At 40.3% G+C, this 60948-nt stretch overlaps 3 protein-coding genes across 3 annotated transcripts; 2 read left to right on the top strand and 1 right to left on the bottom strand.

Annotated features, from left to right (window-relative positions):
• Positions 1 to 5938: 5938 nt before the first annotated feature.
• C2H6orf62 (chromosome 2 C6orf62 homolog) lies at positions 5939 to 13287 on the top strand. Its single transcript, XM_074899331.1, has 5 exons — positions 5939 to 7697; positions 9611 to 9787; positions 10365 to 10487; positions 11352 to 11486; positions 12010 to 13287. Exons 1-5 carry the CDS (start codon positions 7569 to 7571, stop codon positions 12133 to 12135), a joined length of 690 nt encoding a protein of 229 aa, XP_074755432.1. The 5' UTR covers positions 5939 to 7568; the 3' UTR covers positions 12136 to 13287.
• Positions 13288 to 20576: 7289 nt separating this feature from the next.
• On the bottom strand, positions 20577 to 33580 carry ACOT13 (acyl-CoA thioesterase 13). The gene is made up of 3 exons (XM_074899329.1): positions 33438 to 33580; positions 23478 to 23662; positions 20577 to 21296 (listed from the first exon to the last, which is right to left on the bottom strand). Exons 1-3 carry the CDS (start codon positions 33516 to 33518, stop codon positions 21128 to 21130), a joined length of 435 nt encoding a protein of 144 aa, XP_074755430.1. The 5' UTR covers positions 33519 to 33580; the 3' UTR covers positions 20577 to 21127.
• TDP2 (tyrosyl-DNA phosphodiesterase 2) lies at positions 33575 to 40661 on the top strand. The gene is made up of 7 exons (XM_074899328.1): positions 33575 to 33830; positions 33912 to 34006; positions 36555 to 36722; positions 38033 to 38124; positions 38506 to 38624; positions 38992 to 39162; positions 40015 to 40661. The coding sequence occupies exons 1-7, from the start codon at positions 33615 to 33617 to the stop codon at positions 40294 to 40296; spliced, it is 1143 nt and encodes a 380-aa protein (XP_074755429.1). The 5' UTR covers positions 33575 to 33614; the 3' UTR covers positions 40297 to 40661.
• The last annotated feature ends 20287 nt before the right edge of the window (positions 40662 to 60948 follow it).

Raw genomic sequence — 60948 nt, 5'->3', positions numbered from 1 at the left:
GTTTTTATAGCAAATGACAACTGAAAAAAAAAAAAAAAAAGCTTCTTGGAGGACTTCATGTGCCTGGGAACATGAGAATAGGTGAGAAGGCACTACCCAGTCTCCAGTAACTCTTGAGTCGTCTTACTTAGACACCTGTGTGTGGCAACTTCCTAAGCATTATACTGAGAGAGTTTGGACTCAGCTGTGTGAATCGGGTACTGGCAAAACAGCATTTCTACTTGACGGTCACATTGTGCCTTTCGTCAAGGCCTTTAATTATCTAGCTCTGGGGTTCTTAAGGACTCTATTTCTACCTGCTACATTAAGTGTATGTAAATTACATTGTAATTTTGTATTTTGTAAATTACATGACTACGTAAGCATCATAAATTATTTCCTATTTATTAGCATTTAATGTAAGACGCTACTGTAGCTGGTTTTAGATGCAGAGAACTACTGTGGAGAGGATCAAGGGAGTCAGTGTTGTGCCTCTGAAGCACGTGAATGTCTTATCTCAGTCTTGCTCTGGGTGCAAGCCCTACAGAAGGGTCCAGGGAAGGAAGCCCCAAGGATGGGTTTGGGATCTCTGAACTAATAAAGAGGAGCTGTGCCTCTCAGGGTCCCTTGGTGCTCTTTTCCCGGCCCTTCTGTCGGATAGAAAGGCCATTTATTCAAGGGATAAAACGGCTCCCCGCAATCCGCCGGGTGACACTAGGTGGCAGCGTGGCATCACGTTGCCTAACGCAGACCCTCCCTCAGCGTCTTGTTTCTGGGGTGTTATGTAGTATAGAAGAGTGTTTCGTGTGTTCCCGACAAGTTCATGATTTGTCTTCTTTCCCCTACGTTAATCAGCACGGAAGGTGCTAATGAAACTCTGTCCGTAGAAAGGATTACATATATACACATCACAATCCGGGTATAATAATGCATGCTGGTTTTCAATAATGGCCACCACTATTAATTAAATCTCTCCAAATAGTCTGCAATTTTCATGTATTAGAATAAAAGATTGTCCTGTGAATAGTAATCCTTAGTGCATCAGAGGTGAAAGGTTAAAAGAAAAATCTACACCTCACTTTCTGAATCTTTCCCTAGTTAAGTACTGAGTCACTAAGACACTCCTTTAAATACTGTTAGGTCCTACCCTTCTCAGCTATAGATTTACCATGAAACAAAAATCATTTATGTAGTGCTTTAAGATTTAAAAATACAACACTCTCTGTAAAGGCTGGGAATTATCAATCTAGTACAAAACTACTTCCAATTCTGTTGACTACAAGTATTTGGAATATTATTTACAGACTGAACAAATAAAACAAATCGTTTCAAGTTTTGTTCTTGAAAGCACCTGCTGAGCAAACACAAAACCTACACTAGAACATGACTATCTTTGGTTTTGATAGATCAAACCACTTTAATAAGGACAAATGCATTGCACATCACTAACTGAGAACACAAATTAAAGATGACACAGTATGGTGACAAAGAGTCAATAGCCTTTCAGATACCAAAACACTTTGTGCAATGAAATTTGAATTGCAAGTTTACATACAAAGTGCAGGCAGGCATCCTTGTTTTTAATGTGCATTTCAGGCATTTTCAAAATAAATGCAAAGTTTTAGAGACAGAACATGCATTTGCTATACAAAGCAAATGGCCAAGCTGTTAAAAAGGTCATAGCTACCACACTCAAAGAGACAATTGATTGGATGTCAGTGTCTGGGGAAGCTATCATCTCAGCAAAGGCACCGAGAACCTAGAAGAACAAGGTGTCTCTAGAAAATTCTCAATCCTTTTTAATTTACAGAAAAAAAACCACCATTTATTGTGCAACTGAAATGTGAAAAAAAAAAAAATACAGTGCTTAATTTCACTGAAATCCTGAAGGAAACAATAAAATGGTGGACAGAAAATATAATTTTTTCAGAGCAATAAAGGAAGAAATATACAAGCAACCAGACATTCCAAACTTGCAGTGCTTCTCAGAACTGCATTACTCAAAACACTTTGTCTCCCAAGGAATCTATTTTTGTGACAAGGTTTCTCCTACCTTCACATGGGCTATTGCTCACGCTGCCTGATTCTGTATTTCTCCAGGATGACAGCTGAACAGTGTCACCCCCTGTGGCAGAGACCAAAGCCCCTCGGGATGTGCGTGCATTTGATTCCTCAAAGACTACACAGCTTCAGCTACATGGTAACGTACAAATTAGTCCTCCTCGCCTGGAGTGGGAGAAAGACTCAAGGACACCGGTTTATTTGTCTCTGCTATGTTAACCAAGCAGAGGCTGACCCACTCTACTGACAGTTTTTCTCAGCCTGGATTTAACATGCACAAAAACCACTATTTTTGCTGCGCTAATTGGATCGAAGCCTAAAAAAAGAGAACTATTATGTATTTTGCATATACTGCCACAACCTACTTGTCAGGTTTGTTTTGTATACCACGCACGTTTCTCTCTTCTTAATGATAAAGCTTACATCGTTTTAAACTAGATTTGAAGAGAGGCAGTCTGTCATTAGATCAAGTGTTACATTTGCAAAACACACGAGCTTTCAGGCACACAAGCCTCTCTTACAAATGATACAACATTGCATAACCAGTAAGAAGCATAACAATAATACACAATTACCTGGTCAACAGAATATCAATAGCATATAAATATTTATTTTGCTAAGTCTTAACTCTGCATTCAGTAAAAGACCTTACTTAATATATATTTTAACTATGGTGCTGATATTTTTCTACTATATGAGCTTCATCATTATGCATGATGGAGGAAAAGCACGACTCTAAAGTAGGACAAGACTCAGCTATTGCTCATGGCTTTAATAGTGCAGATATTTCTGCACATATATGTATAATAAACATACTTTGATTGGTTGATGTACTCATCGGTATAAACGTTGTCAGGTTATCTTTACTGGCCAATGAGCGAAAAGAAAAAAAATCTCTGAGTTTGGTAAAGGAGGTAGCTAGCTATATAAGGAGGAACAGCAATCTATACACAAGGAACCTGGAGTGATTTCAGTTCCCCATCCCCTTTTGAAATGTTGTGAAATGATTCAGGCAGCTGAGTTTGCAGAAGACAGGTGGTGGCTGCTTAATACGTAATACTCTGTACTTGATCTACTGCTTTCTCTAGGTGTGTATATATATATCTATATATATATATATCTTCTAAATATATATATTCCTTTCCTCATACCTCTTCTACAAAGTCCTCCAGAAGAAAAACTGTTCTTGTGCCAGCACTACATTTGACAAAATTTTTTGGACGTGTTCCTCAATCCAGGGCTGGGCAGCTGCCTGATCCCTTGTGACAAAGGGTGGTAGCTGTGGCTGTGTCCCTGCACTTGAGAGGGCAGCTGGAGTTACTGGGCTGGAAGAAAACTCCTTCTTCTCTCCTCCACAGGCAGTCAAGGCATCAGTTCCCTCAGAGGGCCTTCTGCGCCAGAGCAATCCCTGGCCTCAAAGCAGTGCTGTTGCGCAGGGCCTTCTTTGCATGGGCTGTGCCGACACAAAGAGGGTCACAGGCCAAGTGTGAGTCACGGCTTAAAATAGCAGCAGGCACAAGACAGAATTTCAGACTGCAGCACAAAATGCCGTACAGGGCAGCAGAGCAAACAAAACCGCTTTGACTGAAAAAGTGGGTATCTAAACACAGCTCTTGTTAAGGCCAGACTGATACTACAGTTAAAAAATGCTGGCATTTTTAAATAGTCCTAGCAGCGGAGAGCTAATGTAATATTCCTATTTAGATGCTTTGCTTTCTACATCCAAATAAAGGGTTATTTGAAAGGGTTTCTGTTCTGTTCCTGTTCAAACAACAGGGGAGCATTCTGGATAACTCCTGTGACAGGGAAGGCAAGATGGAGTGTTTGCATTGGAGGGCCTGACTAACACTGGGTGAAGACAATGAGGTGTAAGGGTTGCCACACGGTCGCTACCTACAAGACAGGTAGGAGGAAAGTCGACATAGTGTCCAAGGGAAAGTGTGTAAAGGAAAGGTGCACTAAAAGGATATGAAGGTCAGGAGAGAACAAAGGAAACCAGCAGAGACGAGTGGAGACCGGGGAAAAAAAGACTGAAATTTACTGGATTTTACTGGAGACTGTCATTGCTATCCTGCGTGGGCAATTGTTTTAAAACACAATCAGATGAGATAGATGGTGCCCATGCTTGTCTTCTGCTTGTAATCTTTTTAATATCGTCGCTGTTTTGGTGAGTCACAGGCGCCAGCTTCCAGAGGGAAGGTGGGAGAGATGCCTTCACCCACCCCAGGGGCCAGTGTCTCACTATAGCACAAAACAGGGAGGTGCCTTCCCCTCAGCTGTGGTGCAGCAGTGTGAACCTGCACTGCTGGCCGTTCTGGAATCACCTCCAGCCTGGGTAATTTTGGCTATCGAGGCTTTCTCTGGCATGCTTAAGGGGAGGCTGGAGGGGTGGGCCACCAAATGCCTGGGCCTGCCAGGGAAGATGGCGATTCCTCCTACTTGCTTTGGGCCTGCCCATGTAAAAAACCCAGGTAAAAGTAAGCTGTCCCCACTCCCCTTCCATTGCAGGCAAGGTGGAAGTAAGGAGGTGTAAGCCTTTCCTTGTAGTAAATAAAAATGCCTACTCTTCTCCAAGGATTAGGTTTGTGTCTCTGGAATAGCAATTCCTTATTTATAAAAATTAGCCAGCCTCCCCTCAGAAGAATTATGACCACCACAAAGGTACACCGATTGTTACACACGTGCCGTGTGGTGGTTTCTCATACGAGATCAGTACCGGAGACAGACCATCATGTAACCTTTTATTAAATGTTCGGGGGAGGGGGGTGATTTTTTTTAGTTACAGTTTACTTCATATACGTGTAACTGGCTGAATACGAACCCCAGTGAAAGAAACTAAACAGCATGCGCCACCACAAGACTTAAAAGCTGTATTTACCGATAACATCACGACGCTTAAGGCTGAAACAAAAAGTATTCCCTTCGTGTCCGCCGGGACGGCGGCAGGGGACAGACGGACGGATCGAATATGTAGAAGAGGCGTTTGGCGCGGAGGTTGGGGGGGGGGGGGGGGCTGCTGCCGTGGGCAGATACCACCTCAGCCGGGGGGGGAAGGCGTTTCCTTCCTCCCCCTTTGCCGCCCTGCCCTGCCCTGCCCCCTCCCTTCCCAGAACTGCGTTGGGCAACTCCATCCGGGTCCTTGTCCCGCCGGCCGTGCCCCGCTCAGCATCACGTGGGGCGGGAGGGCGGTGACGGGGGGGGGGGGAGGAAGGAGCAGGGAAGTGCGACCCGGGTTGTTGTGGTGGTGACGGCTCGGAGACGCCCTGCTCCTCTTGTTCCCTCTTCTGTGCCGCTCCCGGAAAGGAGTGTGTGTGGCTAGAGAGGCCACCGCTGAGCCCTCCTGCCTGCAGCAGGAGATTCTGTCCCCCCCGGGGACCCTGGCGCTTGGTCCGCGCCGGCAGGGCGCGCCTGCGCCGTGCGGGCAGGGCGGTGCCTGTGTGACTCAGGCGCTGCCATTTTGAGTGGTGGGTCCCGGCCGCGCAGCTCTGCTCCGCGCTCGCTCCCGTGCCGAGGCACAGGCGCAGACCCAGGCGCTTCCGCTCGCTCCTGCCGTCGCCTTCGAGGACGTCCCGGGGCCGCCTGGGCGAAGAGAGGCTCCCCTCAGCCTTTTCATCCCTCTCCCGGCCGTCCCCGTCCTCCGCCGCCGCTCCGGGATCTCTATGCCCGCCGCCCTCCGTCGGAGCCACTAGCGCAGGGACCCGCCGCCGTCTCCTCCTCCTCCTTCGCTGCTGCCACCGCCGTCGCCTCTTCCTCCTTCTCCTCTTCCTCTCTCCGCCACCATTTCCCCACTCCCCGGCACCGGGGCGCTGAGCTAGACTATGGGGACCAGGTTGGGGCTGAGCAGCGGCAGAGCGGGCGGCCCGGTCACCGTGTCCACTGCAGCAGGGATGGGGGGGCTCCGTGGCTTCGTGGCTTTATCTTGACATGGCTCCTCTCCGTGCTGCTAGCAGCGCCGCCGCCTCCACTGCTCCTCCTGCGCCCGCCGGCTGCGGGTAGCGAGCGGGCCACGGTCTCGGTCTCTTGTCTGAGTCTCTCAGTCTCTTGCTTAAGTGGGGGGGGGAAGTTTCGGGAGGGGTTCCTTTTTTGGTTTTGTTTTCCTTTTTTAATTTTTTTGTCAAGAGAGGAGGGGGGGATACTTCTTCCCCTCTTCTTAACTTGGTCCGACGAATTTGCTAACTTAAAAACTTTTAACCCCGACTAATCAAACACCTAGGGGGGAAAATGTCTGGAGAGAGGAAGAAAATAACCTGATAATTGGGGATTTGCTTTTGGGGGGGAGGGTGTTTTAGAGGTTTAAAATTGCAACCTAGACTTGCAATTTAAAAAAAACCTCGCAAAAAAAAATTGACACCGAAAACCTGTTTTGCGAAAAAAGCGGGAGCAAAGCTCTCCATGTTTTCCAAGTCGTGACCATGAAGTGAGAGGGGAGACGCCGTGCTACTGTGGGTGTCCCGCTGCCCTGGGCACAACCCGCCCGCTGCAGCCTCTGCCGTCTTGTGTAGAGAGAGGCCTCGGGAGAAGCGAAGAGCATTGGCCATGCACAGCCTCGGCTAACCGTGCGCGCTGTGGAGCGCAGCAGCAGAGAGAGAGCAGGATCCCCGGGGGATCAGCAGCCCAGGGAGCGTGTGAGGTGTTGGGGGATGTAGGGCTCTCCCTCTGGTAAGGAGCCCGGGTTTGGGGCACTGATTAGGGTTTTAGTCTCTAGGTCAGATAATACTGTCCCTTGAACCCCTGCCCGCCCCTCGTCTATGGCCATCATGATCCCTCTTCTCTTTGGCAGCAGTAGCCTCAGGGCGATGATGTGCCTGATGATGAGCAGGATGAAGTTAGAAATGACTCCGCTGTTTTTTCTCTTTGCTCCCCTGCAAACCAGCACTGTGTTGTCTGTAGTTGATTTTGTTGTTGTTGGCAGAGAAATGTCATATCTCCCAGGATGTGCACTCCTCCTTTGCACCCTTTTCTCTGCTCTCCACCAAGTGTAATAATTCTAAAGAAAAAAGACGGGCAACATAGCAATAGTGGAAAGCTGAGAATAATAATCAGTAGAGTCATGAATCTGGCTGGGGTAAAACGCAATTTGTAATTTCAGCTTCGTTTTTTTTTTTTGTAAGCAGAGCAAAAGTACCCCCCCATGGATTGGGCTTGTGCCAGTTGCTTTTTATTGTACACATAAATTGTGATAAGATTTGTTTTTGTTTTTGTTTTTTTCATTCTTGCCCACTTATTCCTGCGGCTAAAGTGTTCAAATTTTTGTCTTCAAAATTCTTAGGGTTTTTTTCTTGGTTTATTGTAAAATCTCTTGTCCAGCCATGGCTGGACAACTACTTACTTTGTTTCTTGACCCCTCCGATACGACATTCTCGTAAAATATTGCCTGAGGTGCGGTTTTGGGTTACATTAGCGTTTTATCTATTCAGTCGCATTAGCAGGAATAGAACGACTTGTTTCTGTTGTACTTGAGTCTTACGAAAAGGTGCCCATAGTTTAGCGACAGTTTCCAAAGGCTTTAGTACCACCTGTATTACAAAATGGGGGACCCAAACTCCCGAAAGAAACAAGCTCTGAACAGACTTCGTGCTCAGCTTAGAAAGAAAAAAGAATCTTTAGCTGACCAGTTTGACTTCAAGATGTACATTGCCTTTGTGTTCAAAGACAAGGTAACTTGGTTTTAATGTTTCTCTCTTACTGCGTTGTCTTGCAGTGCATGTTAACTACGCTGTGCAAAGTCTTGCTGCCTGATTGCATCTTATGGTTTATCCTGAATAGATTCTTTTGACTCTTAACATTTTTTTTAATTGCTATATTTAGTTCGTGTTTGTTTTTTGTACGTTTGTAGTTTTGTAATGCAGAGGGTGCCACTGTCTAATTAAATGATGGCTTGGTAACTTCTGTATTGGTAACTATTTTTCAGAGTTAATACTGTAATTTTGCTAAGCCTAATCGGGGTCTGAATTGCGTAACTGTTGGCTGTGAACAGTGGAATTGAAAAGGGAGGCCTGGCTGTAGCGATTGCTAAAGTTACTTGGCTTATCTGGTTAAAGCAGAAGGGAAGATCTGGCAGTTGAAGGGAGGAGTTGAAAAATGTGATACTGAAATGGCCCAAGTGCGCAGGCATATGTGAAACTGCTGCTACCATTTTGGAAGGGAAAAGAGGAAGTCTTTTACTTGGCTGCTGCTGGATGCTGTGTGTCTGGGCCGGGGTGGGGAGCCTGGTGGTATTTCTAAAGCTAACTATAGATCCAGAATTGTAGGAGAGTTTCCCTGCACAGAAGGTGAAGAAAAGTAGGTGTTTATAGTAAGTGAATGTGCTCAACAAATTATGAGGAAGTGAAGGTAGAAGCAAATGGCGAGTACCTAATGCAGGAAATATGTGTAGATGAGCACTGAAATAGTTTAATCCCCTCGTGTATAGTTTTTGTGTTTGTTGTAACAGTTATGTGTTTTTTAATGAAGACTCTTGTTCTTTGCATTTTTTTAAATTGAAAGTTCCCTTAAAATTCCTAAGTTCAATTTGCTTTTGTTCATCAGTTATAGTGCAAACAGAGATGGATATAGAGGGATGTAATTTATTGGTACTGTCTCGTAGAGAAGTGAATCTTTAAGCAGTGGTAACAATGAAATTTTCCTTAGATGACACGGCTTTTAATGCTTTTAGTTGGAGCATTTGTAGTGCTTTTGTGGTTGTTTTGGAGAAATTTGTTGTAGATGTGTGGTTTAAATCCTACAAAATTTGCTTATAGTGCAGTGAACTGAAGATGTCTATCCAGTACCAGTTTACACAAAGTAGTTTAGTTCAGCTTAGCTTAGTCAGCAAATAGTTGCTTGTTATGTATGTTCTGGCTGGGGATGTGGAGGGTTATTTGATAAAATACGCTTTGTCTGTTATGTAGTTCTTAAATAGGTCAGGACTTTTTGTGAGCTGCAAGAAAACTGTTAGAAGCAGACATACAACTCTAAGCAATTTTACATAAAGCAAAAACTGTTCTTCCAAATTCCCCATAATGTTTTTGTGTTGCTTGACAGATACTGAAATACTTCTAGTGAGTATAAAAGTTACTTAGCAAAAGTAAAATAGTCCTTCTTTGAGGATCTTATGACTTGTAGCTAGCTTCAGATTGGATTTTGATCACCCACTTTACCAAATGTGGCACTGAAAGACTTTTCATAAAAGGCCAACTGTAAAATATTGCAAAGGGGAAGAAAAGTGTTACTTGATTTGCAAAGAGAAGCTTGCAGAGGGGTCTTGGTCAGCCCATAGTCATGTGTTCTACATGATAAAAGCACAGTTCTGTTAATGTTTAGATACAGTTTTAATGTTTGTAAGATTAGCATGTAAATCTGTGTCTTTGGAGACTACAAAACCATGTTGAACTTCTTATAAAAACTTGTTCGACTGATTCTGCTTAACTTACAAAATTTTGCCTGTAAATTTTAGTGTGGCTTGTGTCAAAGTCCTAACTTATGTGATGTGTGCTTTATGCATGAATGCAGACAGAAAATAACAAATTCTGTTATATCTATAATTGCCTAGAAAGGATTGTAATCATAATGTAACCTGTGCTTTTTTTAGAAGAAGAAGTCAGCACTTTTTGAAGTGTCTGAAGTGATACCAGTCATGACCAATAATTATGAAGAAAATATCCTGAAAGGTGTGCGGGATTCCAGCTATTCTTTGGAAAGTTCCTTAGAGCTTCTGCAGAAGGATGTAGTACAGCTTCATGCACCCCGCTACCAGTCTATGCGCAGGGTAAAGTTCCTCTTTACACTTGCTGAATTCTAGTTTTTCAGCACTTGTGCTTTTCTTTGTGAATGTTAAGGCTAACCTTGCTGGTTTTATTTTTTCAACTCTTCTGCTGCACAAGGGTTCTGAGGGTGTTTGTTTATGGGGTATTCTGAAATTCAGTTTAAATATGTAGCGCTTGAGCTTTATCTTTCATCTGTCTCATTCAGATATCCCTTGGAAATTATATCTTTTTGCCATCCTTGTCCTTTAGTAGGCATGTGTTAATTCTTGCAGCAGCTTCTGCTGTACGGTGGTTTTGCTTTATGAATATTGGAAGATAGTCTTTGCTCATGTTTTGTTGAAGTTGGAATTTATATAAACTGGATACTGATATTAATAGTATACTGATATTAATAGTACATCAGATATAAAGCTCACTGGAAGGCAGTGAAGACTTTAGTTGTGCTGTAATACAAATGGAAAATTACACAAATATGGTAATAAGAACCACCTTTAAATTATGTGCCTGTGTAAATAAGTTGCTTATCTGTATCTTTGACTAATGGAAGGGAATATAAGTACAAAACTTTACTATTTACAGGATGTGATCGGCTGTACCCAGGAGATGGACTTCATTCTTTGGCCTCGTAATGATATTGAGAAGATAGTCTGTCTCCTGTTTTCTCGGTGGAAGGGATCTGATGAACCCTTTAGGCCTGTTCAGGTATTTAACTTAAATAAGTAACTTACACTTGGAGGGGAGGATAAGTAACCAGATTTAACCAATAAGTTGATAAGATACGTGACTTCTGTGGATGTTGAACAGTATGCTGTCTGTTCTTACTTATAAAGTAGTAGGTGTTTTGAATGCCAAATTCTGCTTCCTGTCTTTGTGCACCATTATGTTAGCACTTCCAAAATTTAATTGTTTGAAGGATCCTTGCAAATGACAGATATGTATAAATACCTCTTATGTTAGTATTTGTAGAAGTGGATTAGGTGAGGCTCTTAGTACAACTGAATCTTTGTCTAAATATGGTGTCGTTAAGGTTTTGTGAGTATCCCAGGTTGCTGTATTTTGTTAGATGGAGAGTCTGAGATGGATGGAATTCTTGCTTTATAATGTTACCTCGAAATAGACTTCAAACATTTTAGACTATTTCTTCGATAGCCAGCTTTAGCTGTTTGCATTCAGATTTTTGAACAATGTAATGTATTTTCTATGCTGGTTTTGCAATAATAGTAAGTTATCAGAAGAAACGTGCTGTATTGTTGATGCACGGTGGTGTTTTGCCACAACAAGCTAAATCTGGTTTTATATAAGGCAGTTAAAGCTGTACCTTTGAATTGTTAATTCATCATTGCAATTACTAATGTCAGTGTTGGCAGAACAAAACTAGGGAATTCTTTAAATTGTGCCAAGTCTCCGGTGTGTCATCGTTCCTGTGGTCCCTAATTTCTGCTTTTCATAGATGAGAAAAGGAAAGAAACAAAAGTGGTTGTAAAGCCCCAGATTGAAGGAAATTAATTGGTTAAATGTGAGCTTTAGCTTAATAAATATGTTATTCCCCTCCCTCACACAATGCAGGCCAAGTTTGAATTTCATCACGGTGACTATGAAAAACAGTTTCTGCATGTTCTGAGCCGCAAGGACAAGACTGGAATTGTTGTCAACAACCCTAACCAGTCAGTGTTTCTCTTCATTGACAGACAGCACTTGCAGGTAAGCTTATTTTGTTCCTCTTTAACAAGTGTGTTTTAATCATAAAATGCTTTTTTTAGGAACATCACTGATTTTACTGCAAAATCCTCAAGTAGAAAAATTGATTGTGGATTCATGCTTGCCTTTCAGCAGTTTAAGAGGAAACTTACGTTATAAATAGGATTCATACATGTAAAAACTGTGTAGTCCACAGATGTGTTCACATAGAATTGATTTAATATGCTTGTATTAAAAATTAAGTTCTAAAATACTCAACAGTGTTTTGAAAAAATTAAAACATTGACTTAATTTGGGTGGTACTACACAAATTATTGAAGAATGAACAGAATAGTGAAAATATTTTAGACATTGGAGGACACAGACAATTTTGAATTCAGGCTGTTTATGTAGATGAAATAGTGGCTTTTAAATGTCTATTCTTCCACAACCAGCAGCAAGCTAACAATAGGGCTGAATCTGCTGGCTAGTCTTGAGTTAACTTTCATGTTTAATAGCTTTTTCTTTGGCTTTTCTTTGCTTCTAGACTCCAAAAAACAAAGCTACAATCTTCAAGTTATGCAGCATCTGCCTGTACCTGCCACAGGAGCAGCTCACTCACTGGACGGTTGGTACCATAGAGGATCACCTCTGTCCTTACATGCCAGAGTAAGGTACTGGCCAGCAAAATGGGGAAGATCACGGAATGCAGCAGTGGATTTTCACTTTCCTCACCACTTTATTCTTTCAGAATTTAGAAGAAAATGGACTCATGTTCAGAACACTATACATTGTGAAACTTGATCATCCTGGATTTTTTTTATCATTGTATCTCAGAACTTTACAATTTTTTTTAGATGTCTTCTGCATGGACCTTGTGAAAGAGAGGATGCTCTGCACACTCCTGCACTGCATCAGCATCTTACTAAAATGTGAAATGAAGGGACTGTACACTGAAACAAATGTACCCGAAAGCACAAGGTGATCATTTGTGGTGGTGTTCCCATTTGTGCTGGTCATGCCCCCTAACATCTATAATGTTAACCATCAGTATTCGGAGGGTGAGAAGTGAATGTAACGGGTATAAAAGCCTTATAGCTTTGCTGTTAATGATTGTATCAAAGAGCACTATCATTCATTCTAATGAACAGAAAAGTGGCTATTACAATAGGAAGTAAATGCGGGAAAGAAATCTTTCTTTTAAAAAAAAAAGCATCTCATTTAATGTGTAGGCAGTTCTTGCCTCTTTTATTTTGCTGGGCCATGTCTAAGTTTACTGGCACTTTTGTTTTGGATCTCTTTCCCCAAGTTGCTGTATAACTGTATGAAAGTATTCTTTTGAGTTGGATGCATTTATACAGATGAGGCAGACCTGGAGTCTGAAGTTGCTAAAGCAGCTAAAAATAAAGTAGAATAGCTGCAGAAACAATGTTGGTAGAGGATTATTTTTTCTTGAGAGTTGAGACTTGTAAACTTGCAGGTGAACTGTGCAGGAAATACTGGTTTCTAAAACATTTCTTATGGAAAACCCACTGAGGTTTTTTTCTTTTGAAATAGACATTATAAAACAGTGTAAAATAGTGTTTGGAGTGTCAAAAGTTGGTTCTGACAGACATTTTAAGATTGTGCAATGATAAAAGGAAGACTACTGTATAGTTTTGATGACAAAGAAAGCTCTGCTTAAGGGTTGAGTACTTTACTGGAGTAAAACTGCATAAGCCTGCTCCCTTTGGGTAAAACTAGTGCTTACCTGTTTAAAACTTGTATTTAGCTTTTGTTTGGAATTGGAAAAAATTGGAACTTAAATAAATTAGCTGAAAGATGACTGGTTTTATTTATGGAAATTCTGTGAATTGAATTTTAGTAGTGTCTTGCATCTTGACAGTGTCACCCATTGCAAACACTGAAAATGTATAGACTGTAAAATGGTATTAACAAAGATAAGTGGCAAAGGTGTTCTTACATATGTGGGCAATATGTCTTGAAAAGTAGCCGTCGGAAATCTTACCTGTGTACCAACAAAATAATACAGTAGTATTTTTAGTTCTTTGCTCATAAGGTCCTACAGGTTAAACTAGAGCAGCCTAGAAAAACACTACCTGAAAGCTGCAACTTCACATTAACAGATGCCTTGAGTAAAGAAATATCTTGCAATACTGCTCTACAGAATGCTAAGACATTCTAGACTATTTAGTAGCCACCATAAGTGCTAATAGTACTTAAAATTTCCCAGCTTTAAGTGCCCCTTCTTGGAGTGATCTATAAGACACAATACCAAGTGTCCACATGAAGCTTGAGATGGGTTCTGTAGGGTCTTGAATATTCGAGTTTCATGAGTGTCAATTTTGCTTCCTAAGTGCAATCCCTTCTTAATTTGTCATTTTGGACATCATCTCACAGCAGTAAGAATATGGCCATAGTTATCTTGGTTAGCAAAGCAAATGACTTGGTAGTTCTTGCATCAGGAATTTTGTTTTTCTTCATTCTGGTTTCTCTTAGAAGCCTCAAGATGTTGGTGTGAATGGCTGTGTACAGTGCTTTTTAAGTGCCAGTACTGGTATGATCTTTAATTCTTTGTATTACAGGGAACAACCTATTCAGTTTAATCACTTTTTTAGCTTTTATGGGATGCTTAAGATGCACAGGCTATTCATGTGCTTTTCATGACCATGATCCCAGAGTTAAGTAACACTGTGTTCTTGGGAGAACATACTTGTATAATACTAATTTTGTTAAATGTGGTTTATTCTACTCAGCTAACAAGTTATGCTTTTGCTGTGCTATCACATTGAGTTGATAGCCATCTGCTTCGTGTAAGTTTTGAAAAAAAGGGGAACAACAGGCTTCAGAGCAAGAGAATCTCAGGGAGTGTATGAGAACTTGTTCTTAAATTGTTTGGCATATTTAAAGGGTGTCACTCCACTTAAACAGTGTGATTTAAGAGGGAGAAGATTAAACTTGAAATTTCCCCACTCTTTCTCAATGGCACTTGTAGTTTGACCTCAGAATATTCTGTTAAGTTACTTCAGCAAAATGCCCTTCAGAAGTGAGTGGAAGCATGTCACAGTACCCAGCTTTTGGTTTCAGGCCCTCTGTGTCAGTTTAGTGGCTTTTTGTTAGGCTTTTTTAACTTCAAAGTGTGGGGTTTGTCTTGCAAAACTAATGTTTGCAAAGCATAGTTTGTGACAGTGGAAACACCATTAGTTTGTGTTGTGGAGCTGTTTTATGTAAAGGGCTCTCTTACAAGATTTCTGGTTACTACCTTCTGTCAACTGCTTATGTGGCTCCTTTGGATATGTTAACACCAAGAATTGAAATATGCTCACTGTCTCACCTGAATAGGGGAGTTTTTACCAGGCTATTTCTTGTGGATCTGTCACGGGAACTTGGCAAATGCAAATGGGGGAGGGATAAAAGTGTAGCAAAATTAAGCAGAAAGCAAAATCTAATAGCAAAATTAAGTGGACTGGCCTATTAAATCTCTTGCATCTAAATTAAGTGTCTGGTGAAGGGAAACTTGTCAGGTGCTTCCCAGATGATGAGAAGCTTAAATGTCACAGCCTGTATGTGGCTGTATAGTTAGCCTCCCTTACCTTTTCAAGCTTCAGCTGCACAAGTGTTACCAAAAATATGGCAAGATGGAGAGAACGCTTTGTACAAGCACTGCCCAAATGTAATACGCCTGTAGCTAGTTTGCAGTTGATACCATTTGTGACATCTGCCTCAAGGCATAAATTGCTTCTCAAAAGCTATTTTGTTACACTAAAATTGCTGTGTTAAGTGATGCATCAGGTACTAGAAGCTCATTGGGATTATTTAGCGTTAAAAAAAATGATTACTCAAACTAAAACTAATATTTGAGCATTGAAAGCTGTAGATCAAGGTAGTGATCTCTTGCTACAAATTGAGGTTTTGTGTAGCAAAATGTTAAGCCTATTTATTAGAAACAAAGCTGGTTGAAAGACATAATTTTTCCAGTTTGTTTTCTAGACTTCTTAAAAAAATCAAATCTCTGAAAGACCTACTAGATAGGTATTTACAAAATATGAGTGGAGGATCAGTCTTCACTACAGATAGGTGTTTTGGTCCCTGTAAATGACTACAGCTATTTGTTGATGCATTAAGGCATAATGTATTAGTTTTAAAATTACTTTGGACTTTAAAACCTGATGTAAGTGCCGTAATCTCCTGCTCCTTGTGCATACTCCCATTTCTGTTTTGCTGCTGGGAGAACACTACATTTTCTTGCACTTGTCAGTGCTGAATCATTAGGTTACTTGCACTTAATGAATGCCATCTCCTGTTAAATCTGGATCTCTGGGGATTGAACAGTGAGAATGGTCACTTAAGGGTGTTTTTTTCTCTTGTAAGTGTGAGATTGTTCTAATGGACTGTTACAGGCTTAATTTAAGATTAAGGTTCCTGCCACTAGCATGATAGTTGTTAAAAGTCAAGAATTACTAGACTACATTTATATCCACTAAAGAGATGCATGTGCTGTGAGTTTACTTAATTGCTATTTTCTTTTATTACCCTGGAAAAGCTTCTCCCATTTTCAGTTTTGCATTTACTGCAGCAGCAAATTCAGAAGCTGCATAGGCCTGCAGATTCTGGAACAGCTTTCTGGAATGTAGTAATGAGATAAAGGATTTTAATAGTGTTTTACAAAAGGGAAAAAGGGTTTAGCATGGAAGTTTCAGGCATGGTACTAATGCCTGAGTGATGTTTATTACAGAATTTCTTTTGTGGAATTTTTCACTTTAATAATCTTAACATACAAACCACTGTCCCATACTGTAAGGCCTGTTACTACTTGTCCTCTTTGCATGCTAATGATACTCAGGGACATTTCGTGTAGAGGTTTGGCCTTCATTTGCACCTGTACTACTTGATGCCATGCTGATGTTGTGTGAGCAAGGCCTTAGCTTGTAGGTGTCTTCTGTACCTGCTAGGCTACTTCCCTTTGCTGCAGGAGTCCAGCATGACTGAGCTAAAAGGTTCAGTCAGAGTGAGCCTCTGCATTGGAACCAGAAATTCCCTCACCATTTGCCTGCTGTAGTGCACAGGGGCTGGGGGCTTTGTATTGGTTTGGTGTTTAAATCTTCTTTGTTGTGATGATCTTGGAGTACAGATGAACTCTGCTGTCAGGAATACTCCTGAGGAGGAACCTGCAGGTGCTGCTTTGATATGTGCGCCGCAGCTGGGAGCACGCAAGGCTGACCGTACAGCGCTGATGCTGTGGAGGGTGCATCAGCTCTACAGGTTAACTGATGCAAGCTGAGTGATAAGCATCGTTTCCCTTCTGCATGGGTGACTGAAATGCTTTTTAGGGCTGAAGATATCTATGACCTAGTTCTGCTTGTAAAGGATTTATATATGGAAAGGTCACTTAATTTGAGCACAATTACTCTATGCTAGAGCACCCACTCTACAAGCTGCTTTTCTAGACTCTTGCAATCTATTCAAGCAGCTACTGCTTTTAAGCAAAAGACATCAAAGATCCGGAATCTTACTACAGTGGTACAGCCCCAGATAGTGTTTTGGTGAACAAAAGTGGTTGTGTTTTTTTTTTTCTGGAGGGTGGCCAATGGGTCTTGTTTGATTAGAGCTTGCAGGCAATTTATTCTGGTTTAGGCAAGAATTGTATATGCTGCAGTGTTCCACAACCATGGCAGTTTGGGACCAGGGGATCTGGTAACAGCAGTTGTTCAGTGTACAGAATCACAAAGATAACTGTCACTGTGTTGTTCCTGAACTCTTAAGTAGGAAAATAGGAATCAAAGTGCCTTTTTTTTTTTTTTCTTTGTTCCCACAGACAGTGAGGTGAAAGGTTTTGGGATTTCTTTCTACTGGGCAAATGGTTTCTGCAGATAGGGAAATCTAAAATGGTTAGTGATAAAACGCAGTTGGAAATTCTTCTGTAGTCCCTGGCAGTGGCTCAGAGCCAGTCAGTGAAGCTGAAGGGAATGGAACTGCTGTTCAGAACAGTTACTTAATAGCCTAATTCTCCCTGCCACTCCCATCCCCTTTAGGTGGTAACGCTTGCCAATTTGAGAATTGTAAACACAACTAGCTTCTGATCAAATTGGCAGAGCAACCTTGGTGAAGCAGCTCAGCCGTGAGACCCCAGTGACAGGGAGCCCAACCTGAAAGATTAACAAGAAGTCCTGATAATCTTAACACTTATTTCATCAGTGACATCCTTCCTTACCCTCTCCTCTCCCTAGTTCATCACTGACAGGTTACTTCTCCCTTAGAGCTGGAATCCTTAATGACAAAATTCTTCCTCACAGCACCCTAATCTGTGATCCGTGTTTGCCTCGGTTAGTATCTGGACTCTTGGTTTTAAACGCCAGCGGGAACGATGCTATTTTGATTCATCATTTTTTCAAGGGATGTGTAATGCATGGTTCTGTTCTGCCATGGTGCGAAGACTGAAGTGTCAGTCTGAATGCAGTCGTGCAACAGTAGTGATGCAAAACCAGCATCAAACACTTGGCTGACCAATATATTGCATGAAGTGGGAAGCTGCAGCTGCTTTCACTGATTGAGACAAATTGTTCCACAACGTGTCACATACCACTATGTGAAAAGTATGGCCCTTTGTAAGGACAGACCTCTAGACATCAAGGAGGATGGTGTAGGTGTTTGGTATACTTCAAAAACAAAATTAAAGAAAAAACCCAAAACAACAAGCAGCATGACATGGGAGGAACAGTCTCGCTTGTAGCTGTAAAATACAGAGCTTACAGGTGTCTGTCAGTTATTGGATATGTAATCTGGTATTCTGATAAGATGTGCAAGATGATCTTATCAAGTCACTATATTTGATTGCTTGCAATGGAATTATGCCTAAATCTGCAGTGATGGAACCAGGTTGACCCTACAGGAGATCGGTTTTATGCCAGGTGGAACCATGTACCATTTGTCCTTATTAGAGTAATTTTTTTCAGTTACTTCCTTTGAGACTCCGCTACAGCAAGATACACATTTTTTCAACGTGTAGGTTAGGGTGAAATCAGTAAAGAACATTTCCAAATACTAAGTCTGATGTTCAACTGTTAACTCTCAAAGTTAAGCAAGCTCAATGGTGACCATTCCTTCTAAGATCATCTCCAAGCCTAAACTGTGAAATAAATGATGAGGTCAACAATGCTGCTGCTGGTGGAGGGATAACAGACAAGGTTGTCTTAATCAGTTTAACAAACTGCTTCTAAGATAACTGGCCTGCATATTAATGGTGCCCCTCTTTCTGATTAATTAGGCAGCACTAAAATACTGTATTGAACAGTCTTACAAGGGAGAAGAGAATTCACTTACTGCTACCTCAGGAAGAGGTTTCTTCCTGTTTCCCCCTCAGCCTGTAACAGTCCTTGCCAGGCTTGAATAGTAACAGGGGGATACTGTTGTTTCCATGTTGAGGTTTGCCACTCTTAATTTACCTGGACACTTTTCAATTGTAATTATGCAGATATGAATACTAAGTGATAGCTCCCAGCGTTGATTGAGGGAAGTCATGTTAAGTTGCGTGGGACAGTTACACAAGGACAGAGTTGCCCCAGCACACAGAGCCGAGCGTTCTGAATATCTTGGCACGTATTGAATTCAGCACCTCCTTTGTTCTCACCCTCTGCCTTTTATTTCCGATAATAGCCCAATCACTCTTGTGTTCCGGTGGGGGGGTGGGGGGGTTAGAGTAGTTGGGGGAGCAGTTTTCATTCTCGCTTCTATTTCCTTGCACTCTACTACATAGGTAACCTATGGAAGAAAACTAGTGAACTTAAGGATGAGAAAAAAGGTGACTGGAGATGCCAGAACATGTTAAGGAAGATAACCAGAACGGCAATTGCTAAACCCACTAGGTGGGTCCACATGCTGTGATGGATCCTCTCTGTCTGCTCATCTTAGTAATTGTAGAGGAGCTGAAGATGTTTAAGAATCATGACAGACCTCTGGGCAGAGGAAGCTGTAAAGTGAAATATAATTTAATACAGTGAAGCATACAGTTCTGCTGAGCAAGTATTTAAAACAAAAAAGGTTGCTTCTGTAATAAGTATCTTCACAGAACTGCTTTAGCAATGCATTGTGTTTCTATAAATGGGATTGGGGGATGGTTCTGAACACGAGTGCAAATAGTGGGGAGAAAATAATTACGAATGTACTGCTGAAGAGAGGATGCTATCATTAAAAGTTCAACTAGCCACAGGCGTGTAAGCCTCAGAGGAAAAGCTTTTGTTGAGAATGTATATACCATGAACAAGTGTTCTAAACTTGCAGCAAAAATACATGCTGATAGCCTGAGCCCACTGTAGGTATTTTTTTAGAGAACTTCCATTGAAGGGTAAAGTATCAGCTATATATCACTTGTTTGAAAATAATTTTTGTTATATTGCTGATATATTAGTAAACTTGGTCAACTTCATATTGAAAATCATGGCATGCATGAACAGGTCATTTAACTCACTGGAAATTGTTTCTTTAGGTTTAGGAATGCACAAAAAAGCTCTGACTGCACATTTAATCACAAAATTCAAATCACTGAAAACAATGAGTCAACTTCCATCACAAAAAGAACTATGCATGCCCTTTACTAGTGTAGATTAACTTTCAAATCTCCCACTAGAGAAGAAAAAACAAGGTCATGGTTTATGTAAACTTGCACTGCACATGTAGCATCGATGTTTTAATTAGTGTGACAGCCTTGCCAAGGATCGTTTGTCATCAGTTTGAAGCAAGCAGTTAAACGTGTCCACAGCAGTGCATGAGGAGACAAGTCTTCAGCGGATGAATAGCAGCTTAACTCTACTGCATTCAACACAAGTTGGACAATCTACAGATTTAGCCTGATGAAAGACTCAACAAATTATTCTGATGTATCTCTAACTCTCAGCTGATGATTTTTAAACAAATGTAGGCAGTACTTCAGGTATGTAGAGGTGAAAAGCCCTGATGATGTAACTACATTTTCACATTCAGGCATTACAGGGATATAATGAAATCTCAGGTGAATTTGCGTACAAGGGTTCCACTGCACCCTCTCTCAACCACTCCATGCTGGCAAGCTTTTACTCAGTGCAAAGAGATTACAAAACTATTAAATAATCTTTAAAAAGGTAGTTTCAGAAAGCTTTATTGAACACTTTTGAATTTGTTACAGCATCAGTAAATGACATTTTGTATTAGCCTAATTTACACTTTCAAACCAGCTTCACACTATATTATGAGAATCTCTGTACTACCATCTTACAGCACAAGTACTTCAGTTTGTAAGCATATACAGTGTTGTTTGAATGTGACTGTGATGGGCTGTAAGACTGGGTTGCTTTGTAACGCGATGACACCACAGGCAAAGAAAATGGAGAACTCTTAAAACACTGTCATGCTGGTAAACCATATGGCTGATGCAAAGGCTTTTCCCTTCTGCTACTTTGACCAAAAAAAGCCAGATGCATCCCCGTGCTATCATACTCTGTTGTTCATCTCAAAATAGGCACTAATTTTAGGCCTGTAGCAATTCTAGTGGTAACTAAGAAATTTGTTATTTGTTCACTTATTATGGGACAGAGACAAATTCATTTGATATAGACTATCAAACTTACTGCAGATGTCTTATTGTATAAATGAGAAAATAATTCGATATGGAATTATAAGCCCATTTTTTTTAATTACTTGCTTGTATTACTTCCTAGATACTTTGTATGTCTACCTTGTGCAATTAACTTTCCTGTGGCCTTATCTGTTAAATCCACGGTGGCAAATGCAATACTTCTTCCTTGCTTCAAAATCTGAGCTGTAATCAGTATCTCTTCTCCAATCTTAGCAGCGGAAGTATATCTTCAATGAAGAACAAAATGAACAGGTAAGAGGCTGTACAGAACACAAATCCAATAATATTCCTGCATTTTAGATTATCATGAAGGGAATTAGCAAAAATGAGTAATAAAGACACATCTCTCTAACTGCCTGCTTAAAAATCCCCACTTCTTAAAGACTTTGAGTTCCTTTAAGTACTGCAGTGGTAATTCACTGTAAGAATTCTCTGAGAAAATGGAGGACAGAAAGAAACCCATTGGCTTGCTGCTGAGGAAAAGTCCATTTTGGAACAGAAACAATTAGGTATCAAAGACCTGAGTTAAAAGTTCAGCTCCAAGTCCTATTCCAGCCACTGCTGGCTCCCTACAGCCTTTCAAAACTAGTCTGGCAGGTTCAGCTGCAAAACGTCTCAAAGGCTCTAGAAGGTCATTTCTGTATGGAACCCAAGCGTAGGTTAACCGCTTCCCATACCCTGATCAGAGAAAAGTCATGGAAATCTGGGAGGCCTTCAAACTTCCCAGGTTTAGTTCTGTTTCCATCCATTAGATAACTGTTTTTATTTACTTGAGTAGGAGGGGTGTTCTTTTAGAACACACTCTCCAGGGAACAGGAAGAAATTCCTCCACAAAAAGCCTGGAAAGAACCAGGAGGAACATGATCCAACCATGAACTGAGTTAGGGGAACAATATTAAAATGTTAGAATTACAGAGGAGAATGTGTAATCGACAGATAAAAATCTTACTGAGATAAACTTCATTAACCAGTCTATTCTTATACATTACACCATGCCAAAAGTATTACAGTCACACCTCCAGTTGATGGAGCACAAGCCCCATTACTTGACAGGGGGCAGGGTTTCAGTCTTGTTTCATTTTTAGCGGCTGCTGTTGATCCTCTTGTGATTTAAAAAAAAAGTTTCTGTTTCTCTCTGTTCTTTCCACTACTGAAATAGCTTCCTCGTGCCAACTTTTTAAACAGCTCCTTTCCAAAAAGGAAAAAGCTGTATTATAGCAGTATTTGACATCGAGTATCACTTACTTCAGTGAAAGCAACAGCGCAGGTTAAACAAAGCTATTACTGCTTCATATAACATTTCCTAAAGGTTATGCTACTCAAATAACTTTGGATCACCTCCAAAGAGAGCACTTCCTTAACATTTTAGCCTTTATGTAATCGAGTAGGCAATTGATAGTGTAATTGATAATGTAAATAATTCAGATGTTGGCCTCTTGTTATACTGCTGTAGGGAAAAATAATAATGATAGGATAATTTCAGGTTTTAATTTCCAGTAATTTCCTAGTCATCACAGTGGTAGGATAAAGCTTAAATAGATGCTCCAGTCCTACCTGCCCAGTGGAGAAATCAGAAGGTGTTGGGGGGAAAGGAGGAAACCTGGTAAAGATACAGGTCACTCCCCACACACTTCTAAAGCTTTTTTTTTTTTTTTATGACAGTTTTGATGAGGGTTACTTTTGCAAGATTTTTATTGCTCTGTGTTAGTTATTCCAAGTAGGATTACTTTAGTTCCAATGAGTCATAACCTCTTCATTGAAAGTAATGAATCAAAGCTGACAAGCTAAAATAGCACGATCAAAGAAGGACTTTTTTTTTTTTTTTTTTTAAGACACTGCTTTAAATTTGCATTACAGGAAGAACTATTCTCAGTATAAAACTACCTTTAAATGACCTAGAGCAAAGGAAGGTTCCTCCACCGAAAAATTCTGATTCAATCTGTAATTAACCCTCTATGGGAGCATACATCAGAGCTAAACTGTTTCCTGTTTTAGTATTTTTCCTGTTTTAACATTTTATGGACTAATACTAAAAAAGGGTTTACAGAAAGCTGCCTACCCTAGATCTTGGTGTTTGAAGACATACTAACACATCTTCACAAGTGAAGACAGAAGTTGAGCCAATTTCATAAGATTAAATTTACCACATCCCAACACCCCTTTACACTCTGTGAATGGGTAGTCTCTTAAACAAATGTAACAAAACAAAAGCTTAAGAAAGCCCAACTCGAATTTTGCAACCAAATGGCAATATCCTCAAATACATTCCACCCTTTATTTACAAAAAAGTCTTCTGAAACCCAAGAAAACACCTCCTTTTAAGTTAGTACTACAGTACAGAAATGAAGTACAATATCGTGTTAGGGGAAGAAAAGTATGTTCTGATAAACATGGCAGATGATACCTACGTGATGTTCATGTCCACACTGACCCCAGGCACTGCTCTTTCTGTGTACAGCAACGCCGCTGTTGACACCACATCCACAAGCGTGGCTGTCAAACCTCCATGTAATGTGCCACCTCTGTTTGTATGCTCCTCCTCTACTTTCATTTCACAAACAACTTTTCCAGGAGTTGCGGAAAGTAGTTTCATCTGCATAATCACAGAAGGAATAAAAAGCTTACTGACAATAGTACCAACACCCGATACTGCCCTGAATCAAATTGAAAGTAAATCTTGTTTAATTCTGGACTCATGAGACAAAAGATGGAAAATAGAGTAATTCAACTATCACATTAGGTATTTCCATGAATTTTGAGCAGAAGATTGTTGCCTTAGAAAAATTTGTATTTCTAGTGCAGATAAACATTTAAACTGATAGCTTAACAAAACTTCAATACTTGCTATGCTCTCACAAATTGCTTAGAACACACCATTCTTCTTCAGTTTTCCTTCTGCTTTAATCTGTGACTTGAAAAGCCAGATTAGAGGAAACACAAAACTGCTCTGACTATCTGTGTGTACCATAGTTGTGAAGGTGTATTTGTTGGCTCACAAAATGGAAATGAGACGGACAGTAATTAATGAATTATTATACTAGAGCAATCTCAGTAAAAATCAGTGTTTTGAAATGAGCGCTGGAAATGCTAATCAGATTGACCTCCCTGAACTGAAATTCTTACTCCCGGGTAGAAGTATGCAAGGCTGTATCACATTCTGTTACAGAACCATGATTTGTGTATACTTTTATTCTTGCCCACAGATGTTAAATAGAAAATTACAGTATGTCTATGGCACCATGCTTCCCCCTGTAACCAACAGCTGGATATTTGACACCAAGAAGTTACTGCAATTCAGTATTTTAAAATCTTTTTTCAAGTTTCTTCAGTCAGTAGCACTATATTCAAAATCTGAAATACAGATGTATTGCTTTTCACCACAATGTGAAAGCAGATGCATAACTGGTCTAAGTACAGCACATATATTTACACCTACAACTAAGACTTTGAAGTACCTTTAGACTGTCTCAAGTGAAATGTGGGCATAATATTTATTATAATTCCTACTAACGTTGTAATTTTTTTTACACAGTTTTTTTTTAAGCGTACATGTTTCCATACTGTATCAGCTGAGTTGACTTAAATCTTTTTAATCTTAAAAGGAATTAAGATTGAAATGTCTCCAGTTTCACTATTCCTTATATATAATGCAGTGTAAGAGCTCAGTTTCAGCCAATGTCCCTTTCCAATAGGCCAAAGTTTATCCAAATTTTGCAAAGACGTGATACTAAGATAAATTATGATGTAGTACACAGTCCATCTATGAATGGAAAACGCTGGAATTAAACAGAGGGGAAATCACTGAGGCAGTGTCCTAATAAAGAAATAGCACCTTGATCAATGAAAATCCCAAGTCCTAAAGCAGGCACGCTGTGCTGCACTGACTGGAGGCCTATGGAGGCCTACGTTTCTGACAGAATTTCTAATGAGGACTTTACTGACACTTGACACTGGGAGCAGATGGCTTCCACTACCGTCAGGGAGTGCTCCAATCCATCAACAAGGCAAGGAAAGCATCTGGGTTTTGTCATTGCTCTGATCTGGCACTAGCTGCCTGTTCTCCTTGACGAAAATAGTTCAGTATTTGAACACTTCCAGGACTTAACACAGCTAGAGCTGCTGGTTTGTACTTCTCGCAGCCCTTCTGTGCTTGTCCTCCCACAGGTCTGTCTTCGCAGGGAACAGTATGCTGCTTCAGCTTCCAGCCACTACTGAGATGTGCTACTTCTTTGGAGAAAGGGCTTTAAAACCCACCATCATTAAGCCCTATGTAGATACCAGCCTGGAATTAAACCAGAAACCAAGTCTGATGCTGGAGCTGAGAAGTTTCTGACTAAAATCTGTCTTCTCCAGAACAGAAAAAATCTTGATCATATTTAATTATGGTAAGAAAGGCTTCAGGTATCTCCCAAAAAAACAGCAAATACTTTAAATTCAAACAAAACTCTACTTTTATTGTTATTATGATTATGTTCATAGCACCATAATTCTAGAAGGAGATTGCAGAAAAATTTTAAAAGTATTCCAGAGCAAGGCAGGAAAGCCTATCTCCCAAGGCTCACTTCCAGACAGTTACCTTTATGAGCTGAAACACTGCATTTCTCTCTACCTAGTAAGATTTTAAGGTAAAGTTATCACAGTGAAGTGGTGACTAAGAACTAATTGGACTCTTTCTAAATAAATGAGCTTCTTAAACTTAAAGCTTTATACTTTTTAAATACAAGACCAAAACTTCTTGGGGAAACAAGACAGTAAGAGTTGTTTTGCAAATAGTTACTTTCTATTAAATGTACCAGATCATGGAGCTGTCAATGAAAGCACTGATTCCAATATTACATTTGCTCCTCTACAATGCAAAACATACATATTTGGTTGGTTTTCTTAGATAAATTTAATGCATCACTGAACGTCACAGCTACACAAATAAATAGAAATTAAATGGAGCATTCTAGCACTGCGAAATTTAATGGGAACACTGAAACTGCTTCACAGGACCACCTAGTTCACAGCAGCTACAAAATTTAACACAGTAACATCGTTCCAACTTTTTTGATCATAATGTAGTATTACATTAGAGCCATACTAGTCAAATACATTTTGTTATATTAGGCCTTGTGTAGAAACTCAAGAGAGGACTGAGGTGCTTGTGCTTTCAGTCTGACTTCAAGGTGAGGTGTGAGAAGTTATAATGAGCTACTTTTTTTCATTTTTAAACCCGGAAGAGTATTTATTTCATCATTTTACAGTCCTGAAAGTTATGCTTAGTCAGAGGTACTATGAAGGGAAGAACATTAGTTACTAAATAACTCATGGAAGGTTACTGTAAAAGAAGAAAGCTCCTAGAAGGCTCTTTATTAAGATACTGTTAATAATTGATAAATAGATTTAGTCTTATAGGTTTAATTGATAGAATACAGGTGTTCAAAGAACAATACTGACAGTCCAATGCCAGTACTGCTCATTTAACCCCTGTGCAGCCCTCTCCGTGGCTGGCTTAAAACCCAGTCAAGCTGAATTAATAGAAATTAATCTCAGGTATTAAGTTTTAGACATAACAAAAGACAAGAAATAAGTGATTAAAGTAAGCCATTTATAAAGGTTAGGCATTTAAACTTAGACATAGATTAAGTATATGTTAAACACAACATCTTGAGTTTTTTCTCAGAATTCTAAAGGAGAATTATGATGAAGATTGTTTAAGAAGATAAGTAACCAAGATGACCAGAGACTACACCAATGAGCAGTGAATTCAAAAGAGGAATTGGAATGGAACAGTGAGAATTAGATGAAGCTGAAGAATATAATGGACTTTTGAAAGTGATGAAGAATTGGGGACTGAGAGATCATAGAAAAACACCAGACTTTTTGTATTGCATAATGTCATGTAATATATAGAAGGTGCTCTTTGTTAGTCCTTGCCACCCACTGAGGTGATGGCCCAACTCTGAGTTGTTAACAAAGCAAGCCTGGAGATACCCACAGCCAGGCGAAATCCTTTAACAGAATTTGGTGACCCAGATGTGACACTAGGACACAAGAGAGGAAGAGCCAGATATTCCTCTGGGCAAACCCGTTACCAACACTCGAACTGCCAGCAAAAAGAAATACCAGGTGAGTTCACCTACAAGACTTGGGCACGGGTAGTTCCAGATAGAATTACACTGGGAAACTCTTGTGTTTAAATTTGCAAAACAAGGTAAGATAAAGGAAAAGAGATGGGGTCAACATCCTGCATTGAAATGGGGACACCCCTTGCTGAAGTTTTAGAGAATTGGGGAAAGTGACCTTTGGCACAAACATTACAGAAGAGAAAACTAATAATATTGTGCTAAGAGGAATGGCTATTCCTGACGAGAAATAGAGGAGGAGGGCCAATGGATGTATGGCCTCCTAAGGGACCATTTAAACCCCCTAAGCAAAAATTCTTAAGAATAATTTTGGAAGACTATGGGTGTCAGGATACTGATTATTGGTATATCTGGTATAATTGGGCTCAACAAAGAAAGAAAAATCCTTTGATAAAAACTAGGGGAAGTTTACTTCCCTCAGGTCCTGAGGCTGAGGAAACTGAATTTCCTTCTAGTAATACTGGCATGAATCCAATGTGTTTGGATTACATCCCAAACCACAGAGCAGGTCCTGGTGCACCTGCTTTAGTCTCTGCAGTAACTACAGTTATGAGACATGAACCTTGGAAGCAAGGTGCTTTAGTAGCTTGGCAGGCAAAAACGCCTCGGTTACAAGATGATGCTGAAAAATGTGCTCAACTGTTATTGGGAATTGTCACTGATTTTATTATGAGAACTATTTCAGTCAGAGGAAAGGGAAAAGATTTTTCAAAAGGATAAAGAGATGCTCATAGAGGCCAAGGATTAAATCCCTGGCCTGAGCAAGATCCAGAAAGGAATTTAGCAACTACAGAGGGAACAAGAGCTAATGGGGCTGCTATCCAGCAACTAATAGAAGTGGTCTGACAAGCAGGTAAGAGAGAAACTAACTGGACAAAAGTTTTAGAATGTAGGCAAAAAACAGATGAACACCCAAGCGTTACTGGGGCCGATGGAAGGCTACTTTCTAAAATATAGGGGTATGACCCATGATAATTTCCAAGAACCACTAGTTGTTAGTGTTTTTGTAGATCAATCTGCTCCAGACATAAATAAATATTTTAAGAAACACATACCAGGCTGGCAAGGTGAAACATTAACCAAAATTTTAAGCATTGCTGCTTTTGTTTTTGACAGAAGAGATGAAGAAAGCAAAAGTAGCAAGAAAGGTTAAAACTTGAGAAAAAGTGAGAGCAAAAAGAGAAAGAAAGAGAAATTGGGTTGTGGGTTGCAGCATTTACTCAAACCTATAACCTGAGAAGAAGTCAAGGATTTCCCCGAGGTGAATTTAGAGGGAGAGGGGTGCAAGGCAAGAGTTGCTCCTATTTCTCAATATGCTAATTATTTAGAGTGCTTCTACTGTGGAAATTTGGGCCACATGCAGAGAGAGTGCCTGCTGAGACCCATGTCTGCACAAGGAGATCTTCACCTGTCAGACCACATTGACCTTATTCACAGTAAAAAATGATACCCATCTTCTCGGGGAACTGAAGGAACAATGGAGCCTGTTAGAATCAAGGTAGATGAGCAGGGTCAGATTTCTGCAAAGATAAACAGTATTTGTTAATTTTCTAGTGGATATGGGGACAACTTTGTCTTTACTGAATTTTTAAGTTCTCCAAATTTTGCATGAAACAGTAATAATATGGGGAGTGGTAGGGGAAGAGATAAAATGTTTATCTACCCCTTTGCCTGTAATTTTAGATAAGAAATAGGTTTGGGGAAGATTTGTGATCTCTCCCAATTCTCCTATTTCCCTTTTGGGATGAGACCTTTTGCAGGAATTTGGTATGTTTATCTCCTTGGCTCCAACAGGGATCCAACTAATTATAATGGGTTCAGAAATAATTCAACTTGGAGATCAAACACAAAATAATTTAAAAAATATACCACTTGAACTGGCTGCGGTCCCTAGAGAACTTTGAAGTATGTCAGGAGATGAAACAGGATTGTTAAAATCAGCCAAAACTATTGTGGTAAAAACAAAATGAGGGACCCCTCCTTCAATTCGACAATATCCAATTATAAATGAGGCCGTTCCCAGTATAATAGAAAAGCAAATTGTATATTTTTTAGAAAAAGGGATTTTGAAGGAATGTTGTAATCCTTATAATACTCCCATTTTATTATACCAGTTAGTAAACACAGAGTAGACAAAGATGGAGATTCTGAATATAGATTTGTCCAAGATTTACGAGCTGTAAATGAACATCACTCCACATCCTGTGGTACCAGATCCTAGTCTGATTTTAACACAGATTCCAGTCTGGGCACAGTATTTCATGGTGCTTGATCTTACAGGAGCTTTCTTTAGCATCCCAATTGCAGAAGAAAGCCAATCAATCTTTGCCTTCACTTGGCAAGGAAAGCAGTTAACTTGGACTAGGTTACCACAAGGATTGACTGGTTCTCCAACAATACTTTCTCAAATTTTGAAAAAATATTTACAAGATCTAGTTTTTCCAAATAAAGCTGTTTTAATCCAATATGTTGATGATTTATTATTGGCAAGCAAAGCCAAGAATGATTGTATCAGAGATACCAAATACTTATGTATTCAACTTGTTAAAAAGGGACACCGTGCATCTCCATCCAAATTACAATTTTGTAAACAGCAAGTGAAATATCTTGGATTTATATTAAAACCAGGAAGAAGGGAAGTGGATCCTAAGAGAGTCAAAACAATTCAAGAGATACCTAGACCGATGACTAAAAAGCAATTAGAGGATTTTTGGGACAAGCAGGGTTTTGTCACCCTTGGATCCCAGAGTTTAGTAACATAGCTAGGCCTTTGCATGAGGCTACCCAAAATGAGGAAGTGAAACCAATTACTTGGGAGTACTGAGAGAGAAAAAGTCTTTCATAGTCTAAAAGCAGCACTTTTGTCTGCCCCTGCCCTAGAACTTCCTGATTATTCAAAACCTTTTAAATTATATTGTGATGAAAACAAAGGAACTGCAAAAGGGGTGCTAGCACAGGCTTTAGGACCATATGAAAGACCTGTTGCCTGTTTTTCTTCTAAGTTAGACCCAGTGACTAAAGGAATTCCTTTTTGTATTAGAACAATAGCAGCAGCAGCTGAGATAGTAGAAAAAAACAGGACAATTGTTCTAGGGCATCCACTAACTGTCTGGGTACCCCATGAGGTAGAGATATTGTTAAAACAATATGTGGAGAAAGCTTTATCTCCTCAAAGGGCACATAGATATAATTCTGTTATTGGCTGATAATTTAAAATTGGAAAGGTGCAACACTTCAAACCCTGCTACCCTACTGCCTTTACCCTCCGATGGAGAAAAAGATAACCATAACTGTGTCCAACTATTAAGTGAAACCAGCAAACAGTGACATGAATCAAAAGATCAACCTTTAGATAACCCTGATTTGAACCTCTTGACAGATGGCTCCTCCTATTATGAAGGAGGTTGAAGATGTACTGGTTTCACAGTGACTAGGGAAACACAGGTACTGTTGGCAGGACCTTTGCCTGCACCTTTAAATGCACAGGGAGCAGAAATAACTGCCTTTATGGAAGCTACTAAATATGCAATTGGGATAAGGGTTAACATTTACACAGACTCTATATATGCTTTTGGTATCTGTCATGCAACGAGGACCTTATGAAAAGAAAGGGGTTTCTTAACGTCAGCAGGAAAGACTATTGAACAGGTCAAAGAATTATTAGAGGTGATACAGCTACCCTCTGAAATTTCTGTCATTTATATAAATGCATACACTCTGAAACAAGACATGATTTCAAAAGGAAACTCTTTAGCTGATCAGCTAAAGCAGCAGCACAACAGAATGTGTCCATCATGTCACTGTCACAACATGAGGTGACACCCGAACTCCCAGACATAAACAGGTTATATGAAGGTCTCCCCAAAGAAAAGCAATGGATCTGACTTAAAGCTCAAAGTCAAGGAGGTCAGCAGATGTTAAACAACAAACCTCTTATCTATTACTGTTCATGCGATGGCACCACGAAAAAACTCACGGGGGCCCAGAGAGCTTAGTGCTCCGGATTCAAAGACTTTAGGCTGCCCCAGGAATTTATGCAGCAGCTAAAAGAATCTGTGAAGGACGTAAACTTTATAGACAATATGCTTCTGTATGAATTAAGACTCCCAGTGGGAAAAGACCTCCAGCCACCTTTCCTTTTCAAAAACTCCAAACTGATTAGGCTGAAATGCCAAAAACAATGGGGTACTCTTACACATTAGTGATAGCCGATTAGTTAACAGGATGGGTAGAAGCTTTTCCTACTAAAAAAAAGATTCAAAGGCAGTAGTAAAAATTCTACTGAAGTAAATAATCCCGAGATACGGAGTTCCTGAAGTTATTGATTCTGATTGAAGAAGTCATCTCACAGCTGCAATTTTAATTCAAATTTATAATATTTAGGATTTTTGGTCAATTTCATATTCCACATCACCCCGAATTATCTGGCCAAGTAGAATGAATGAACAAAACTTTAAAAGAAAAATTAGTTAAGGTTTGTAAACAGACTGGCCTAAAGTGGCCTGATGATTTAAACTGAGTTTTGTGGGATATGATAAATACCCTAACACAGCCAATTGGGGTTTCCGCGCTGAAATTTTATTTAGGAGAATACTTGCTGTACCAAGTACGTATATGCCAGCAAAAAAAAAGTCTTTTGGACAAAGATGAGCAGGTCACACAAAATCTTTTATATTTGCAGAACTCTTTTTTCAAATGAGCAATCATGCTTATTGGTACCAGGGACTAACTCCCAAAATTCAGGTCCATAATATTCAACCAGGAGACAAAGTTTATATTAAGAATTTTAAAAGGAAAAACAGATGTGAATCAAAATGGGAAGGGCCTTATACTGTTTTATCAACTTCTCTTTAAGGTATCCAGGAAAGAGACTTGGATCCATCATTCTCATGCCCGTAAAGAATCCGAAGCATAATGAACTGTTGTAAAATATTATTATCTCTGTTGTAAAATACTACTTATCTCTATTTTTTCCTGGAGCGACACCTTGTGGAAAAAGTTTGCATCACGATATCGCGATGCCAATACCAATAGAATTGTTACTGTTTTAACGACAGTCATAATAGTTTGAATAATTATACTGTTTCAGTGTTGTGTTGGATAGTAAGAGTGCAATGAAAACAAAAGGAGGGAATTTGTAAAAGGAGAAAGCTCCTAGAAGGCTCTTTATTAAGATACTGTTAATAATTGATAAATAGAGTTAGTCTTACAGGTTTAATTGATAGAATACAGGTGTTCAAAGAACAACACTGACAGTCCAACGTCAGTACGGGTCATTTGCCCCATGTCAATCCGAGTTAACCGAAATTAATCTCAGGTATTAAGTTTGAGACCTAACAGAAGATAAGAAATAAGTGATTAAAGTAAGGCATTTATAAAGGTTAGGCATTTAAACTTAGATTAAGTATATGTTAAACACAACATCTTTAGTTTTTTCTCAGAATTCTAAAGGAGAATTATGATGAAGATTTTTTAAGAAAGTAAGTAACCATGATGACCGAAGACTACACCAATGAGCAGTGACTTCAAAAGAGGAATTGGAATGGAACAGTGAGAATTAGATGAAGCTGAAGAATATAATGGACTTTTGAAAGTGATGAAGAATTGGGGACTGAGAGATCATAGAAAAACACCAGACTTTTTGTATTGCATAATGTCATGTAATATATAGAAGGTGCTCTTTGTTAGTCCTTGCCACCCACTGAGGTGATGGCCCAACTCTGAGTTGTTAACAAAGCAAGCCTGGAGATACCCACAGCCAGGCGAAATCCTTTTAACAGTTATTTAGCACGATCCTCGTCTTCAGAGAGGTACTGGAAAGGAGCGCTAGTATTTAAGAGTTACCGAGCAACAACTTATGTTTTCTACTGCGTATCACCACCACTGCCGCACACCGCCGTTCGGAAATCTCGAATCCGGGGAAAACAGCGGCAGGTCCGCGCCACCGCGGTCAGGGTTCAGCGAACACACCTCGGCCGGCGCCGGCCCCGGGGCCACCGTCAGCCGGGCTGCGGCCCGCCCGAGGCGAGTGAGCTCCGCAGGACAGCGCGGCCACACCAGACCGCGGCGAAATTGTGCAGAAGGAACCGCAACTCAGCCGGGCTCGGCCTTTTATTCTGGGAGGGGAAAAACGGCTTTTAAAAGGGCGGCCCCGCCTCAGGCGAACCGCCGTCCTTCCCGTGAGGGGCTGCTGTTATGGCGGGTATGCCCACCCGAGGGTCCCGCCGCCCTCTCCCGTACCTTGCGGAGCACCCGGTCGAAGCCCTGCGACTCCACCATGTACTTTATGGCCTCTCTCAGGCTCTCCATCGTGCACCCCATGTTGCCCTGAGCGCCCCGCCGACCGCGCCCCGGAACGGCAACCCCGGCGGGTGGAGCTTCCCCACGGCTTCCGTCCGCCCCGCTGCCGGGGGAGCCATGGAGGCGGCGGAGGGGCAGCAGCGGGAAGAGAGCGACGAGGCGGCCCGGAGCCCGCAGGCGGGTGAGCCGCTGCCGGCGGAGGAGGAGGAGGGTGAGGAGGCGTTACACCTCGCCAAGCGGAGGAGGGTGCTGTGCTCCGAGTTCGCCGCCATCACCAGCAGCGACGAGGCGGTGGCGCGGAGCTTCCTGGCCGGCAACGACTGGCACTTGCAGGTACGGCCGGGGGCGGCGGCGGGGGCGCTGGGCTGTCCCGGCGGCGGCGGCTCGTCCCTGCCACCCGCCTCTGTGTTTCAGAGGGCGCTGAACGCTTATTTCGAGCCGCCGCTGGAGAAAGAGGAGGAGAAGGCGGCGGGCGGCGTGCCGGCGGCCCGCGCGGGGCCCGGGACCTGGTAGGTGACCCCGGGGCGGGAGGAGGCGGATCGGCGGGGCGAGGGGAGGGGGCGCCCCGAGCCGCCCCGGAGTCAGGCAGGTTCCCTCGGCTGGGAGAGAGCCGTCTCCGGGTGCAGCGCCTGACTCCGGCCCTGTGCTGCCCGGTGGGGAGACAGGTAGGTTCCGCGCCTCACAGGCAGGCTCCACACGGGGTCTCGGTGCTTCAGCCCCCTTCCCTCGGGCCTAGTAGATAGTGAGCCTTTCCGAGAAGGGACGCGGTCGTTCTCATTTTCTTGTCTTGTGCAGGTTTTACTGTACGCACACACACACATTTGCCTATGTGTAAACTGTGCGTGTATGTCATGTGCTAGATGAATGTGTATTTATATTTTTATTAATAAAGTTGACATGTACATGCACACCTTGTTAAATATACCTGTGGCAGTTAGGATCTAAGGTCTGTGTCTTTCTTGCAATCTCACGGCATACCTGTAGGGCATTCCACGGGTATTGAACTACCTTTGGAACTGAACTTTCACACATCCCTGCCCTTCACAGTCCTGAGGGAAGCTTTTTTCTTATAGATTTATTTATTACAGACTTGCATGATAAGTAGAAGAGCCCTTATGATCTTTATAGTTGTGAATAAGCTATATTTGATAACAGAATACCTGGGTTTGCTTGATATGTATGTATGAAAAAATACATGTCTGCTGAATATTGGTCTCTAGGTAGTCCATGGTGAGTCAGAATATATCCGTATCAGGTTGGCAGCACCTCTTTATTTTCCAGCCTCTGTCCGTCTTTGCTCTGTGGGTTCTGTCTTCAGTTGTTGTATGCAGCATGTGTTGGGAGGGAGGACTATCGGGAGGTCTCCCAGTTAGGGGAGCATCACTGCAGACCACACAGACTTTCATATTTCATCTCATAGTCCTTCAGCTTACAGTAGAAATATAAAACTGTCATCATGGAAATACTGGAGGCATATACCATGTTATTCGCTGACTTAAATTATCCTTTAGCTTCCTCTCCTTTGCTTTTCTTTTTCTGTTCAGTTTAGCTTACTTGTGCATGGTAGCAGAATCTTACATTGTGCAGCACCAAGTATAAATACAATACTAAGTTCTAAAGAATAGATTTGTTTTAGTTCATGACCTTATTTTCATGTGTGCATACAAATTCTCTGTTTAAAAACAAAACTCTAGTACCCCAACTCTTCCAAAATACAGTTTTAGTCTTAGCTATACTATTTAATGTATTTTGTTATGGACTTTCCCTTTACTCAAGGGTTTTACACTGGGTTGTATTGTGATTTAACCCTGTGGACAGTGCACCCCATGCAGCCATCTACTCACTTATCCCCAGTGGGATGGGGGAAGAGAATTGGAAGGGTAATAAAAGTGTGAAAAGTCATGGATTGAGATAGAGACATTTTAGTAAGTAGAGCAAACCAGGAGATTTGTTCACCACTTTCCATCAGCAGGCTTAGCCATCTCCAGGAAAGCAAGGCTCCATTATGTGTAGTGGCTACTTGGGAATACAAACATCGTAACTCTGAACGTATCACCTTCCTCCTCCTTTCCACCAGCTTTTGTTGCTGACAACAATGTCATATGGTATGGGATGTCCCTTTGGTCAGTTGGGGTCAGCTGTCCTGGCTGCATCCCCTCCCAGCCTCCTGCCTACCTCCAGCCCACTCGCTGTCAGGGCAGCTGGAGAATCAAGAGAAGGCCTTGATGCTGTGTAAGCACTGCTCGGCAATAGCTAACACATCCCTGTCATACCAGCGCTATTTGGGTCACAAGTCCAAAATGCAGCACCATATGAGCTGCTACGAAGAAAACTGACTCTATCCCAGCCAGAACCAGTACAACCATGTATTAGCAGGCAGAGCAGTTTTCTTTAGTAACACAGTCCCCAAACAGTTACTAGACTGAGCACTCAGACTTTTAACAGTGCTATTTAGCCTTTATCAGATCAACAGGGTAAACAAGGGTCTGTGTTTTTGAGGTGTGATTTGGGGTGAATGTTCCCAAAAAAAAAAGGACTGTTGATGTGTCACAGAGTGAGTTTGCACGTGTACCTCCCCAAGGGGTTCAGCAACTGGAAGAATCTCAGCTGTATTACAAAGACGGGTACATAAAAGCAGGTCCTGGCTGCAGTTCTTTGTATCTAATATGCTGGAAAGTGTTTGAAAAACTGATACATGCAGCCTGCCTTGAGCATGGGGAAAGAGTTGAATTACTGAAGTGCTTTGGATTACATTGGTTGCTGTCTGGTTAACTTAAATTAGAATGGTAAATGTTACCTTGTGTCTGTAAGGAGGAGGAAAAATCACTTACTTCACCTGTGTGCTAAGGCTCTGTGTGACTGAGGTCTGTATGTTTTAGTTACTGCACTTTTAAATCATGTTGAGATCAATACATGTTAACTTATTTGTGGGAAAGTTTTAGATGGCCACCTGTAAATTGTGAGGGGTCTAAAACATTTTCCGTTAGGAGTTAAGAGAGGTAATTGCAGGAAAACCAGTATTGTGCATGTTGACAAACAAGTAAACTCTCTCTTAAGTATTGACCTCACAGCAGATGCAACTACTAGCAATGCCAGTGTTAATAGTACAGACTTGAGGCAACAAGAGGATGACAGCAGCTTCTCACTGATAACCTGGAACATTGATGGGCTGGATCTAGGAAATCTAGAAGAACGAGCTAGAGGAATCTGTTCTTACCTGGCACTGTAAGTGTGGCTTCATCTTTGTATTGTCATGTACCCAGCTTTAAAGGAGAAAGCGAGCTTCTTGGTTTAGACAAATCGTTGTGCCCAGATTATCTTAATGTTAGATGCAACAATCCAATGACTTTATAAATCTTAAATAGATGAATAAAAGTTTATATACTGGTTGGAAGAGGTGTGAACCTATGCAGCATCCCAAAGGTTAGATGGCTATTTTAAAAAGCTTTTTTATAATAAGCAGTTGTGTTCAAGTTGCAGTCATATGTCAAGAGCATACTTCTATCCTGTACATGAGAGAAAACTAAAACTGCAAGCAACTTGTTTGCCTTATTCCAGTAGTATGAATAATTTCATGCTAGAGCAAACTGTTTGAAACAACAAAAAAGATTTTTCTAGTGAAATGTGAAAAGTGGCTCTCTTGCTGTTACTGGTCTATCAAAAAAGAAAATGTGCAAGGTAAGATAAAAGCAATAGATTCTGTGATTACCTTTTATAGTTCCACCAGTGGAAGCCTCCCATGAATATATTTAAACAAATTAACAATTACCTAAGTTGATTTAGAGTAGCTTATTGGTGTAAATTAAATAATTTAAACAAGTGATAATTTAAGTTCCTCTTAAAACAGCAGAAAACCCTTAACTAAATCAAATTTCACTTGATTTTGTTAATCTGGGGTGACAATATTTTTCTTCTGTAAAAAAAGGCCTTAGGTTGGTCCTTCACCTGCTTAGAGCAGGACTATTCAGCAGTTAGCAAAAATAGGGACAGCTGTAAAGTCATGTCTAAATCAGCATTTTCAGGACTGCTGCCCCACATGAACTGTTACTGATTGCACAGCTCTAAGTAACAAAAGAGCTTGTCATCAATATTGGAGACAATGAATGGCAGGTTACCTGAGGGTGTCTGTTGTAAGGGAATGAGCTGGCAGTTGGAATCTCCTAGAGAACTTAGATTTTGCAGAACATGTTCCAAAGCTGCTTTGCAGCTGCTTAAGTTGAATTCCTCATGTATGTAGTATATGAAGCCTGTGCAAATATTTGCAAGATCAAGATATAAGGAAGTCATGCATTTTATTACTATCCATAGTTCCATATCCATAATCATTGTTTCTTCCCTTTTAACAATGGTGATGTGTCTGTGTGCTACTAAATATGGAGAGAGTTTTTTCTTTTTTTAAAAAGCAGGTTCTTATAATACGTAGGAAAAGGAGCACAAGGTGCATCTGAAATCCCTGACCCTGTTCCATTTGGCCTCAGAGTGTAACCATACTGCCTTTCAGTAGTTAATTCAAAAGCTTGTCTTGCCTATTTCAGATACAGTCCAGATGTTGTGTTTTTACAAGAGGTCATCCCCCCACATCTCTGTCTTCTACAGATGAGAGCAGGCAGTTACACTATTATTCCAGGTAAGAAATAACCCTCAGTTTCTAAAGACAGAAACTGGAAAAAGTTTTGGGTTTAGTCTGTCTTCCTTGCCAAAATCTATGACCATTTGTAGGAATGAGGCAAAGGAGGCACTGAACTCGCTTTCTGTGTTTTGATACCAGGATATAGTTTGATGCAAATTATGCATGTGAAAAGCTTGCTTGCCTGGTGGTTTCCTTTGTATTTTTTGAAAGACTGATAGCAAAAGTAGCCAGAAAACTGCCAGAGATGAGTAATTTCTTAAATATTTGCCTTTAAAAAATTCTCCTAGATAATGTTAAAAAGGTCTCTTTCAGAACCTTAACTTCTTTGTGGCATGGAAGAAGATATCCTTGACCATTTCTTTTCCTGTTCCTCTTTAGGTAACATAGATGGCTATTTCACTGTCATAATGTTGAAAAAATCAAGAGTGAAGCTACTGAAACATGAGATAATACCTTTTCCAACAACCTCCATGATGAGGAACCTTTTGGTTGTGCATGTGAGTGAGTCAGTAACAGCTGTGTTTCTGCCTTCAAAACAAAAAATACCAGGAGAAGCTTAACTGGCTTTACTCTATGGCAGTCCAAAACAGCAGAAAAACTTCTCCCAACATACAAACCTAGTTGCATTTTATACTGATGAACTTAAATCTTTTATCAAAGTTACTGGCCGTAATTTGTTTTAGAGTCTCATAACCCCTGAAAACAAAACTAAAACCTGTTATCCTCCTGTAAGCCACTTTTCTTCAATGTAAAACTAATATTAACCAGAGCTCTGTCATTCAGTAATTTACTTTGTGATTAGATTTTGTCTTCAAACTTCTTATCGTGGTGTGGGTAGTAACACTGCCTTTGTTTCACACACAGGTTAGCATATCTGGTAATGAACTTTGTCTTATGACCTCTCATCTGGAGAGCACTAAAAATCACTCTAAGGAGCGTGTAAAGCAATTGCAAATGGTGTTAAACAAAATGCAGAAGGAATCTGAGTCCACCACTGTTATATTTGGAGGGGATACAAACCTCAGAGACAATGAGGTAAATAGAAATAAGCAACCTTGTTATTTTGAGTAGATACTGCAACAAAATCTTCTCAGCTTTTTCTGTTGTCTTTTGAGAAATGACCTGCTTATGCAGAACAGAGATATGCAACATTTATTCTTAAAAAGTGGAATCGTGACTAAGAGAAGCTGCAATGTTGCTATGCTAAGGCGTTGTTACAGCTGAGGTGATGTATATAAAGAGCTCCACTCACCCCCACCCCCCAATAACAAAATGCTTTATTGACAGTATTTATATCTAGAAGATGCAGGGATAGTCGAAGTTTTGACTTCAAACACATCGTTTTGAGAACGTGATCTTTACTTGCTCAACTCTCTGGTTCTCAGAGAGTTAATGCTTGTGGAATCAATGAAAGAAGAGGGTGCTCTGGAGAAATAGGTCTTGGGAGTTTAAAATTAAATCCCCATCATCAAGACATGCAAATTTAGAAGTAATTTTTGGCTGCTGATATTAAAAATGAAATCTGTGCATTATTACTAGAAAGTCAGTGTTTCATCTTTCCCTATGGCAACATTCCATTGCGGTGAACTGGAACAAGATTGTTTCAGAGAACACAGTGTTGACCCTCATGCCTCAAAGCTTCAGAGCTGAACATTTACTTGGTAACAACATATTTTGAATTTAGAAAGCGCTACAGGAATTGGTCATGCTTTAGAATATCCTGAGAAATGCCACAATTCAGAAACATCTCCAGTATCTTTGTTTTTAACAACTCATGTTTTGCAGAAAAAAAGTGATACTGTGACAACTTGGTTCTGGTTTTGAAGGTCAAAGTTGTGAATTCAGTATTTTGTGGATTTTTTTTTTTTCCCCTCCTTCTACTTCCAGGTTACTAAACTGGGTAACTTACCTAACGGCATTACCGATATCTGGGAGTTTTTAGGTAAACCTCAACACTGCCGCTATACTTGGGATACCCACTCCAATACCAACCTGGATGCAGAGTACAAGTGCAAGATGAGGTTTGATCGCATTTACTTTCGGCCTGCAGCAGACGGGGCACAGATTATTCCACGAAGTATGGACTTAATCGGATTGGAAAAACTAGACTGTGGCAGATTCCCTAGTGATCACTGGGGTCTTCTGTGTAATTTTGATGTGATATTATAAAAAAGAAAAAAGGCATTGTTAGTTTTTAGGTGATTTGTTCTTGTCTTTACAAAATTTTACCTTCTCAGTTTAAGTAGGACATATTTAAATTTTCAACCCTAACACATTCTCTGCTCTCGACTTACGCTGGAATGGCTTCATTTCAAGCCAGGGTTCCCTTTTCCTCATTGTATGCATCTGTTCTTGAATCATCTTTTTAAATATTTATTTTTAATAATGTATGCAAATACAAAAACAAATTCTAGTTTTAAAATGGGATGTAAATATAATGCATAAACATAGTCAGTGGTTTAAAAGACACTTATTTTGGCATGTATTATAATCTCCTAATAAATGCTGCTATTTTTATTTTACAAGTACCTTTATTATGCCTACTTTGTTTCTTTGGTAACCATTTCCATCATCCTTTACAACTCCTTTGTAGGGTGTTTTGTATTAGCTTCTGAAGTTTGTGTTGTACCTATATACGCCTTCAGGCAAGACAATAAAGGAGCTGGGGAAAGAATGACTAGATTCTCATGGAATAAGGGTTTCTTAAGTAAGAATTAAAGTAATATTGAACAGATTTAAGAATGATATGCCTTCTATTTGACAAGAAAAGGATAGAGACAGATTCATGGAAGTTGTTCACTTGGGGTTGTGTATACCTTTGTGTTTATTAACCTGGATAACATATTAACATGTGTTCTCTTTCTAGTGAGCTTCTAGAAACAATGCTCTTACAAACTGCTGTGCAAAGCCTGAGCAGGCTCAAGGTCTCACTGACTTTGTGAAAGATCAAACAGGCTCTTTTAGTCAAAGAACTGTGTAATCAGTCTCATAGAAGCTGTCATTTTATTTTATAGGTATACAAAGTACTAAGCTGATTGAAAAGGGCAAGTCTCCTAAGTTTCTGACGTCAAGTTCAGTGCACAGGCAGGGAGAAGAAACGTGGACAACCCCTGTCAATGATGAAAAGTGAACATTGAAACTAACAGCTAAATTTCTTTACTTCTTTTTGTTGTTGTTTGTCTCTGGTTTTAGGCCCAAAGCTTAATGCCAAGTTCCCACCCACCCCTTTGCATAGTCCCCCTTTCCCCAGTGAAATGAGAGGAGGAAATGGGAAAAACAGAAGCAAGAAATTATCCTTATGGGCAAAACAGACTTGAATGGGGGAAATTAATTTATGACCAATTAATACAGATATGTAATTACTGATTCAGGTATTGGGAAGCAAGAAGAACAACATTAAAATACATCTTTTCTCTCCTCTTTCCCTCATGCACGGTCACTCCGGGCTCCTCTCCTCCCCTTGTTCTCCCCTGCAGGCCATACTCTGTCCCTTCAGCAAGGGAAGGAGCAGCACAGGAGCGGGATACAGTCAGTTGGCACACAGGCATGCCTCTGGGACCTGCCCTCCCTCTCCCACTTCTCTGCTCCGGGGTGGGTTCTCCACAGGCTCAGGCAGTATGTACTCCACCATGGAGCACCTCCTGCTCCTCTGACCTTGATGTTTCCTCTGCTGTTTCTCAACTCTTCTTGCTGCCCTTTCTTCCACACGTTTTCCCTGAGGCACCACCACCTTGGCTGCAGGGCTCAGCCATGCCTGGTGGTGGGTCTGTTGGAGCAGGTTGGAAGGAGCTGCATCCAGCATGGGGCAGCCCCAGCCTCACCTTACAGAGGCCACCCTGAGGCCCCTGCTGCCAGTGCCTGGGCACCTGCACCCACTGCAACTTTAAAAACCAGAAAAGCAGCCCATCCGCCTGTTATGGAAAACGCCACTGACTCCACTGCTGCCTAGTATAACGTGCCTGCCTGCATGCTCTGACCACCCAAGCGCAGAAGTATGTCCAAACACCACCACCCTTCCCGCCTCTGTCTTGCACCCTGGAAACATGGTGAGTGGGGCTTGACCTGGCAGAGCTACCCTGAAATAGGATCTTCAGCTCCTCCTCCTCCCAGGAGACCTGGGGTAGGTGTGGTTTTCCACTGATGCAACATAAGGCCTAGGGGACCTTACCAAACAAGCAAATAAACCCCAGGAGGTTAATTCATCTCCACAGAAAACAATGGCAGAAATCTTCAGTTCTGCTCTCGCTCCTTTAAACATCAACCCTCAAATTCCTTTTGTTAAAGGTAAAAGAGGCCATCCTCTTGGGAAGGGTGTCTGAACCCTTGTGTCCTGATCACACTCGGCATATTCTGTAATTTTGTGATTACTCAGCTTCAAAACCAAGGAGGGAGAAGTCACTGACACTTTCTTTAACTCGTGTTGGCACTGTCATCTTTCTATTCCCAAATACATAGTGGAAAATATCTACAACTGCCAGGATTTTCCTTCTGGGCTTAAAATTGGGTTGGTGCAGTCACACCTTCAGACTTGCTGCATGCTCTCTTCTTCCTCACCAGGAGACTTTGAAAAGATGTCATGGGGTTTGTTTTCACCACTTAGACCTCCTTGCCCTCCCCGACAGTTGCAACTAAAGGATTTGTGGGAAAGGTGGAGGCACGGGATAATGGTTTAACTTTCCTAAATGTGTTGGAGAAGAGGAAAACACAATAAACTCATGCTTCATCACAAGAAACAGCAGTTTATGTAGCCTTCTGTATTATGGCTGCTTTTGTTTATGTGACTGCTTCTTCTGAACTACTTTGGAAGATATGAAAAAGGCTGATTGCTGTTGTTCTAGAACAGGTTTTCAATTTGGGGAAGAAATAACTGAAAAAAAAGCATTCAGAGCAGTGACTTAGCTTGATGTCTAAATGCCAGACCCATCTTAAGCATTGACTAACTGATCCCTCCTCTGATCTGCAGTCTTTCTTAACCTTTGAAATAGATAGTGAGCGGGGACATAATATTTTTATTAGGAACAAGCAAAGACATAACACTTTGTGAGGGACATTTCATTTTTCTAATTATAAAAGATAGGCAAGAGGAAGGCTATATTCAGTGCAATTAATAGTTAGTCATTCTTTCAGAATGAGGAAATTATGCATACAGCCTTTAAAACTCATCTTGTATTACGGAAAGTGATAATACTTAAATAAATTTAAGAAGACATAAATGCTAAATGTTTTACTGACTATTGGATGTGAAGATATACATGTTTAATTAAATATACTTTAAAACTCTAATAAGCATCCAAATTGCTGACAATCAAAAGCAGTCAAAGCCCTTAAATTAATTTGCCTCTTAATTTAATCAGTGATGTAAAAGTTAAAATATCTGCTGAATACAGCAACTAAAACTTAAAGAGATAGAAGCAATAAAGTTAAACTAAGCAAAAGATTTCTTGGCCTACAACTTGTAATTTGATTTGTTTTCCTAAATCAGTAACATAATATTATGGCATCTATACATCCCAAAGGACTTTTACACAAACATGTGAATGTGAGAAAATGCAATAATTCTCTCCTATTAATAACCAACAGGAACAGTGAACCTTGTGGAAACCATGTACTATTGAAGGCATCATTTTATTAATACTTTGATTCAGATATCAAGAGAAGCAATTTCTTCTGAGGGTTTAGCCAGTCTTAAACATTTCTACATCAGAAGAACTGAGCTTGCTAAAAGAAAAGATACACATAGAACAAAATAAAGAAATGTTAAACATATAGGAAGATAAATAATAAATAGGTGGATTTTAAAAAATTGAAAAAAAATAGTAGCAGGCAAAACCACAATAACAGCAGAAAACTACATTACCATGATTGAAAGTATATACCTAAAGAACATGTATGCTTTTGACTGTAGGGAGTAATCTGAAACTATAATTTATAAAAATTTGTTTTACAAAGAAGTGCACGGAAGATTAAAGCTATAAACATCACATATCATGTACAGGTTTGGAAGCCAATTTGATACAAGAACAGAGAAGACATATCCAAAATTACTAGATCAAAATACAAACATGATAACCTGTACTATGGCAACAGCTTCAGAGCCTATTGTCATGGTTGCTGTACAAAATAAAAGATGAAAATAATTACACAGAAACAGACAGGCTGTGTTTTGATGGCATGATTTTCAGCTGTTGTTGAAAAACTCTGCAAAGGTCATGTTACGACTTTTGCATCTCTTAATGGTGTTTTACCCAGTGGCAGGCAATCGGGTACAAAATCCTGCTGAAGGTCCAGTGCCTGTGGGTGCTGTCTGAAAATAGTGCTGGTAAATCCCACACAGGAGTTACAGAGTGACTTGACGTCATTGAGGTGAATATCCCAGGTTTTTGTTCACTACGAGTATAATAAAAACATATTAAATTATAAAATTCATAATTGTTATTAAATTCATAACAAACACCTTTTTATTTCTGGGGGACAAGGCTTATTGTGTAACAACAGCTCAGAGAAAACAGACTCCCAGCGACTAAGAAACTATCAGTTAACACTGCTGTTTTTGTAACGACTGAGAAAATAGGAGGCTTAAACAGGAGGTGCAGTAGGCAGCGAAATGACAACTGAAAGTAATACTGTATCTGCAACAACCCACAGTAAAATCACTAGTGTTATTGCACACATGACAAGAAATTGGTCTACTCCTACCAAGGAGATATAGTAGGTCTACAGTTTTGACCAAGGAAAAGAATAAGAGTTATTTGTCTGCCCTGATGAAGGATAATACTTCAATGAAAGAAAGAAAGGAAGGATTACCATGTCATTCTAACATTTTTTCTATTAGATCTCCTGATACTGTTACCGGTGGGGCAAAAGTTAATGAAAACCTGCTTGGAAATAATTTCTTGAGGCAGAAGCTTTAACCCAGATATGGTAGTAGGTATTGCATGCCAGTTCAGATGACAATGCTGGACAAATATGGCCAAGAAAGGGAACTCACCTCATTGTGGCTTTCAAACCTTCTCCCAATCATTGAAAAATCAGAAAAAAATCTGTCTCAGATGCCCTGGAGGTGAATACAACCCTCTTTTTCAGTGTTGGCAGACACTTCCTTGAACTGGACTAGGTCAAGATTTTTACCTATTTAAGATGGGAGGTGGGAGAAGAAGGGTATTTCTGGACAAGCACAACACAATCTAACAAACGTTTGGTAACCAAACTCTGGCATCTCCCAGAGCTCCTTGGAATAGATGTCACATGAAAAACTTCAAAGCAGCTGGTTAAGCTATGAACAAGCTATGTGAGAAGGGGAGAGCAGGGTGAAGGGTGCACCAGCCCCCTGCAATGGGAGGAACCTCCCTGCACCCTGCAATAATGTCATGCCTCGAGTCAGGGCTTCCCTGCCACTGCCACTAAGTGGGTGGCAGAAGGGCCATTTGGTGCCAATGGGGGTGTGTGGGGGTGTGTGTTGCTTTTCAGGTAGCCAAAACTACATCTGGATGTCCGGCAGTGAGTTAGCTGTCCTGGCTGATGACAGCTTCACAGGGCCCTTGTCTGACCCACTGAATGCACTTACTGCGGAAAGGAGCTAAAGGTAACCGGATCAGCACTTACTTAGTAGGCTACGTTTTGAAGCTTTAGGGGCCTTTAGATAGCATTACAGCACACTCAGCCTATTATTTCATCAGTATTAAGCCTCTTAGCTCATCAGTGTTATGAAAAGCAAGAATTGGCTCAGCAAGAAAATACCATCTTAGGCTCAGCCATCTGCGGTAATCCAGCTTCCTTGGTCTGCTCCACCATTTCATAGCCTTTCTAGAGTTCACTGACAGTGAGTAGGCAATAGGTGGTGCTTCTAGGTTTCTCGAGTGGGAGCTATTTGCTCCGACACTTTTGTGTTTGCATGGGACTATCTCCATCCTCTTTGTTCAACGGAGAAGGAAGTCTCTGTGCGAGAAAGTCAAGGACACTGGACCAGCTACTGCTGTGCAGAGAAAGCAAACAGGGAGAGTTGCTGCTTTCATCCTTTTCCCCCTGCTTTCACTAAGATGGTGGGAGGTACGTCCTGACCCAAGGAAAGAGGGCTTATCTCCCTCAGCCTGCACCACACTAAGGGGCCTTTTGCATGCTAGCAGAGATAACTCAAAAAGCACTAGCATTAAGTATACAAATGAATATTCTTTCCTTCAGGAGAAATAAAAAAAATCTGCACAGCTATATCTGGTACTTTTACAGTCAGTAAAATAAGGAACTCGGAACCATGCAAAGCATTGGAGGACAATCATCTTACCCCACTGGGTCTGTAAATCAACAGGAAGGCTGCAAGGCATGAGAAATGGGGCTGCCTCACAAAGGAAAGACACCCAGGCTTCCTCTCTCCATGCACACTTCCTTTTCAAAGCCAAGCAGTCTTGGTCAACATCAGAAAAAATATGACATTCTTACTAATCCTTTTGTGTTGTTATTAGAATAATTTTTTTTACATCAAATAAACAGACTTCAGCCTCTGTAAGTCTGGCCTAAACACGGAAATCACAGAAACTGAGGAATCAAAATTGACATAAAAACAAAGCATGGAAAAATGTTTGAAAAAATGCAATCAGACAATTCCTTTAGGCTCCTTCATATATATCCACAAGCAATCCAGCATTACAGTTCAGAGATTGTATTCCTTGCTTTACAGAGCAAGAACACGAGTTACTGGCTCCTTGTACCAAGGGAGATTTGAGTAGCTTCAGGAAATGTCATACAGCCTATCGCTAAAAATTGGTGAGGTGGGAATCAGAAGGAAGGTAAAAAGCGGAGTTAAAAACAGTTGTATGCTGAAGAGATGACATTTTTACATGTTTAGAACACCTTTTTTTTTTTTTTTTCAGTCATCCTGTAGCACCTGCACAATACCATTTTCCTGAGTCAAACAGTCTCAGTTTATTAAAGACTAAGCATAACTCCACAACTGATGGGACCAGCCATAAAGGTGACCTGGTTATAAAGAGAAAAATGCAGAACAGGAGAAGATGCCTGCTGAAATACTGACAGGGAAAATGCCTGCCAGCCTGGGAACCAGGAGTATCCTTGAGAAGTGTGGCTGGCATCTCTGAAGCATGTCTGAGTACCAAGAAACTGGAGACAGCTCGTCTGCAATAAGCACAAAACTATGGAACTGTAACAGCAACTTATCATCTGGAAAGGTGAAAAATAGTCTGGAAAAGGAGGGAAACATCCTGAGAAAGTAGGAATTGGCAACTGCTTTTGGCTGTTCTACCTGGAAGAAAAGTAAAGCAGTCTGGAAAAATAAAACTTGGTCTGAGAAAATAAAAGCCATCATTATTAGCTGTTCCAGGTGAAAAATAAAAATTAACAGCACCCATTGCCTGCTCCACATGGGGATGTCCTATGCCCCTTTATGTCTCTGAGCTTTACCCCAAATGGAGCCTGTCTTTCTGAGAACTTCCCCTGTATGAATCCTTTTCTATAAGATCTCCTAGACAGACTGGACCCTTGCTGGGAATGCCTGGCTGACTCCAGACTCCATGGCAGGATCATCACTGAAGTGAGACTTACTTTACTGGGTCCCCTCTGGGCCACCTCGAGAAAGCAACTGCAATTGAACCCACTTCTGGGATTCATTTGGTGAGTGCAGTACTGATAATACTTTGAATATATATAGATATCTATTGCTGTATAGTTTAGGAAAATATGAACATCTCTGAACCATTTGCTAATAATTTAACAAACTACCCACTGTTTATTGCATATCTTGCAATATTTTTATATCCTCTGCTTGTTTTGCCACAACAATTACATGGCTCTGCTCCTAGGTCTGTGCTGGCATCCTCCATTATGCAACTTTCAGACAAAGTTGTTTTGACAAGCAAGACAGAGCATGGTGTCAAAAATCTTATTCCTGCACTGTAATCAGCAGGATGCATCATCCTCAGATGCTGTGCTCCTTCTGCCAGGGCCTGCAGAGAGACTTTAAACCACAAGACGGACCAAATATAGACTCGGGAGTCTGTGCTCTGGGAGTATCCTCATCGTGAATGCACTCAGGTATGTGTGTGTGTTCTGTACATGGCTTTGGATATGGTGGAATTTGTCCTTTCACTGAGTTATCTGGTTTTTAGGTTTATCTTCAGAGTGATTGTTTTGACTGTCAACCTCTAGGAGATTAATAACATGAATACATTTAGAAATCTGTACAGAGTAAACACTGCCAAGATGCCCAGAATGAAAATCTGCAGTGCTGTGCATCCTTTAAGTGCAACATCTGTTATGCATTTATTGTCTTTTTAAAATTAGCAGTTAGCTGCTGATCTGTTTAAGGGGATGAGGTTTTTCAGGTCTTAGCAGCAGCTGGAATCTGGCTGTGCTGGTGTAGTGGCTTGAGCCCAGAGGGCAACTGAGCACCACACAGCCCTTCACTCACCCCTTGCCCCCAGCGCTGGGAAGAAAAAAATGAAACAAAAGGCTCAGGAATGGAGATAAGGACAGTGAGGGGTCTCTCACCCATTTAAAGGTCACAGGCAAAAGACAGGCTCGTTAGGGCAAGAAAACTGGAAAGTGAGAAGCGTTATCTTAACGCTTATATCTTAAAACACCTTCCCCCACCCCTCCCTTCTTCCCAGGCTCAGTTTTTCTCCTGATATCTCTACCTCCTTCCCCAGCAGTGCAGGGGCAGGAGATGGGGGTGCAGTCTGTCCTGCTGCTTCTTTCTTCAAGGTGGGGGGAAGCACTCCGCTGCAGTCTTCCCTCTGCTCCACATGGCATCCCTCCCACGGGAGACAGTCCTCCACCATGAGTCCCCCCCACAGGATGCATTCCTCTTGAGATGCTCCAGCATAGGTCACCTCCATGTGTTGCAGTCGTCCCAGTGCCAAACTACTACTGCGGGGATTGCTTCTTCCCACAGAGTCCCAGGGGTCCTCCACAGGCAAATCTCTGCTCCTCTGGTGACCTCCATGGGTGTCAGGGAGGGTGGTCCTGCCATCTCACCATGGGATATGGGGGGCTCCATGCTCCAGTGCGTCTCCCTCCCTTCCTTCTCCTTCCTCCCACTGACCTCGATGTTCACACAGGCGTCCTTCTCGTAACTCGTCCTCAAAGTGTCCCCCCCTCAGGTTCCTGTTCTTAAATACATTATCTCAGAAGCACAGCCACCATTGCTAATGGGCACAGCCTTGGCCAGAGGCAGGTCTGACTTGGAGCCGGGAGAGCTTCAAGAACCTTCTTACAGGGACCACCGCTGCAGCCTGTTCCCCACTACCAAAAACCCCACCACACAAACCTAGCACAACCAAAATTTTTCAAATTTTTATTCAGTAATTTAGGCCTGGCTTGTCTCTTGATTGTATTGCATTCCTAATTCTGCTATACCCTTTCGGAATGAGTGATGTTAGTCAATGTAGTGATGTAATGACATTTTTATTTTACTTCCGCTCCTGTTCCCTGAGGAGACGGAGGCACGGACTCTGTGTACAGTGCAAACATACAGAGACTTTTATTGTTTATAACACTCAGAATTTATACCATTTTCAAAGTTATGTCAGTAAGCACGAGTTAGGCTGCGTTATAATGATTTGTTACAATGTATTATGCAATTACTGTTCACACACTCTAGTCTATACACTGATTGGCTAAGCTAAAAGATTAACTCTACCATCGGCATCCTGGTTATTAGTCCTATGGTTTTATAGTTCTTGCAACTCTGCATTTGCTTGTTTGCCAGCTGCCAGCTTTCTTCAATTGTTTTTTATTCTTCAGTCAAGGACATCGTTGAGCCAGAATGTCCATTTTCTGCCAAAAAGCTCTCCACAGTTCCCAAAACTCACAACAATTCTTTTTGCTTTTTTGACTAATGAAGAGAATTAAACTGATTTTTTTTTTCAAAGATGTAGCCACACCAACTCCCACATTGCCTTCCCTAGTGCTAAATTAGTCCAGCACTACATAGATACTTATCTTATGCTTCCACAGGGGCACTATTCTGCAGCATGTCCTTGTTTTGGTCTGTCAGATAAAAGCTTACCTGATGGGCTGAAAACCAGGAATAAGTCAGGTGAAAACTTTTTACTGGACTAAATTTTCCATTCCGCCTCAGCAGCTTTTGCATCTTTGCTCACCCCTGAGTGATAAAACTAGGGAAGAAATAAACTCTATGTTCCATGCATCTGTCCTCTTCATTTAGCTACTGCACTTCAGTGCAGAGTTTCCACAACTAGAGTACAAGTGATCTTGTGCTTTTTGTTTTGAGGAAAATGCTATCTTATTGATGTCTTTCTTTTAGGGATGCCCATAAGCGCAAGGGAGAGGATCGGGTCTGTGAAAACTTGGGAAGTAGGTTGGGATCGGGGTTGGGGAAATTCCCTTCTTCAAGGCACAGATTACAACTTGCCATTGCAAGGCTCTTGCCTTTCTGGTGTTTGGAGAATGGAGGAACCATTATTCTCATCTTTCCTCCTTTTACAGAAAAGTAATTGGTAAAGTAGCAGGGATCATTCACATTATATATATTATGTGTTTTCCACAGACCACCTGCTCCATTGATTTGCAGTCTGGAATAGATTGTTAAAATTTACCCATCTATCTAAAAGTTCCACCACATCTGGGTAGCTTAGCTGGGCACTAGGCATGCTCCATATTGTAGTATTACCTGCTGTTAGAAAACATTCTGGGGAGAACATTGGCACTGAGTGAAACGCAACATTTTTTATTTCATTGAGAAGAAGGTGGAGTTTATCAGGAACGTAAGGTCAGGTTGGAAAAGAAAATACCTTTCTGCTGTAGGCTTCTGCTAATTAACTTTGCATGCTTTCTCCCTTCCTGAGCATGAGGCCTGCAAAAAAAGGGACCCTTTTTGTTATGGTTATTTGCAATCTAATTTGTTGGGACAAAAAATAGTCTAAATGACCTAATTCTCAATATTCTATGTGACCAAGCTGAAGTATAAATTGTAGAGGAACCAATAATTCTGTTTTAATGGATCAGCTTCTCAGGCAGTATCCTTTGGTTGAAACTTTTCAGGTAAGTAAACTAAACTAGGTTGAAAAAAACATACTACTTTCTAAGATGTGTTTTTTGCAATGTATTTTTGGTCTGATAGGATCTTGGTAGCTTTTTTCTCTCTGCTTGAGGCCTACTGAGCTGCATGTACTGTACTGTCTCAAAGCTCGGTTCTTTGCAGCTCTGAAAATAAAATATTGCAGTTTCTCCCATTGACTGGCTGAAATAAAATAATCTATGATGCATGAACAAGTCTAAATGAAATAATAATATCCTTAGCAGTGAAAACCGGATTGGTAATACAATAATTGAGCAGATTTATTGCCATCTCCTTGGACTAGCCTGCTGAAACAACCTGCTATTTTATTTAATCTCATATTGGAGGAATTACTGGCTGGTTATCCACTGTTAAATATAATTTAGAATGATGGATGAAAATGTCAGCTTTTCCAGCATGATCAATCCATATCTCATTAATGCATATTATTTATGATTCTTATAATGAGACCTGCAGGGGTTTCCAGGGGGAAATGGAGACATCAGCTGTTGTTGAAATGAGATGAGATATACTGTAGTTTATGAGTTAATAACTGCATATAAAAAAATACTTGCCCACAGTATCGATTGCCCTTTACCATTTTACAAATGAATTGAGTGCCGTGGTTTTACCTCTTGCCACATAGAGCAGCTCTTTCTTCTATTCATTTTGCCACTAATAATTCAGTGAGAAAAATATTAAAAAGCATATAAGAAAGACCATTTTGCAAATTATTTCTAAAACACAGTGTGGGGGAAAAGAGTTTGAATAAAGAATAACAAGAAAGACTTTACTGCTTGGTTGCTGTTTGCTAAGGACTTGGGGCACTTTTTCCTCCCTCAGTCCCTCTGCAGACATATTGATACATTTCTTCAGCTACAGCACAGTTGCATTTTAAGTATACTTTCTACTGTATGCTGCCTCAAAGATGGATGAAAAGCAGATCTTGATTCATAGACTTAATGCAGGTGATGGTGCAGCAGTAGCCATCGTCACAATGTCCCCCGTTGCCCCAGTGAAACTACATTTGAGAATCATTTTATACTATAGCTCATAAACATCAATAAAGGAAAATGAGTAGTAAACGACTGTCTAGAGTACAAAGACCAACTCATATTTCAGATTAAAATGAAAAGAAAACGTACCTTTGATTTACCTTTAATTCCCATTAAGTGCACCACTGGCAGAAGGGAATTGGATCAATAGTTGACTGCCCGCAGGAAACAGCTTCTGTCCATTCAGCAGCCAGTGCAAAAGAAAAACTGTCATAGTGTGATCTTTATCAGGTTATCTTCATTACACCAGACCAATGAGAAATATATATGCTGGTCAGCTAGGGGTCCTTCGAATTCCTGGTCCTATTTGTGCTCTGAGTGCAATGCGCTCACAAATTATTTGTTTATAGCCATCAAACATCTTCAATATTAATCTCTGTTACTCTTTTTATAGGTAATCCATAGCTGGAAACTTTCTCTTAAGACTACTTTACTCACTCAGAGTTATTTAAGAAAGAGCTCTATCAAAAATTATCTTTCTTACTGCTGAAGAAGAATCTGTAAAGACCTTTTGTGGTGGTTGTTGTTGAAGTTTGACTGAAAGATTTACTACATATCCTTTAGTAAGTTCTTGAAGGGTATTTCTACTTTAATACAAACATTTCTGATCTTATTTGATCAAAGACAACTGCTGGCTGTGAAGGAAAAACAAACATTCTCTACAAGCTGTTAGCTTTCCAGGTGGCAGCTTGTAGGTATGGCAAACAATACATACAACAAAGTGATCTTGTATTTTTCCCCACCCTTGACCTGCAGAGCAGAGATATTTTACTTCTTTTCAGTTTTCTGTAATTAATATAGTTTCACCTTAGTGTATGCAAGGTGAGGATCTGTATACACACGACAGCAATTTTGGCTTGGTTGTTGCATGATTCTTGAAAGAACAGGTTTTCAGAGTACAACACAGATTTAAAAAATGTTACTACTTACAGATCTAAAGTAGGAGGAAAAAATCACTTCTTCATGCAATGATAACATAAATTACATTATCAAATCCTCTAGCCTAGTCCTAAAGTAACCACATTATTTTTACACTTATCCAGACCTCTATCAGCGAGCTACTTCAAAACTGGTTTTGCAGAATGCATCTCTAGAAATTATAATGATGTTGTCTTCAGATTAAACAAAAATACGTTTTATGTCAGCTGAAGGAGTCATACATTGGAAGGTGGAAAAGATGCCTAACTATAACTGTTTAAAATTGCAGAAAACAAGTATTTTCATATTACTACAATATTATTACAACATTTTAATATCATTATAGACCCAGAAGTTTTAAATTATTTAAATGTTCCTATATATGTTTATTATTGCAGTACATTTCAACCTAGTGAAGTCTCAGTTTTCCCTAACAGAATGTGGAGATTTGGTTGAAGAATGTCTACCCAGCTGAAGTTAGCTGTGATAGCACTACCACAGAGAATTATGTAGTCTAACATATAGAAGAAGGACTGTATACGTTTATATTGATAGATAATATTTTGAGCAAACTTTCAGACTAGAAAAAAAATAATAGATATATTAACATATTTGACTGTAGCCAAGACTCCTATAAAATGAACTTTTTAAAGATAGTATTTCTCTGTCCAGACCTCAGCAGTACACTCCAGAACAGAAATGGGGATATGTATTACCAAAAAATGATGGAAGTCAGAAAACAACATCGGTTTCTCTGAATAAACCAGAAAATGCACACATATCTGGTTTAGTGCCTATCTCTAAAATGCACATGTACATCACAAAAAGTCTGAAAGTAACATTTGGAGAATTCTTTTTATTCGTCCTGTTCGATGAGGAGGAAATAGAATAAAAGGTTGTATTTTATATTATGTTCTCTCATACACAATCACAGTTTTCTGAAACAAAAATCCTTTAAGATTAATCCCTAAAGATTTGTTCAGTCAGCTTTATGGCAACAATGGGACAGACACTGCCCTTGACAGCCCATATAAGATGGTTGTAAAAATCTTAGATGAGGCCATGATGTTTAGCCAGCCCCTTTTCAGTAAGACTACCACTAGGGACTGTTTTCTCTTCATATCAGTTAAGAAAGATATCAGCAAGAGAAGATGCACAGTCTACCTTTTCTAGTAATCAGGATATTTTTCCACAAATATTCAGATTTTTTTAAAAGGAATGTTTTTCATTTCTCCAAGTTTAATTTTGACACTGTTGTAAAGACTTCCAAGTGACCTGATGATACAGTAAAGTTGTTCCTGGCTCGTTAGCACTATTGTGCTTTGCCAGCAAATGAGTCACTTTCAAGAAATATGGAATTCAAGTTCAAAAAAATATGGAAAAATTTTAGTCTGATCCTTTCAGCTGAATTTTTATTACTTTAAGCACAGAGTAAATAAAGAAGCACCATCAGGGTGTGGCTTTTGGAAAGAAAAATCTGGGCAGCACGGATCACAGTGAGACAATCATTAAAGTTGAATTTCATTCTGCCATAAAGAGGGGCAAGGTTCTAAATTACTACAATTATTACAATCAAAAGCTATGAAATGAGGAAAAAAATGTGATAATCAGGAGACATCAATGGCCTTTTTTAATATGTTAGTATTTCGCTTTTAGTGAATGAGAATTACCTGTTTAAGTAACTGAAATGCTTTTTTGAGAAAAAAATGGCACTGAGAAAGAGAAGTTTTCATGTTCATTGTTATTAAACTAGGTATAACCTCCAAACAGCCACCGGATAGGTTTTTTATAGCCCTATAAAAATGAAAAGTCAGAACTTGAAAAAGGGCCACTGAATAAAAGCAAAGAGGAAGTAAGACGGAGAATCCAAGGAACAGAGAGGTTGCAACACACTTGGGATGAGGGGGGGTGTGTCTGCCAGATGTGATTAGATAATATATTATTCCTCTGTGGGATGTTATTCTGTGATAAATACTTCAGGGCATTGCTATTTTTCATAATTTGCTATATGGTTTATAATTCATGCTAGGTTACTACTTTATCATTAGACTACAGAAGTAAAGGCATGTCCTTCTTTACAGTAACTGCTGATGCTTTAATTAACTTTTGTAAAAGGGGATGGTAAAAGAAGAACTGGATGGTGAGCTTTGGGAATACTAAACCACTGACACAGACATAGTGCACAGTTAAGACACAGATGAGTATTATTTTAAGGCACAGTTAATGTGGTATGTCTTTTACAAAAATTTTCTAGGTGGTTGGAGAATTTAGTAGTATTCCACTAAATATTTGTGCTAAAATACTATTTTCTTCAGTAAGATAAAAAAACAATATAGCACCCACTTTGATAATTATATTCATTACATACACTATCTGTATGAGCCCACGATCCTTCAGATACAGTGTAAAGATGAGTGTCTTTTCTATCACTGATTTTACAAATAAACATTTTAAGTAAAAATAGTAAAATATAAATATTTACTACTGTTTTGCTGATTAGGGATATCAATTAAACTCAGACACCAGAGTGAAAGGAGTAGGCGTATTTTACTCAAAATAACCAAATAATATAACAGAATAATACAGAAAACATACAGTAAGAAAAGGCAGAATAGTGTACTTAAACAAATAGGAAACTACAGGGTAATGCATCAAATCATTACTACACGAGAGAGACAATAGTGATTAAGAAAGATCCATCACCACTCACACACGTTACCATCACCCAGGCCCGCAGTGGCTGGGCAGCCCCGGTTACAGCGAGGGTTTGGGGAGCCTGTCCCGGCAAGGGGGAAATCCTACGCGAGGCGTCCACCCACAGGTGAGGCTGCCAAAGTCGCTGTGAGCCGTTCCAGCCTTATATACCCCAAATTCAGCAAGCCAGAATAGCTGGCACCTTTGTTTTAAGCGGAAATATCTGGTTTCAATCTCACATTATGTTCCCCCCAGAGCCTGGCCAGGGCTCAAGGAAGAAGCTAAAGCCAGTTTCTCTGCTTATCTGATGGGATTATGCGCAAAATCTCACACCAGATCTCAGGGACAGGCACCTGCCTCCATGACTCTGTTACTCTATTCACATACAAAGGAAGGGAAGGATCCATTCAAGATGGCTACATTCTCCATGCATATTTCACTAAGGATTACATACTGAGTTAGCAGTTTTGGTTCAGGGCCTATTGCTCAGGCTTCAACATTTCCACCTTCTACATCAGGATAGGTGGTTTGTTATAACTTAGTATAATACCTGTTAGCACAACGGTTATCAATTATAAAATATACAGGATTCATTTATAGGTCAACTCTGGCTTGGGACTATTGTCCAAGCCTGAGCACTTCAACTACCCTTTACTCTCTCTGTACATTAGTTTCTGACTTCTTTTGCTTGGAAGAAACCATCCCTGTTTGCACTTAGTGCATATGTAATTTGTTATACTGAATAAAGGCACCAGTATGCGCTGATTTATGTTAGGACCTGTCAATAGTCTGTACCTAATATATTGCATTGAATGAAAGACTTTGTAAATCAGTTATACAAGGGATCACACAATGCTTTTAGTGAATTTCCAGAGTCATAAAACCTATAAATCAATGCATTTTTGATTACCCAAGTCACAATGTCAGTGTTTTTAATGCAGTCTTTTGCCTGTACAAGTTTATATTAATGATGTGTTTTTAATGTTCCTTTGAAAACTTCAGAACTACCTCTCTTATGTGTATAATGGTGAAAGATAACTTAGTGATACTGTGCATCCACAGTGTGCCAAGATAGTTTGATTTAAAGCTGAAGTCTCTGGAACTGAATTGTGAGAGTAAGGGGAGATAAGACACCAAAGCACACTGAAGGATGATTTCTACAGAGTAAATTGTGCTGGGTAGGCTTTCCAGATCATTACCAGTGACAATTTGAGAAATATCATTCTTAACTGTGGTGGGTTGATCTTGGATGGGCACCAGGTGCCCACCAAGCCACTCTATCACTCCCCTCCTCAGCAGGACAAGGTGGGAGAAAATAAGATGGAAAAGAACTCATGGGTCAAGATAAAGGCAGTTTAATAAAGCAAAAGCAAACACCACATGCAGAACGAAAGGAGAACAAAACATTTGGTCTCTACTTCCCATCAGCAGGCAAGCAGGCAATGTCCAGCCACCTCCCAAGAAGCAGAGCTTCAGCAGGTGTAGCATCTGTTCTGGAACACAAATGCTGTAGTAATGAATGCCCCCCCGCCCCCTCCTCCTTCCCCTTAGCTTTTATCACTGAGCAGACATCCTATGGTACAGAATATCCGGTTGGTCAGTTTGGGTCGACTGTCATGGCTGTGTCCCAGCCCACTGGGTGAGGGGGGGAATGTTTGGAGAGAGACAACCTGGATGCTGTGCGAACGATGCTGTTGCTCAGCAGTTATCAACACCTTTCTAGCTACCATGGCGAAGCACAGCACCATGAGCGCTGCTATGGGGAAAGCCATCTCCATCTCTGCCAGACCCAATAGGTTAACAAATCTGCTACTCTTCAGCTCAGACTGGCCATTTGAAAATGAAAAGCAATTTTGTGGTAGGATTATTGGGAAGGAGCTTCTAGCCACACAGAGATGCTCTAATTTACACTCTATCAGAGAATACAAATCCTCAGCTAGAATATTTCAAGTGAAAGAATCCAGTAAAATTTTTGAGTAAATTCCAGTTGAGTACAACTGTCAGTAATTATTAATCTCGCTGCAGATCTGAAACATCATGTGATCAGTAACCCATATTTCTGTCTCAGAGAAATATAGGTTACTAATCACTTATATCATCATCATCTTATCATCACCTGTCTTGCTCTGTTCTTTTTGATAAAACACAATGTACAGTGCAATATGGCACAGCACAATTTCATTTGTATGTGAAATAATACTTGCAAGTGCCATGCAAGTGCTCGAATACAACACTGTTCAGGTACAAGTTACAAAATATTTCTCTTTACTACTAATTTGGCATGACTGCTAAGGTTAACACTTGGTTTACAGTGTTGATGACAAAAATTTAAATGCAGTGTAGCCTACTGATTTCAAGGAAGACATTTCAAAAATATGGGAGAATAACATGCTTTCTTTGAGCCAACTGAAAAAAAAGTTGTATTTAATACATAAATCAGCTACCCATGAGCCTCCCAAAATATAAAAACATTTGACAGTAAACATGATATTCCCTATGTGTGTCTCCAAGACAAACTTTAAACTGAAAAACAAAGAAATGCTTCTAACACAAGGGTAGTAGGATCTGCCTCTTGCTCCTTTATGGACAAATCCCATAAAATTTCATAGAAAGTGTATTTTTCTGTAATTCCAAATAGACTTTAACTTGGATATACACCCGTAGGATATTTAAAAGTACATGGAGATTTCACTTTAGGTGTTATATATGTTTAGATTCTCTCTCATGGAGAGAAGTGCAGCTCTGCAAGACTTTCCATGTGTTTAAAACCATAAGCAAGTGACAGCACAAGGCAGTGCAGCTGTAAACATTGCCAGGCTGATTTGATAATACTTTTACACTCTTTTCAGAGAATCAAGAGAAAAGTCAGCCCGAGGGAAAGAGGAATTTTTACATCACTTACCAGCATATTTATGCTAAGCATAATGTAAACATATAAACTGGAACTATTCAATACATTTTTTTATTTCACTACTTACAAGAAAGCACCACTGAAACCTGTTTTTTTTAAGAAGCTGTTGCTTGGTCACTACCATGTGGCAAAGGTTACCAGTCTGCTCCTTAAAAAACCTTGGAGGTATCAGAAATGCTGAAGCTCTTAGACATTTGACATGCTTCCAGTTGAAAGTTTGTCCAAATAGGGATTGATTACTGGTTATTTCAACAGTGAAAACAACGTACTTACAACTTACTAAATGCCTACTAGTGAAAAGCATGTTTTAATACGGGTATTCTGAGTTAGTAATTCACATATAGCACATGTGCTTTATTATCACAGTCACTAGGAAAGATATTTTTCACTCAGTCAAAATATCAACTTAATAGTAGGTCCATGCTCTACTCACAGTATCTCAGATATTATATTTTCTTCGTATCATTTCACACTGAATAAACCAATTCTGTGTTAGATCTGTTTGTGCTGTGTTTCCGGAACCTAGGAGCTCATTCTCGACTGCTCGTTGGGTTTTTTAAGAAAAATGGCGAGAATTCCGTCGTCAGGCCGTAAAGCCCTTGGGCGCAGCTCTGTTCCCTTAGGTCGGTCCGATGCTGCCACCGCCCGGTCCACGGCTGGGACAGCGTGTGAGGAAGAGGAGGGTCCCGAGCCCACACAGCGGCACTCCAACCAAGGACTCACCTGTGCAGAACCTTACTACAGGCGTAAATACCTAACAGCTAGATACCAGTGATGCCTATCATAAATAGAGTGAGATTTAATGTTTTCTTGCGGCATTCTCCCGATACATGGGAACCTTGTTTTTCAGAGCTTAAAAATTTAGGACATTTTCTGTCTCTCATGTGATTGCTGAGAGGGGTTTTATTAAAATACATGCCCCACAACCACAGAAACTAGAACACAGATAAAAAAATTAAGGTTTGGGGGGTTTGTGTTGTGGGTTTTTTTTTTTTTTTGGTTTTTTTTTTTTTGGTGTTGTCATATTTTGAAGATAAATTACTGATGTTATAATCCAACTTGCATTCAGTAACTTCATGCTGACAGTAAGGTAGGGTTAACAGAGTCAGAGGGTTATAGACATGATAACAGGCCCGTCCCTCAATATCAAGCACCTGCAAGATCATACGTAACATGAACCTTTCAGACATTATTGTACCTACTTTAGTAGACCACCTCCTGTTAATTTCATCTGTCTCAGCATGACCATCCATACCTTACTTTAAGTAGCACGTCATATTTTCTTTATTTGTCACACAAATAATAGTGAGATTGAATCAAACTAAACAATGTTGTAAATGTTATTAATCCTGAATTCACAGGAAGATTTCAGCCTTAGGAAAACCAATGGTGTGTCTATTTGAGGCAATGAGAGCCAAATCCCTCTAAAATCACTGAAAAGACTGTAGGCAACTACATTAGGATGAGAGAAATTATGCAATAGAGAACATCTCCAGAACAAAAAAAAAAAAAAAAAAGGTCTAAAGAAAATCTAGGGAATGAATATTTGATTAAATGAATCCCATTCCCCACATTTACAAAAACTAAATACAAAGTGCATAAAGAGATGGTGAAATATTTTTATTTGATCTTCCCTTCCCTTCCCTTCCCTTCCCTTCCCTTCCCTTCCCTTCCCTTCCCTTCCCTTCCCTTCCCTTCCCTTCCCTTCCCTTCCCTTCCCTTCCCTTCCCTTCCCTTCCCTTCCCTTCCCTTCCCACAGTTACCACAAAAGACTCTTCATGTCCTTGTAACACACCTAAGGAAATAGTGATGCAACTAAGAAAATTTTAAGTTCATTAAAGGATAGGTAAATTTGCTACATATACTTCCAAATGTACAGAGGGTAGTTTCTCAGTTACTCAGGGAAAATTGTCTGATGTAAGACACTATGGAAATGGAAGAGATAATAAGATATTTCTATCATATCTTCTGTGAACACAATTCTTGAAACATTCTCATTTCTTATGTGGTTTTGTATACATTCCAGAATATTTTCTAAAAGAAAGCCTTCATCAGTCTTTAACTATCTTTGCTGAATGCATCTACCAGTTCTGTTTTCCCACAAAGAGTCATTTTAGAGGACTCTGGGTATTTGTAGTTGAAGAGTAAGGGAGCAGCAGTATCCAAATTCCCTGCCTCAACTCACTGCTGTAAGCAAAGGTAGCCCCACTTTCACT

This window comes from Athene noctua, chromosome 2, assembly GCF_965140245.1.
Source record: "Athene noctua chromosome 2, bAthNoc1.hap1.1, whole genome shotgun sequence".
Lineage (NCBI taxonomy): Eukaryota > Metazoa > Chordata > Aves > Strigiformes > Strigidae > Athene > Athene noctua.
Note: the sequence above shows the minus strand (reverse complement) of the source record. Positions and strands in the feature narration are given on the sequence as shown.

Bases quoted from the DNA above. Each gene is read 5' to 3' on its own strand.
- C2H6orf62 (XM_074899331.1), top strand. From the start codon at position 7,569: ATGGGGGACCCAAACTCCCGAAAGAAACAAGCTCTGAACAGACTTCGT. The intron at 7,698-9,610 runs GTAACTTGGTTT...TGCTTTTTTTAG, and splicing joins CCTTTGTGTTCAAAGACAAG to AAGAAGAAGTCAGCACTTTT. The intron at 9,788-10,364 runs GTAAAGTTCCTC...TACTATTTACAG, and splicing joins GCTACCAGTCTATGCGCAGG to GATGTGATCGGCTGTACCCA.
- ACOT13 (XM_074899329.1), bottom strand. From the start codon at position 33,518: ATGGGGTGCACGATGGAGAGCCTGAGAGAGGCCATAAAGTACATGGTG. The intron at 23,663-33,437 runs GTACGGGAGAGG...GTGATTATGCAG, and splicing joins TCGACCGGGTGCTCCGCAAG to ATGAAACTACTTTCCGCAAC. The intron at 21,297-23,477 runs GTAGGTATCATC...TCTTCATTGAAG, and splicing joins AGTGTGGACATGAACATCAC to ATATACTTCCGCTGCTAAGA.
- TDP2 (XM_074899328.1), top strand. From the start codon at position 33,615: ATGGAGGCGGCGGAGGGGCAGCAGCGGGAAGAGAGCGACGAGGCGGCC. The intron at 33,831-33,911 runs GTACGGCCGGGG...TCTGTGTTTCAG, and splicing joins GCAACGACTGGCACTTGCAG to AGGGCGCTGAACGCTTATTT. The intron at 39,163-40,014 runs GTAAATAGAAAT...TTCTACTTCCAG, and splicing joins CAAACCTCAGAGACAATGAG to GTTACTAAACTGGGTAACTT.